Genomic DNA, 72,089 nt, shown 5'->3' with positions numbered 1-72,089 from the left:
TGGGCAGCAAAGATGCCCTGATTGAATACAAATCGTCGATTCCAAGAACACGCACGAAGGATATTTCTCTTGGGAGAAAAGTCGATCAGCGTCCATACGTCGATGACAACCGTGGGTGCATACTAAACATTTCTTTTGAGCATATTCATCAGTATTATAACATATTTAGTGAGTATATTTCATCAATATTGATCCTGGTTCAGCTTCTTCCGTATTCTAAGTGCGGTGATAGAGTGAATCATTGGTAGTTTTCAAGTTTTTTTTTTAATGATTTGCATTTCTTGAAATGAATTTAGTAACATTGATAAGGTGAGTATTCCGATTTAAGAGATAATATCAAACATAAAAAACGTGGAGCGTACAGGGGATGTCATTAATATACAATTTGACAGAGGAGGTTAGGTAAGGAGTAACTGAAAAAAAAAACATTTAAAGTATTTATTCTATACTTAGTAGCCTGATGGCTTGAATCTAGTCACTTAAATAAAATTATAGAAAGCCCTAGTGCAGTGTTCGTCCCAGAAACCCTAAATTCTCACACGCACACACTTAAACCTGGCATAAACCCGAAGGATAATTCAACTTGGGGATAAATGCGAGGGATCACCGAAGTGATGCAGCTTTTTGAGTATGTAACAAATAAAGACAGAATAAACTGACCAGAAAGAATATAATTTATTAGTGGAAAAATGAGGAAAGAAAATGGGATTCCATCGGGACGGAATCTCATTTTCTTTGCTCATTTTTAGAGTAATAAATTATATTCTTTCTGGTCAGTTTATTCTGTCTTTATTTGTTAAATAAAATTAGTTAGTTATTGAGAATCTCAAGAACTATATTTGTATCTTCGTGAGAAAACAAGACAGCAGAGTCGTAATCAAATGATATAAAAGTCATATTCAACTGTGAGGTAAATCTATTTCGAACACGGCAAAGTTTCGTTGGGAAGGACACAAGATTATTTTTCCTTGACGTGTCACCAGAAGGAAAATTTAGCGAAAGTTTTGTTCGTAGGAAAGAGTCTTATGCGATTTATAACAATCGATCTCTAGGGTTCATTTGTCGTAACCATGGTAACTCCTCTTTCCTGAAAGCATGCAAAATAGTACACGATTCTAAAACCTTCTCATCTATCGTCTTAATCAGATGAACCCTTCATCATTTCGTCAGTTGATTTCTTTTTGAATCACTTTTTATTACACTTCCACAGGTCTCTGACATTCAGACATTGAAAAAAAACTACCTACCACAGACATTTCTTTTTAATTATACTTAAGTTTACAGGGTTTTCCGTTATCACATTATTATACTGATTTGTGTCACTCTGTGTATGTATATGTTTTCTGTTTTTGGAAATGACATGAAAGAATGAAAAAAAAACCCGACAAATTCGTGGCTTACAATAAGTATTGGTCGGAAAATGCACTGCATGTACACCTTCACCATCGCTGAAATGCACAACATGATTGTGCGTCAACGAGAGTTACGACTCGGTATGGTTATAACCTATATGAAAATATAAGGACAACATGATTTTCAACATTATACACACTAATTTAACCCTTCCACACGCGCAGTCAACCATGGTTATTTATGCCCCTCCATATTATGTTAACATACATTCCTAATTGACAAAGAACATACACACACACACACACACACACACACACACACACCCCACACACTGACACGCACGCACACATACTTATTTATAATTGCATGTAAATGTATCCCGCGGGCATTCCTGTCTGGTTTGCTTCCTAACATCCACAGACGACTAAAACCCATCACTGTTATTAAGATAAAGAGAGTAGAACAAGACAAGAAAACAAGAAAATTACCTTTTGACGCTGACATTTCGGTGACCAATACTTTTCAGCCCCTAAAGATGATATGTAGGTTTAGAAGTTTTTGGCGGCACGTCCGACTGCTTTGCTTGATTTTCTTGAGGTACACAGTTCGCTTTTCGACAACGTTCAAGTCTGAGAAACAACGGTATAAGAAATCATGTTTTATACGGCGGATCAAAAGATAAACAAAAATTTTGCAAGAGCAAACATATGAACGTAAACCGGTCAAAGCCAGTATTACAAACAGTGACTTTGTCCGCGCTAGGTACATATTTTTGACGGCATCGCACCCTCTTTTTGTTGTTATCATTGTTAAAACAAAAGTACAATCATAGAACCCGTAACGAGAAGAAAAAAAAACGCTGAGTCGGCAAAAACACGATAAACTTACTTTGACCTGTAGTACGCAGGGAGATAAGTTCATGGATCAAACGGTAGGAAAATACGTTGACGATACGTATACACATTTATGACTCGGAATGAAAAGTCATTATCATTCTTATCTTATTTGGATATGAGCTGACATTGTTGGCATTATGACAAACCCTCTCGTCATTACCCGTGCCAGGCACCACTGTTATCCTCTATCATGGCAAAAGCTCTAACTACAATGATATTGGGTTGCCAGTACCAGTGTTTACCATGCAGGCGTTTTATTGTTGAAATGAGATTACAAGAACACTTGCTTCCTTTTGCTGCGATATTCCACGATCGGAGATAACAAACAAACGAGAAGTAACCAAGAAAAAAAAAAGAATACGACTATAAATTATTCTGCAAGACTTTCTGCTAAAAGATGTTTAGAATGAGAAAGATTTACGTGCCGCCGTGTAAGTGGGCATTCTTATACTCTGTTGCTCGGAGTGTACAGTACTCAAAGAAAATTTGTCAGATGTATTGTACCACATCGTCCTTGTGCTCTTTGTTCGTATAGTCTGCACTCTTCAATTCTTCAACCATTTTATATTTTGAATCAATGAAACTCCTCCGATTTGTGTCTACATGTATTGTCTTCATTATCATCTTTGATGTGTCTTAGTAATGACTGTTATCTTGTTTGTGATGACAACAATTATTGATGCCTATAAATCATTTTCCTATCTTAGAATTTTTGAATGCTACACTTAGACTCCGTCTATATCAATTCTTTTGTCTTTGTGCTCTCAAGTTGTAATTGACAGTGACAAACTGTGATTAACGCTTTGCGAGAGTAAATAAAGGCATCGGAAGCAACAAACACCCAGACACACAAACATACACACACTGTAAAAACATCGGTGTTAGATTTAACACCACGGGTGTTAAATCTAACACCGATCAAACTTCAATAGAGGACCACACCCACAGGTGTTAAAAATGCACTGTGATGGTGTTGAAAAGTGTTCACCTGACACTTCGTGGTGTTAATTTGACACTGTACCTGGTGTTATTTTGACACTGTAATGGTGTTAATTCAAAAATGACACCACATGATGTTGATTTGATATTTGTTGGTGTTAATATCAATGGTTTAACACCCGTCCAGCTTCAATAAGAGACCACACCAGCTGGTGTTACTGTGGTGTAAATTTATTTTCACATTTTTTCAAAAATCTAGTATTTTAATGTAAAATTCTTGATCGTCTTGTTTAAATCAAAAATCAACAAGAAGTGCAGTTACTAAGAAACTCTTCAAAAAACAGTTTAAAATTTGGAAATGACACCCGGAGGTGTTAATTTAACACCATAAATGAGCACCGAAAATTTAAACCAGCTCGGTGTTCACTATTTAACACCGGACTTTTTGCAGTGCATAAACACAGACACGAACACACACATATGACCACATCACAAGTAAAATATCATCTGCAGCTAGAATACAAAGATGACACGTGTGTGGGCAGAAGACTAAAAAATGAGTTCAATACTTAATTGAATTAAAATGAAGTGTTGTGTGATTAGTAAATGTTATTGTCAACATAAAATGTACATCTCCATCGAGACGAAAAATTGTGTTTCACGAAGGTGAAATAATAATTATCAAACATTGTACCGCTCTCGATTGGAGAGCGTTGCTGTACATGATTACACAGAATGATGTTGAAACCATTGTTACACACTACCTATATAGTCTGGTAGGAATGGGGGGGGGGGGGGGGTGGGGGGGTCCCCATGCACCCCCCGAACACATTTTTTAACCTACTTTTTTGTAACCCTTAGGGTGTCTAGTTAGTGAATTTTTTTGTTCCCAAGAAAAAATCGTGTCCCATGGGGGTCATTGGCGGCCATCTTGGCAGCCATCTTGGATTTTTAGGGAAAATCATTATTTTCCATAACTTTTGAACTACACAGCATTAAATTATAAATAAAGCATTTCTTCAGGGTAAACGTGACACGAGGAATCGATTGCAATGGTTATTTACATGATAAAGGCAAGTTTGAAACAAGAAAAGCCTAAAAATATGCAAATTTTGGTGTCATTTTCACCGAAAAATACCCAAATAGTTTAACTTTTGAATTACACAACAAACAGGGACAAATAAAACAGTGCTTCAGAGTTGATACGGCATGAGGAATAGTTTGACATAGTTATTTACATGATTAAAGCAAGTTCCATAGAAGACAAGTCCAAAAATGCGAGGAAACCAGTGTTGTTTACTCTAGAAATATTCCAAAGTTGTCCATATACATGTACATGACAATCTCATACCTTCTAAGAGTAACTAACCACTTTTTCTTCACAGTCTGGTAGAAATATGGGGAGGGGGGTCCCATACACCCTTCTTTTTCTATCCCTTAGGGTGTCTATTTCATGATTTTTTATTTGTTTCCAAGTAAAATCGTGTCACATGGGAGTCATTGGCGGCCAGCTTGGATTTGCAAGGAAAATCATTAATTTCTATAACTTTTGAACTTTCAAACTTACAAGGAAAAATAAAACATTTCTTCAGGGTAAATGTGACATGAGGAATCGATTGAGATGGTTATTTACACCATTAAAAAACGTCTGATACAAGGAAAGTCCAAAATATGAAAAATTCTGTATCGGTTACACCAAAAAGTACCCAAATAGTTCAACTTTTGAACAATACACAACATACAGGGACAAATAAAACATTTCTTCAGACGAAACACAGCATGAGGAATCAATTGAGATTGTCATTTACATGATGAAAGCAAGTTTGATACAAGAAATGTCCAAAAAATGAAAAATTAAGTGCTGTTACTCTGGAAATGGCCCAAATATTTCATGTTACATACATGGCAAATTGCATACCTCACAAAAGTGACTAACGACTTTGTCTTTAGATCATTGCCCAAATAGGCCTTTTTTGTTTGGTATCAAAAATAGAATCTGAAGAGAAAATTAATTTCAAGCATTGTCACCCCTCACTTGGTGAAATCGAATACGAATGTAAGCACTATGGTAATTCATATGCAAATACCCTTAAAATAAGTGGTCAAAGGAGGTGACACATGATAATAATGTTGATCACAACATGTGAAAGTGACTAATGGACAAAGATAAAACTTGAACTGAAATTTAACACTCTTTGCGCGTTCAATTTCGTTTCATTTTATATCTAAAAAGAGTTTGAGTTGGGATATTTTTAAGGAAACAATCACTGTGCCAAAATGTTGAGCCGATTTGAAAAATTTAGATGCCAAAATGTTTCCACTTACACTCAAGTTAAAAAAAAGCAATTCATTCAAATGTATTTGTTTAAAGATTATTGTCCGAAAACAAAGAGAAAAATTTCATTTGATAGCCGGAAATCTACCCTGTGAATAGGGACTGTATATCAATGTGGATTGCTGGTACTTTAATTTAGAAATATTTGCAAATGAATCGCTTTTGTGATTACATCCTGTATGCATTCAATTCAAGTTCACATTGATTGGAATTAAGTTTTCTTTCGAATTTTGTTAAAAGTTGTCTAATACAAGACACAATATCCAAGCTGTTATCAAAAGACAAAATGGTATTTTAAATGGGTTAGTCAAATACCGATTAGTGTTTTCCTGAACACAGTCACGTGATGGAGGTACATTCGTTATGTTTGCCCATGGGCGAACATTCTTGTAATGTTCTCCCATGGGAAAACATGTTCACGTAACAAATGACAGAATTAAGGCCTAGGACCGCACCGCACATATAACCTCCCTCAACAGCATTTCAAGTATGTTCCCTCCGCCGCCTGTCATCATCTATTATATCTTAACATCTCTGACGTGTGTATATGCTTTTCATGAAGTATACGGAATTAACGTATATTGAAATAATGCCTCCGGCACCACTTCGTGGCGGAGGCATAAAAATAAAGTAACACAATATGACTTCACTTTTCTAAAAGTATTCTCAATTGTCATCCTGTGTAACTGTACAAACACAGAAGCGGCTATGCGATATATCAGCTTTCCATTTCACACTTCTTTAATGTCTAGTCATCATCAAAACGATCATTGTAATCAATGTCTGGCTCCTCTTCTTCATCCTCCTTCATCTCCTTAGTAATTTTCTGAAGCAAGTCAATGAGGGAAGTCGGAAAGATAGGGCCACTTGACCACACTGGCTCCATCATAACAAAGGGTATCTTCTGCCATCCTTGTCCAGGTTCAAATGGGTCATATACAGAGCATCAGAAGATTGGTTGGTCAGCTCTCTTTAAGATGGCAAGGCGATGGGTCACACATTTAATGTGTGGGATAAGGTTGTCTCTGCAAGGTGGGAGCATGAAGAAATCCACACTGGAGTTTGTCGTCATTTGTTCGCCCTCTCCCATCATCTACTTTGGATGATGCTGCTGTAAATAGACTTCTCCGGCTCTTATGGTCATACATTAGGCATGTGAATGCTCCAATGTCTTCTGTCACCTCTTACTGGCTCTACAGACCATCCATCACCAAGATTTATTTGGGGGACATAAAACATTGGCACATTTTAAAGTCATGTTCTAAGATTTCAAGAGTGTTCATTAGTATGTAATATTGAACAATTTACCACATTTCAGTAAAATATTGCTGAAATTATAATATCAGAATACTCTCACTTGAATGCTGTTTGATACATGGGGTGGCTTTGTAGATTCTTTAGGGGTCCGACTTTGCCCCTACTCTTGAAGGCACTTGTTACATCTTCCCCTGTAAACACATGTAGTCCAAGTATTGTGGTACAGTAGCCAGCTCCCTTTGATTCTGTATGCCAGTTCACCAACATTCACAATCTGGCAATGCTCGACAGTCCATTTATCAAGGAAGATAGTGAGGGTGACGGAGTAAGCATGGTGCAAGAAGATCAAGAAAATGTCTGTGTCTGGTACCCAACCTTAATAGTGGAATACTCGAGGCAGAGCGCTACCCTGGTGTCCTTCTCCTGGTTACAGCAGCTCGTGGATAGAGCTTATTGTCTCGTGGGATGAATAATTGAGTGAACAAAAAGAATGTAACAGGAATCACTTAAGCTTCAGAGAATGTGATTTCTGTTACATTCCTTTTGTTTACACAATGATGTGTTCCAGGAGACAATGGTGCGATATCCATGAGTGACTGTCTAACCAGTGTAAGGAGACGGACACCACCGTGACGGTCGTGCTCTACCTCAAGTGCGCTGCTAAGCTTGGGTATAAACAAGGTAGCTTTGGTGAGGAATCCAGACACACATTTTCTTGATCCCCTTGGTCCATGCTTAATCCATTCTACAATGTAGTATTTTACTTAATAAATGGACTGTCGCGTATTGCCAGGTTGTGAATGTCAATTATCTTGCATATAGAGTTAACGGGAGCTCATTACTGTACTAAAATACTTGGACTGTATGTGTTTACCGGGGAAGATGTAACAATTAAAGTGCCTTCATAGGTTGGGAAAAGTTGGACCCCTAAAGAATCTACAAAGCTACCCCACATGCCACAAAGTATTTAGGTTGGGAAAAGTTGGACCCCTAAAGAATCTACAAAGCCACCCCACATGCCACATAGCATTCAGGTGAGAGTTGTTTGATATCATGATTTTTTACAAGTATACTGAAATCTGATAAGTTGCTCAGTATTGATTATCATAATAAACACTACTGAAATCTTAGAATATGACTTTACAGTATGCCAAGTTGAGTGTTTTTTCCTCATAAATCTTGGTGGTGGGTGGTCTGTGCAGCCAGAGGTGACAGATGACATTGAAGCATTCACATGCCCAAAATGTACAGCAAGGCCAGGGAGAAGTCTATTATAATGGCGTTCGCAGCATCATGCTGAAACAGATGACCAAACCAAGGTGGATTTCTCCTTGCTCCCACCTGGCAGAGGCAACCTTATTTCACACTTTCAATATCTGAACCACGTGTACCACCTTGCCATCTTCAAGCGATCTGACTAGCCAATCTTCTGGTGCGCTACCTCTTTGATCCTGGACAAAGGTGGCAGAAGACAGCCTTCGGTATCATGGATCCGATGTGATCAAGCGGCCCTATCCTTCCCACTTCCCTCATTGACTTGCTTCACAAAGTTACTGCGTAGATGAAGGAGGATGAAGAGGAGGAGCCAGACATCGATTACAATGATCGTTTTGACATTTGACATTTTCTAACATATCACTTACCACATCTGTGGTTTGTATGATTGCACAGGATGAGAATTCAGAATACTTTAGACAAAGTAAAGTCATATTGTGTAACTTTTTTCGATATACGTTAATTCCATACTTTATATATAAATATAAACATATATATATATATATATATATATATATATATATATAGAGAGAGAGAGAGAGAGAGAGAGAGAGAGAGGGAGTGGATTTCTGGCTGTCAAGTGAAATTCATATGTTTATTTTCAAACAGGAAGGCTTTAAACAAATACGTTTGAATGAACCATTTTTAACTTAATCAGTGTTAATCTTAAATACGTTTTAATGATAACATTCTGGCACCTAAATTGGTGACACCGACAGAGCATTTTGGCACAGTGATTTCTTTTATGAAAATACCATTACTAAAACTCTTCAAATATAAAATTAAATGAAATAGAAGATGCATGGCACAAAAAGTGTTCAATTACATTTTAGGTTTGAATTTTGTCGATTAGTCACTTTCACATGTTGTGATCAAAATTTGTTTGTTCACCTCTTTTGATCTGCTTTTTTAGGGGTATCTTTTAATATCTTTTCGAAGAATTCCGATTCCCAATAATACACTGTCAAGCATTTTTCTTGTCCTTGTTGTCCCGTGACCCGTACAGAGTAAATTCGATTCTATTTGTATTACTTCCGCATCTTATCTTTCTATTTTTCCATTTTTCCGTATCCTTTCCACGCATCTCATTATTTTTTCGATATAGTTCTCTCGAGGATCGCTGGATTTGTTTTGCCTTTCTGTCCGTTGTATTGTCTTTCTATTATGTCAGCCTTGTCTCGTTCTGCCTTGTATTTTAGTCCTCCATTATAAGTGTTGTCGTTCCAGTCTCGTTTAATGTTCATTCGCCTGTGTATGTGTGTGTCTGTTACTCTGTCTGTTTATTGTTCTTCGAGACTTTTTTTATCTGACTTTATTCTCAAAATTTTCCCCTCTTTGCATCAGTTCATTTCTATTGACATTCTGTACCTGAGGGGCTCACATTCTACAAGCATTGCCTTTTAAGTGGGTCCCTCATTTTTCGATATTTTGTGTAATGTTATATCGTTTATATCACTTCAGTCAATTTTCATTGCAACATATTTGTTATCTCACGGTTTGACAATTATGTTTTCTCAATTTTCCTTTGTTTTGATTATATGTAACCTTATTCTCTGTTACCAAAGAAAGTGAAATGTTTATGTCCTTCTTTTCGAAAAAATGAAATAAAGTTTGAATTGAATTGAATTGAATCTGCATATGAATTGCCATCTTGCTTACATTTTTCATTTGATTTCAACAAGTGAGGCGTCAAAATGCTTGGAGCTGCATGTTGCATGCTTTTGAGCTATGGTCTAAAGACAAAGTGCTAAGTCACTTTTGTGAAGTAGTTTGTCATGTATGTATACGGATTTTGGGTACTCTACAGTGTAAATGACACTTAATTTTTGTATTTTAACCATCTCAATCGATTTCTCATGACACAGTTACCCTGAAGAAATTTTATATATATCCCTGTATGTTGTGAAGTTCAAAAGTTACAGAATTTACTGATTCTCTCAAATCAAAAATGGCCGCCAAGGTCTCCCCCCCCCCCGACACGATTTTCACTTGGAAACAAAAAAAAATCATCAACTAGACACCCTAAGGGATACAAAAAATGAGAGTGCATGAGGATCCCCCATTCCTACAAGACTATTAAGACTTTAGTGGTTAGTCAATCATATGAGGTATATAATTGTCATGTATGTATATGGACTATTTGGGCAATTTCCAGAGTAAACGACACTTTTTTTTCCGCATGTTTGGATTTTTCATGTATCATACTCGTTTTAATCATGTAAATAACCAGCTAAATCGATTCCTCATGCCACATTTACCTTGGAGAAATTATTTATTTGTCCTTGTATGTTGGAAAGTTCACAAGTTATAGAAATTAATGATTTCCCTTGCAAATCCAAGATGGCTGCCAATGACCCCCATGTGACTCGATTTTTACTTGGAAACAATAAAAAAAATCAAATAGACACCCTAAGGGATACAAAAAGGAGGGTGCATGTGACCCCCCCCCCCCCCCCATTCCTACCAGACTGTTAAGATAAAGTGGTGAGTTCACTCTTAGGAGGTATGAGATTTTCATGTACAGTGGAAACTCGATATAACGAGATGGTCGGGACCGAGTCATTTTCCTCGTTATAGCCGATATCTCGTTATATCAGTAGGCATAAAAGAAGGCATAAAATAAAGACATTAATTTGCACATGTGGGACTACCCATCATATTTCCATCAATACTGATAGCTTGATATTGTGTGCGAGGGAATTACTCACCTTTATGGGTAAGAAGATGTTTTTCGCCAAGGAAATCCAATATCAAGAATGTGTTTCTTATTGTAGACGTTTGAATTTGTAAATTTATATAGCTTGCGATCGTATCAAGATCGTCTGTGGATTGGTATGTGGTTATCGTATGGGTGTGTGTTGTGTGGAAAGCTTGAATATGGTCTGCACAATGCTGTGTGTGTATGTGACACATTCTGTATGTACATTACGACTGCGTGTGTGTGAAGACGGGGAATTCCCTAAGTAGAAGGCCAATCACAGCATCCGATTGCCTCACACCTGCTAAACGTCATGATGATGTCATGTATACATATGGCCGTCCCATCACATTTTCTGCATGTATCAGTGTGCGTGCACACACACACTTCACACGTACAACATGCAGTGCTAGCTGGAGTGCACTGAAGAAAATGATTATGTGTGTACAAGACAGTTTTTGGCGCATCAAGCTTTACAATCTCGGAAGATGATAGCACAGGCGAAGTAAAGCTTTACCGAAGGCATTTTGCTTTACCTCGCTATAGCAGGTTTGATTTACTATGTTTTTCTTTGTTTGGAAGTCACAAAATTTATCTCGTTATAGCAGTTATTTCGTTATAGCCGATCTCGCTATAAGAGTAGCATTTTACATAGACTTGTGTGGAAGGAAATTTGGGACCGAGAAAATTTCCTCGTTATAACCGATATCTCGTTATAGCAGTGTTCGTTATACCGAGTTTCCCCTGTATATGTATATGGACTACTGGGGAATATTTCTAAAGTAATCGACACTGGTTTTCCTCGCATTTTTGGACTTTTCTTGTATGGAACTTGCTTTAATCATGTAAGTAACTATCTCAAACGATTCCTCATGCCGTATTAATTCTGAAGTACTGTTTTATTTGTCCCTGTATGTTGTGTAATTTAAAAGTTAAACTATTTGGGTATTTTTCGGTGAAAATGACACCGAAATTTGCATTTTTTAGGCTTTTCTTGTTTCAAACTTGCTTTAATCATGTAAATACCCATTGCAATCGATTCCTCGTGTCACGTTTACCCTGAAGAAATGCTTTATTTATAGTTTTATGCTGTGTAGCTCAAAAGTTATGGAAAATAATGATTTTCCCTGAAAATCCAAGATGGCTGCCAAGATGGCCGCCAATGATCCCCATGGGACACGATTTTTTCTTGGGAACAAAAAAATTCATTAACTAGACACCCTAAGGGTTACAAGAAAGTAAGTTAAAAAAATGTGTTCGGGGGGTGCATGGGGACCCCCCATTCCTACCAGACTAATACCTTTCGTGCGTCATGTTTGCATTATGTTGTTCGTACTCAATACTTATCTTCATTTTGTTACTTAACAAGTGTAGTGATGTAGTCCATAAATGATTTTTTTGTCTGCTATTTGCATGGACATTACGTTGTAATAAATGCATACACAATGTATATTCATTGATGTGCATGATCAGATGTATACGGAGAGGGCTTTTTTTTAATCATTGAGATATCTGGAGACATCACAGATGAATGTATACAAGCAATGTAAACAAGAGAATAATTCATTTTGTAAGCTTTTATTACGAGCACGTTGGTAAGAGCAGGGTAATGGAAAACAAACTTCTCCAAGTTGGGCTTTTCACGGGAGGTCAACAGTCAAGAGCTGTGGCACTATTTGATAAAATGTCTAAAATACCGACATAAACTGGTCTGAGCTGGTACAATAAAGACAAAGACTTCGTTTAGAGCACAGAAGCCCTCGTGATGTGATAGTGCATTAACTTAACCCAAATTAACGCTGTATGAACTTCACCGAGGGTTGAAAAATGCTGACTCGGAAAAAAAAAAACAAAAACAAAAACGAAAAAAAAAAAACAAAAAAAAAACAAAAACAAAAAACGTGATATCCGGACAGAGATTTCTATCATAGTACGATTAACGGGAAATCACGTTGATGTTATACGTTTAAATGTTAAAAGAAGAACAAAAACTCTGCAAAAGTAGACTGTAACGCAAACCGGTCAAAGCCAGTATTACAAACAGTAACTTTGTCCGCGTTAGGTACATAATTTTGACCCCCTGGCATGACTTCCTTTTTGTTGTTGTTGTTTTTGTTAAAACAGAAGAATAATCTTCGAAACCGTACCGATTAGAAAACAAAAGAAGAAATTGCTGAGTCAGCAAAAACGTGACAAGCTGACTTTGACCTTTAGTAGTACCCTGGGAGATAAGTTCATCGAACAAACGGCAGGATAATACGTTGAAGATACGTACAACATTAATGGTTTGAAATGAAAAGTTTATCATGTTTATCTTATCTGGATGTGAGCTCACATTGTTGGCATTATGACAAGGATGGAAGGATGATATAATTATATCTACACAAACATAGCTGATCGTAAATGTCTGGCTTGGTCTATGTATATATGTCCTATATCCTATATAGCTATAATCTCATACTTCTATGATTTGTAATGTTCGCCCCTGGCAAAACCTATTAATCTGGTATGGGTGTCAAAATCAATGTACATACTAGGCTAACATACCTGGGCCCTGTTTTATGAAGAGTTAAAATTGATTATATACTGTAGTTGATTTCAACTGTAAGTCTATGGCAGCCTGTGTGTTGAGGAAATTTAAAATTGATTTTATCTTTTGATAAAACAGGGCCCAGTACTGGTTGTGGGCATTAAAGTTATACAGAACTTATTTGACCCTCTGCTCCTCCATCGCCTGGATGTGGTGACTACTCAAACTTTGTTTTCTGTGCTGTGCATGCCGTTTATTGAGAACATGGGCAGGAAAATATTGCCGTATATATTTGTTATATTATATTATATATTGTTATATTTGTCCATTTTTGTCTTCCATACTTTCTCCAAGTTAGATTTGAAAGAGTTGAGTGATGTGCTGTTCACTGGAAACAGCTATACCTAGTGGTTTACCTTCCACTCGCTCTGCAACAGATTATTCATGTCACTCAGTGAAAGGCACCTATAACCACCACATTAGGTAACTGACATAGAACACTAAGTGGAAGTGTGTCGAAGCAGTGATAGTATGGTGTGTTTGTCAAGATATTACTGACAATCATTAATTTGGTAAATGTATGAGATCACATTCATTTCAAGCTTAATTGCTCACGATGGTGGTCTTTGCCTTTAATTATTTCTGTATTTACTGAAAATACCTCGTATCTTAATGTATGTTTCTGTATTATTATATTATATTGTACTACTCAATAGTGTAATTGCTTATGTGTATCTACATCATGGGCGTAAATCCCGGGGGGGGGGGGATGGGGGGATATATCCCCCCCTGAAATGGAGGAGGGGGGGATGGCCTGTACAATCATCCCCCCCCCCCTGAATTTTGAAAAAAAAATGGAGGAAGCAGAAATGTGATTGTATCAATTTTGGCATATTGCATGACGTTTGTACGCCGGCCTTCAGACAGGTAACAGAGCTGAACAGTATTCTATCTTGTAGGAAAAAATTTTCTCAAGCGCTCGCTCGCTTCGCTCGCTCGCGAAGAAAGTAACATCGACATACACTGTAAGGTATGGCTCAGACGTTAACAACGTCAAATAGTATAGGCCTATATATGTAAACATGCTATGACGCGAGTAACTGGGGACCATCTGCAAAATATGTACGAAAACAAACAAACAAACAAACAAACAAACAAACAAACAAACAATAACAAAAACTATATCGCCATAATTGAACCCCCTCCATTTCCAGAATCATTCCTGAGAAACGACAGTGACTGGTGACTCAGTCAGGATACATCTATGAGCATACCCAGGGAAGATCAGGGGCGTCGAATCTATCTCGGGGGGGGGGGGAGGGGGGGGGGAGGGGGGGAGGGGGGGGGGGGAGGGGGGGGAGGGGGGGGGGGCAAAGGGGCATTTGCCCCGCCCCTACGGAAGTGTTTAGGCAGACAAATCATTTATCCCCCAAACAATTCCCGAGATGAGGACAAATCTCGAACTTTCTTAATGGAAAATTGTCGAAATATCGCCAGAACTATGCACCAGATCGTTGTATTGCAATCATAAACATGCAAAAGCTCCGCTATACAGGATCCCTTTCGATAGACTTTGTACACTTTTGAGATTGACGTATATTTCCCTAATTTATCAAAGAGTGCAGATCTTTCACTTAACAAAAGCACCCTCATATGCAGAGGCGTCGATGGGGGGATGGGGGATGGTTCCCCCATAAAAGTGGGACAAACAAAAGCGAAAAATATAGCTACAAACGGCAGTGTTTGGAGTGTAAAATGTCAACATTTTAAAGCTCGCTCGCTCCGCTCGCTCGCATTTAATCGCTATGCCATTCTCCTTATGCTGCTGCCAGTGAATGGCAGCAGTTGCGCCCCCCTTAATTTCCAAAGCAAAAAATATAGCTACAAACGGCAGTTTTGGGACTGTAAAATGTCAAAAATTTGAAGCTCGCTCGCTTCGCTCGCTCACATTTAATCATCATGCCATTCCCCTGATGTTGCAGCTAGTAATTGCCTGCAGTTTTCCCCCATGCGCCCCCCTTAATTTCCAAAGCGAAAAATATAGCTACAAACGGCAGTTTTGAGACTGTAAAATGTCGAAATTTTGAAGCTCGCTCGCTTCGCTCGCTCGCATTTAATTATTATGCTATTCTCCTGATGTTGCTGCTAGTAATTGCCAGTAGTTTTCGCCCGGTGCGCCTCCTTAATTTCCAAAGCGAAAAAATACAGCCATAAACGACAGTTTGGGGGACTGCAAAATGTCAAAAATTTCACGCTCACTCGCTTCGCTCGCTCGCATTTAATCATTGTGCCATTCTCCTGATGTTGCTGCCAGTAACTGCCAGCAATTTTCGCCCGGTGCGCCCCCCTCAATTTCCAAAGCGAAAAAATACAGCCACAAAGGACAGTTTTTGGGACTGTAAAATATCAAAATTTTCAAGCTCATTCGCTTCGCTCGCTCGCTTTTAATCGTTATGCCATTCTCCTGATGTTACTGCCAGTAATTGCCGGCAGTTGCGCCCGGTGTTTCCCCCCCCCCTTAATTTCCAAAGCGAAAAAAATACAGCCACAAACGACAGTATGGGGACTGTAAAATTTCAAAATGTTCAAACTCGCTCGCTTTCATCTAATCGTTATTCCATTCTCTTGATATTGCATGCTGCCAGTAATTGCCAGCAGTTGTGCCCGGTGCGCCCCCCTTAATTTCCAAAGCGAAAAATATAGCTACAAACGACAGTTTTGGGACAGTAAAAAGTCAAAATTTTCAAGCTCACTCGCTTCGCTCGCTCGTATTCAATCGTTATGCCATTCCCCTGATGTTGCTGCCAGTAATTGCCAGTAGTTGCGCCCGGTGCGCCCCCCTTAGTTTCCAAAGCGAAAAAATGCAGCCAAAAGCGGCAGTTTTTGGACTGTAAAATGTCAAAATTTTCAAGCTCGCTCGCTCCGCTCGCTCGCATTTAATCGCTATACCATTCTCCTGATGTTGCTGCCAGTGATTGACAGCAGTTGCGCCCGGTGCGGCCACCTTGATTTCTAAAGCGAAGAAGTATAGCTACAAACGGCAGTTTTTAGCATGTAAAAGCATTATGTCAAAATTTTAAAGCTCGCTCGCTCCGCTCGCTCGCATTTAATCGCTATGCCATTCTCCTGATGTTGCTGCCAGTGATTGACAGCAGTTGAGCACGGTGTGCCCCCCTTAATTTCCAAAGCGAAGAATATAGCTACAAACGGCAGTTTTTGGACTGTAAAATGTCAAAATTTTCAATGTAAAAAGATTTCACCGTGGGAGGGAGAAACCCCCCTACCATAACCCCCCCCCCCCCCCGCTTGCTTCGCTCCCTCATGATCTCATAACCGCTCCCCCAAGATCAAATCCTGTCTACGCCGGTGATAGGCCCCACTATTTAGTTGGCCTTCGCAGTGATGTCGCACAGGCGGAGCAAGAGCTGAAATAAAACGATTTAGTCATTCAATAATTAGCATACTGTGAGTATTTCACTTTCTATTTTTTTTTTAAAGAAAAAACAAACAAAAATTTCACCAAAAGTGTGCACCAGATCACTGAATTTTAGGTCTAAAAAATGCAAAATCTTCCTCGTGTGGGAGAGGGATACACCCCCCCATACACACCCTCCCCCCGTTAACCCGGTCGCTCCGCTCTCTCTCACAGATATTTCAAAAACAAAAAATGTCTTCATACTTTTAAGGTCTGATTTTCCGCCGCAAGTCATCTGACAAGAAAAAAAAAGCAACAACAAGAACAAAAAGTCTTCATATTTTTGCTGCCACTTTCCTCCCACTTTATATTTCATGCAAAAGAGTGGGACATCCGATCCCTGTAAAGTGTGGGTGGGGGGGGGGGGGCACCAAGCTTCTTCTCCCCCCCCCCCCTCCTCCTCCCCCCCCCCCCCCCCCCCCAAGGCTGCGCCGGTCCGGATGGGCTTGTAATCGTGGTGATAGTGACCATCCCCCCCCCCCCTCTCCTCAGTACGGATTTACGCCGTTGATCTACATGTATTTGTGTAATGGTATATCATGTATATTATCGTTTTAAACCACTGCACTTGTTATTCTTTATCTTTGTGCTTTTTCAATTCGTATACAATTTGTATGTGATTGAATGCGGGAATAAATCAAATCAAATCAAAATCAAATGCAAATTGCGATTTTGATTAAGTATTTTTCATGTGTGTTTTCTTGATTGATTTCACGTTTATTTCTGATGTGTTTTTCCCCCTTTTGCTGTGACGGTGGCTGGATTTATAGAGACAATGAAACACGGCCGGACGCTGACACACACCAGGGAGGTGTTACAGAGATGGAGTGGCAACTCTTCGTAATTCATGCAAACACATGTTTGGGTTCAAGACGTTACAACGGGATGTCTAGCATTCCACTACGCGTTGAAGTCATGCTCGGCACCGCTCTAGTTGCAAGACGAAGTTCGAAGACGAAGAGCGCATTTCACCTTCCGTTGAATTACAAGCTTTATTTCATCGTAAAATTTTTAATGAAATACTCGAATTGATTTAGAATAGTTTAGGAAAGAATTCAATATTATAAACGTGCATTTCTAGTTTCTTCGTAATGCGCAAATCGAAATGAAATGAAAATTAGGCCCTCTTAAAAACCTAACAATTTTCTGTAATGCGCACATTTCCGCATGTTAGTTTTCTATCTTTTAATCTGGTATATTTTGATCTTTCAAATAAAGTACTCCGCCAAAGCGTGTTCCAGCGTGCTTTTAAACTATTTGCTGTTAGAATTTTCAGTTTTACACTGCATTTTGATTCGCTGCTCCAATTTAAGGTACACAAATTCATTGTTGCCATGACATTGAAAGACATCGAGAGAGAGTGAATTGCAGTAGGGGCAAGTATTTCTAGATGTGAGAGCGCTAGTCCCGATTATTGATGCTCTCTTTTGTCAAAGCACATGGGTAACACCTTTAGTTGAACGCATAACTTCTCGGCGGTGCCGCGCATGACTTCAAAGGAGAGCAGTAGTTTTCTCTCCTTCTCTGGCACCTCCCTGCACACACAATCAAACTGCAAGGGTCAAACCAGGGAGACGGGAGACCTCCCTCTCATTAAAAAACAGTTGTACAAAAATAACACACGCTGATAGTGCTTGCTCTATTTGTAAAAATCAATTTAATGTATTACGTCGTGATGGCGTGCTATATTGTAGCCCTATGTCAAGACAATCTAATATGTTTCAGATTCAGTTCCAGTTTGAGTAATGTCTTGTCCGAGTGTCAGTATCGATATAATTAACATTGTTGCAGTATCCGATGTAAACAAGACATTCCATCGTGGACAATACAAAGTAAATCAATCGATCAAAACTTTATTCTGCGAATAAGAACATACGTGAACGCACAATGCTGATATGCACCCCGCCTCCAAAGCACGATGTGTAGTTACTTCTGGGGAATCTGACCAGGGAGGTGCGTGTTATGCGACGTGGAAGACTGAGAAACAAGAGAGCGAAGATTGGAATTGTAGAGTACAGTCAACCATGTCGATGTCGAACTCCCACGAGTCAAAAAAAAAATCGCACAAGTCGAAAAAATTAGCTAAGTCGAAGAAAAATTCTACCCGAATGAACATAAATACGTGTTAATTCTATTGCGCAAAGTCGAAGGATTTTCTCCGATCCCTTTGGATTCGACTTAACTGAGGTTGACTGCACTTCCGCCTGGCTCGGGGGGTCAAAGCATGCACTTCGACCTTCGACCTTCGGACAGGCGATCGACCGGACATCCAAAGACTGACCCCTGGTCTGATACTTCTTGTGTCACTTTTGGTGAAGACAAACATGGAAAACATCTCGATTAAAAAAACAAAAAATCAGGGAATACCCGAGGATAGTTTACACGTATTGTGATCTAAGGCAACATTAAACATTTTAACCCAAGATCGTAACATGCCCGAGAAAAGCACAAGGGCCTATCTGTATAATGATCGAGAGCACATTAAACATTTCGATTAAAGATTATATATTATTTCCTGAGAATAGTGTAAAGATCTGTATACTGATCGACGATACATCAAACATTTCGACTGCAGATCATGGTATACCTGAAACAATAAGCCAGTTCGTAATTAGCTCATGTACACATTGGTACAAATGACCTTTCTTTTTTCTCAGTTGGTTAGGCACCTCACTTGTTTTCAAAGCGGCATAATGCATGAGCTTGCCCGACGTAACTATTTATGGAATATATGTTCAAACAGAGAATGAACTTGCGTTTAGATCAGGTGCTCAGAATACTCCATCAGGTATCCATTTCATTGCTTTGGACTGAATGCATTAACAGCCTATTTCCTTTTATATTGCGAAATACCATTCTTGCTGTCAAGTGGATGTGCTGGGAAGCACCATTTAGATAAGAATCACATGAATAATCATCGCATCATAAATGCTCATCTCAGTGAATTTACAAACCAAAATGTCTGTTGGTACAAATAGTGTACCTGTATAATGATCGAGAGCATATCAAACATTTTGATAAAAGCTCAGGAAACACCTGAAAATGATGTACATGTATAATGATGGACAGCACATTAATTAACTCTGACAAAATAACGGCAGCGTAATATACGGAGAGAGAGATCTATTCAAGATTGCACATTATTGTCAGAAACGCTTTTAAGTTCATCGATATTTATGACAGTTTCCACCTGTGATGATTATACCTCCATACCACTGAGTACTTGCACACATTTTTAGCTGCAGGAACATGCAGAATTGAGGTCATCACAGCATGATTTATACTATTGATCATCATCTAAAATCATGAAATTGCTGTCTAGTTCAAGGTAAAGGTGATTCGGCACCGAATGACTAGTTTCTTCCACTAAATGAAAAATCCGTGCTCTTGATAACATCGTAAATCACATCTCTATAGCAGATTGGCGCGCTGTAAAGCTTGTTGAAATTGCCTGCTCAGTTTGCAATTCAGTGTGATTCGATTTAATTCTATTTCATACTTTTTCGTAAGAGGCTACCTTGAAAATAACATAAAAACAAATTATTGTACTTTGTCAATAGTAAACATGCAATGATATAATTACTCTCCCTCACTCTCTCTTTATCAATCTCTCTCAAACTTTCTCTTATTTCAGAATCAGTTTTTAGGCGTACTGGGAAAATATATGGCTTAGATTTAAGCATAAAATATATTATGTATATACTCAAAATTTGTCCCCAGCTCAGTTAACATGATGCAGCAATGGTATGATTATGGTATTACCAGGGAACCCTGGTATTACATACTGGCGTCGACCGACAACTACTATGTGGGTGTTTTATGGTGCTTATCACCACATTGAATGTTTACGAATCAGCAGTAGATTCATGGTAAGCGATTCCCCTGTGGTCTCTCACTTTGCCCTCTGGCATGTTGTACAGGAATTAGAAATGTCGAGGTAATAACGCATTAGATCACAGCCCACAGTCAATTAAAGGCATAAATATTTTAACATTGCCAGTGCTGGAGTCTCCATGGGGGCTCGAAACTGCGTAAGTGCCACGCATCTTTTTATACGGCACTGTATTGCCTAACCAAAGAGCGAACACAATTGGGGATGAAGAAAGGTTCAGGGTTTCTGGGAATAATTATTCTGAGATTGTTTTCTCTTCTATGCCATAATGCAGATTCAAATCTACCTGGCGTATTAACAGGTGTTTTTTTTTTTAATTTTTTTTTTTGGTGAATTCTGATTTGATTCCTTTATACATGCAAAACACAGTAAACCTCGAAGAAGTCGACTTAAACAGGTCCCGATATAATCTTATGCGGATGTCAACTTACCCGTAAGTCCCAAAAAAGCAGAGACTTACAAGTGTTATACGGTAGTTGTTGGTTATCTTCACTCATCTGTGAGTTGGTGTTGAGGGTCTTTAAGGGCAATTACCTACTGGGCAATTACCCCGGACCCTTCCTCTGACCCTAATCCAAATCCTAACCCTACCCAAAAAACTCTAACCCTAAAACATAACCCTAACCCTAATCTTTACTCTAACGGTATTCGGCTGGTATCTTCAGTCATCTCTGAGCTGTTTATGAGGGTCTAGGGCACTTACCCCCTGGGCAATTACCCGGACCCTTCCTCTGTCCCTAACCCTAATCCTAATCCTAATCCTGAACCTAATCCTAACCCTAACCAAAAACTCTAACATTAAAACCTAACCCTAACCCTGATCTTTACTCTAACGGCATTCGGCGGATATCTTCAGTCATCTCTGAGTTGTTAATGAGGGTCTAGGGCAATTACCCCCTGGGCAATTACCCTAGACCCTTCCCCTTCCCCTAACCCTAAAACCTAACATTAACCCTAATCTTTACTCTAACCACAGTATTTAGCCAGGGGTAATTATTGCCATCGGGAAGTTACTAGTAATTGTCCTGATACGGTTGATGAAACACACGTTTAAGCGTAAGATGACATGACACTGATTGCAGACTTCGTGCACTCTTCGAGTTATATGACCTTTAAACTGAACTACTTTCTCTCTTCTCTGTGATGGAGGCAGCAAAACAAAGGAAACGAACCGGCCTCAATCTTGGAATGCGTGATTCGAGTCAGATCCTATTTATAACCAAGCTCCGTTTCCTATGTGTTTTTTATAGGGGAAACAGATCGACAACGTAAAGGTCCAGGTAAGTTTTGGACATGTTCAAATTATCTACTTTCCGTCGCGTTTCCATGTGGTTTTGGGGTTTGTTTTTTGTTGTTTTTACCCTTTCTTTTTCTGCTTTGGAATGGTAGTGAGAGGGTATCGAAGTGACACTGAAGTCAAAGTGGATTACCCAGAGGAAGATTCAAGAGGGGGTCGCGATCACATTCTATGAATTGTCTTCTAAGGACACACTCAACGCAAGGAGCACTAATTTAAACCGAAAATATATTGTGGTGTAGAAAAAAAAAACGAACAAGAAGTGAACTGCTTGTTATGAAAGATCACATTCGCTGTTCCTGGTATTTGCGGGGATGAAGTTGAAAACACAGATTCGAATATTGAGGCTTCGGAACAGTGAGCAATAGTTGAACCACGCAATGTATGTCAAGGGGGCGTCACACACTCACGCATGTATGGTTGACAAAAACGTATTAGACTTGTGATATCTTTGCACACGACACGTTGAATCGCGCGAGTTTAAAAGGTAACACCATGCCAGAAGACTTTGGCCCGAATTCAAGGTGGTACAATCTTGTCCATGTCTTGGAGCGCCAAGTGTCGCATGGCCTATTTCGGATCGTTACGAAATCAGTCATTTCGTCGACGAAATTATTTTGTAGCGAAATGACAACATTAATTTTTGTCGACGAAATGACTGATTTCGTAACGAAATATTCCGTGCCACACTTGGCGCCCCATGGTCTTTGTCCATGGTTTAAACCATGTACAAGATTGTACCACCTTCGTGAATTCGGGCCTTTATGTTTGCTAAGTGATAGATACACCACTCCGAAACATAAAGGACAACTTTGTCATCTCAAAAAAAAAAAAAAAAATCCTGCCGATTTCACAACAGGACAACATTTTGTGCAGTTTTCTGTCAGTTTACCGATCTGTAACTAAACATCATTCAATGCAATGATGCACGTTGATCGATATATCACAAGCCCCGTCAGACACCTAGTCACAACTCCCGCAAGTGAAATGCCTGGTAATAAATTAATGCCTAATAACATTTTCTCAACTTAGTTGGCAACATAGGCCTAAAATCATTTTGACATAGGCAGTGGCAAAGGTAAGTTGTTCTTTCGCAAATGTCAACTTACGGGAAGAATGTTAAAAGATATTCATACGAAAAAGTCGACACACTGTCGATGCGTCGCCTTTAAAGCGATGTCGACCCCAATGTCGACTTACGCGATGTCGACTTATGCGAGGTTTACTGTGTACGGGTGCGCAGAAAATTGTGCTCACGAGTCACACAAAAGCTGCAACGACCCGCTCTCTTTCATGAGGCATTTCGTCTGACAACTTTGTCGGACAAATTTGCTCTCAGCCAATCAGATGAAAGGATTTCAGAAGCTTTTAACAGTTTGTCAGACAAAAATATCTGACAAAAAGCTTCATGAAATGTCCCCTGCTTACTACATGAGTGGATTCTATCACCATACCACAAAATCATGTCTAAACCACCGTAGAAAATATGAAGTAAAACCCCTCTGAAACACAAGAGGAATGTAATGGTAGGGCTTATATCTTGAAGTTACTTTTTTATTCTTCTTACCCTCGCTTCTTCTCTTCTCTTTTGAAATCACCTAAGACGTTCGTGTTTTTGTTTGTTTGTTTGTTTGTTTTTTACGTACGCATCATTACTCTTACGATAAGCCAGTTCGGAGTAAAGCTACGGTCACAAAAATGGGTACGAACGATGCCTTCGTAGAATGTCACTGTTCGTACGGATTCTGGAGTTCGTACGGCCGCCTTACGAAGAGAGAGTTTCGTATGAACCTATAAAAAAAAATCTTGGACAATACCATCGACCAGGCTACGAACTTACGAGCGGTCTACGAACGCTGGTTTCGTACGGCCTTCTTAAAAGATCTTAAGAAATTGTCTACAAATCGTTCGTACGGCGTTCGTAGCAGTTCTTAATAGTATTTGTGACCGAGCCATTAGCTCATGGGCACATTGGTACGAATGACCTTTCTTTCAGTCGGTTAGGGACTCTTCACTTGTTTTCAGAGCAACATAATGCATAAGCTTTACGTAGCAACTAATGGGATTCATCCTGTTCAAACAAAGAATGAACTTGCGTAGACCAGATGACCAGAATGATCCGTCAATTAACACTTGGGAAAGTATCCATTTCATTATTTTGCATTGAATATATCAACAATCTCTTTTTATTGTCATTGCCAAATACCACATTTGCTGTCAGGTGGATACATGCTGGCAAGTAGCATTTATAAGGATTACATGAAAAATCATTACAACACAGATGCTTACCCCAGTGAATTTAAAAACCAACCTGCCTGTTGGTCCGAATGACCCTTTTTTCTGCTCATGCGCAAAGTGGAACTACGAACTGGCTTATACACAAACCGTTTTCCGTATCTACAGGAGCTCCTCACATCGAGTTTGCATCGTTTCTTTAGTTTCTCAGGAAAATATATGAACTGTTTTTTCTTAAAATTCTTTCGTCTTATCAAATTTGTTATTTGCGTAAATTTCGGTTAAATTTCTCTAGTTATTCTTTTCGTCAAAGTAATAGGGGTTTAGTTTGCTTGTGTCCGTTCCAAAAATTCCGTGCAGCGACATGTCTGGTGAGAATTTGGACGCCCCGGTCGTCCGGCCAAGAGCCTCGGCCAGGGTTCTGGTGAAGTGGGGTGCGTTGCCGCAGCACAGTCCCACGTATGGGATCTTGAGTCGGACGCAATCCCGGGCGAATTTCACGATGTCGGTCCGAGAGCAGAGAAGGCAGTCCAAGTCGGCAGGAAAAGCTTGTTTGCCTGCAAGGAGAAACAAGGTACTTTGAGACTGGCTTACTAAACACTTTGCTCACTCACCTAACCATGGAACCCCCAAACATATGGACATTCAGCGCCCATTGCACCTGTTTCTGTCAAAAGTGGCACCAAAAAAAAAAAAAAAAACATTTTAAACATGCTTTCCTGCTTTCATCTCATCATCAACGCCGACAGCCAGCCTGGATAAAAACAAGACGGCTCTTTGAAAAATCTGAAAATTACATGCGCTGAATATAACAAATCTATTTTTAAAAAATCAAGAAAAGGGCTCCATGACATATTTTTTTCTGCGACAATATGATTGCTCCCGTGAAATTTCTAAGCCAAGCCAAACATAAAGTCTATCCAGAAACATAACCCTAGCCCTGATAATAATCCCCACATCAAACTAGACCTAAAACCCTATCATAACACTAACCCTAATCCTCAGTCCTTGGTGAAAACAGGGAGGTGTTACAGAGAAGGAGAGACAACTACTGCTCTCCTTTGAAGTCATGCGCGGCACCGCCGAGAAGTTATGCGTTCAACTACAGGTGTTACCTATTTGCTTTGACAAAAGAGAGCATCAACACTCGGGACTAGCGCTCTCACATCTAGAAATACTTGCCCCTACTGCAATTCGCTCTCTCTTTCAATGTGAAGGCAACAATGAATTTTTGTACCTTGAATTGGAGCAGCAAATCAAAATGCAGTGTAAAACTGACAATTTTAACAGCAAATATTTTAAAAGCACGCTGGAACACGCTTTAGCGGAGTACTTTATTTGAAAGATCAAAATATACCAGATTAAAAAGATAGAAAACTAACATGCGGAAATGTGCGCATTATAGAAAAAAAAATAGGTTTTTAAGAGGGCCTAATTTTCATTTCATTTCGATTTGCACATTACGAAGAAACTAGATATACATGTTTATAATATTGAATTCTTTTTTTTAACTATTTTAAATCAATTCAAGTATTTCATTTAAAATTTTACGGTGAAATAAAGCTTGTAATTCAACGAAAGAAGAAATGCGTTCTTCGTCTCCGAACTTCGTCTTGCAACTAGAGCGGTGCCGAGCATGACTTCAAAGCGTAGTGGAATGCTAGACATCCAATTGTAACGCCTTGAACCCAAACATGTGTTTGCATGAATTAAGAAGAGTTGCCACTCCATCTCTGTAACACCTCCCTGGTGAAAATAAGAGCGGAGCAATTGTCGCAGGAGCAAATGTCCTGTCACCCAAGAAAAATGCATATTACGCAGTTGCAGTTGCTGTAAAGCAGTTTCAGTTGCGAAATGCACGTACTTTGCAAGAGAAAGCAAATATTTTGACAGGTTGATTCTGATCTGCAATCCATTTTTGTCCATTTTCGAGCATTGTTTCAAAATAGAAAATGACAATATACAGGGGACGACATAAATATTTTCTTCATCAAACAACGTGACATTACAGTGTCAACAAGTATACTCTTCAGGATTTTGAGGTTTGCTGCTCCCCATACCATGTTCATGATGGTACTTATTGAAAGGTAGTTTGAGTCTAAAAATTCACTTCGGCCAAATAAGACCGAAATAAGGGAAACGGATCTTTTATCAGTGACGATGTACGATTACACAATCGTCATTGTCCAAACATCTGAATGAACTCATTGGCCCGAATTCACAAAGATGGTACAAATGAAACCATGGTTTAAACCATGGACAAAAACCATGAAGCGCCAAGTGTCGCACGGAATATTTCGTTACGAAATTGGTCATTTCATCGTCAAAATTACCGTTTCGTTAACGAAATTATCATTTCGTGGACGAAATGTTCATTTAGTTACAAAATGTTGCCATTTCATTACAAAATCATTTCATCGAGGAAATGACTGAATTCGTAACGAAATATTCCATGCGACACTTGCGCTCCATGGTTTTTGTCCATGGTTTAAACCATGATTTCATTATGTACCACCTTCGTGAATTCGGGCCATTAAGATGCACATAACTAGGTGGCGGCCTTGATGATTGATCTTTGAAAAGACCTCCGTTAAAGGGGTATTCCAGACAATTTTCATAATTTCACATAATGTAGTACATAAATCAACAGCTCCACGTATAGATTACATTTTTGTCGCATTTATTGTAGTCCTTGAGCAGAGAAGCCTATACTCTGTAAAATCTTAAAGAACAAGTCCACCTTCATATACATGAGGACTGAGAGAAAGCAGCAATATCAAGAGAACACATTAGTGAAAGTTTCAGCAAAATCGGATAATCCGTTCAAAAGTTATGACTTTTTAAAGTATCTGAGCAGCCACATCATACACTACAGTGTATGATGTCACATGCGTACAACGATATAAGGAAAAAGAGAATTTCACAAAACTTTACTTCTTGAATAAAGAGCACATTTCTTCGACTTGTTTCTGACATATGTTAAGGGTAATATCATTCCCCCTGCCTTCTGAAAGAGAGAAATCGAGTGTTCTTTTGTAAAGCGAGAAAATGGAAATATGTCGAATTTTCTTTATTCTTTCTTTATATCGTTGTACACATGTGACACCACAAGCTATAGTAGTCTTTTCATCCAGCCGTGACTGAGTAGAAACTTCAAAAATTCGTAACTTTTGAACTGATTGTCCGATTTTCCTCAAACTCTCAGTGATGTGTTCTACTAATATTGCTGCATTTACTCAACGAACATGTCTATGAAGGTGATCTTGTCCTTTTAACAAATTACACTGAACAGTGTTGATGACATAGAAGCTCGTTTATTTTTGAAATGTAGCAGTGTAATTCAATAACAATTCCTCTTGCTTAACAAGTTCACCTGTGTAGAATCTATGCATGACTTCTTTTGTTCTGCTTCCTTGAGCCCCAACTCACGCATTCTCACGCGGTGAGGCTGCCATGACATCGTCCTTGTGCAGTGCAATTTGTTACAAATTTTGAAAACGTTCTTGTTCCTCATCCCAATCACTATAGATTCTGAAACACCGTACTCAGTGTAATTTATAGTTGTTCAAATGTAAAGTCTGAAAATCATCCGGAGGTCTCCTATAAAGATATCACTGTCCTAGTTACTAAAATACAGCAAATCTCACTTACCCTCAAATAGCCCAGTTAGATCAGTTAGATCTGATCAATGATCAGATCTCTGCCGCCGATGGCCGCGCGATCGCCGCAATATTTTGCCTGAACATATAGAACCGGATGTTGACTACAAGATTACATACATGGTCACAAAATAAAAAGTATTGATTTTCAGTTTTTAGTAAATTAATTTTGCAAATTTATGCATGAAATCATATTTTCACCTGTAACTCCATCAAAAAGACAGAACAAGACACATCGAACAATTTTATTGTAAAACTAGCGCAATCAAAATCAATTCCCTTTGTTTCAATTGGTTTCTTAATTTCTTATGTATTTCATATTTTGGACCTTTTGCTTTCTTTTTTTTTTGGCCAAATTTGTTACAGTCACTTTTTCAAGCTTATCTACGTTGGGATTGATTAATTTCAATGATTAAAAGTTTAAATTATCTAATCTATATCGATTTGACAGAAAAAAACGCAATTTGCATTCGATTTGCACACCATATCATGAATTTGAGCTGTTTTCAGGTTGACATGCATATAATGCGGGATACTCTAATGAAGGAAAGTCATGAAATGACGCTGCAAAATATCTTCGCGTTGCGGGAATCGTGGCGCGAAAAAGAGGGGGTTAATTTGACCCTCCCCCCCCCCCCCCCCCCCCCCAGTTAAGAGTGCATTTTGATCGAGTAGTTTCGTTGTGTATTACACACTTTCTGTGGTAATAGTCTTTGTTGAATCCCTGTTGAAATTGTTGACTTTGTACTTTAAAATTGTACATAAACATGATAAATGCTTCTTGTACCTGTTTTTGGATCTGGAATGCTGAGGAAAGAAGGATGTTCGTCCGTTGTTCGGTAGGGCACGGGTAACACAGCAAGCGGGGCCTGCAACGAAATGGTCCAGTACAGGTAGGTCAACGACTTTAGCTCCCTTCTACATCAGACATCATAGTACAGCCACGACATGGCAGTGGAATACGCAGTAATACGAGTAATACAGTCTTCGTGAAAGACGTCGGCGTGTCGCCATGTGCAAATAAATAGTATGACTCACAACATAACATACGATTTTCTTTTGTATGAGTAGTGGTAAGCCCGCCCGCAGTATTCCCTTAAGGACCCTCAATGACACATGGGAATTAAGTTTCGAATTTACAAACTAAAATGAAAAGTGGCATTCATTTGATATCAAATTCTAATGACATGTAGGCCTATCAATTTTTCGTGAATTTTATAAATTTTATTAAAACTTGTTTCTAAATGGTAATATAGGCATTTCTTAACCCTAATCTGGCCCGTTTTTGTTTTGTTTTGTTTGTTTGGTTTTTTTTTTTTTGCTATGCTAAAACCGGAAGGGGCGGATTCTGCCCCCCCCCCCCCCCGAGATCTCGCCCATCAGTGGTGCGATCACAACGAAATTTGGCATGAGTGACACCCACGTCGTAGTCTACAATATTGTGCCATAAGATTTTTTGAAACAATCTATTTCTAATTCAATTTACTAATGTACACAAAATCACAAAATCGTGCCTGTTTTGGGGTGACATGCCTTTATTTACAAAATTGGTCGTGGCTTTATAGAAAAAGTACGTGCGGACGTTGCAAATTTGGTCTCAAAAGTTGCGCGAGACTTGAACGGTCAAGAAGCCTCGCGTTACAGATTCATAGCGCGAAACGTGGGGGGGGGGGGGGGGGGCGAATTCTGCCCCCGCCCTGTAAAAGGGTTAAGAAGCCGCCATCTCGCCTTCTTACCTTTGTGCCCAATACTGTAATTCATTTTTTCTTTCTGCCAGAAACAACAAGTAAATTTGTTATTTCTTAACGTTAGATAGATACATGTCAGCAAACTGCAAAGGTATATATATCCCATTGATTATTACCTGGTCTAATTTGTATTACAGTGTACTCCCGTTACAACGAACGCAGTTACAAAAAAATTCTCGCCACAACGAAAGGAAATTCCGGGTGCCCAAATGAAAATCACCATTATAATCTTTTTACACGTAACTGTTCGGCTATCACGAGATTTAGATGTACAGAACGGGGGCGCACTCTATTTACACTATCTGATGCGGTCTGCTGAATCGTTTATATACCATGTATCATGCAGAACTACTTCTATTTGAACGTAAATGTTTACATGATTGTGAATAGAATTTCTTTGTGAGAAACACAAAAGTCAGAGTTAAGAGTACGTACCCCAATGTTACTCTGGACCGCACTCTCAACGTACTGCATGATTTGATCGGGACCTCGAGTGCAGTTGAAGCCGACCACGTCGGCTCCTCCGGCTACAAGCTGCCGTAGTCCCTCGTTTAGCTCCACGTTGTCAGGGGTATATACCTTACCGTCCTTGTGTATCATGAAATGGCTTCCCATTGTTATGACAGCCGGAACCCCTTCAAAATATATAAAGACCGGAACAAGAAATTATGAAGATTTTTCCCTGAAAAAAAAAAATGTTGCAAGGTAAAGAATACAAACGTAATATAAATCTTCATTTTAAAAGGGCTCTAGCAATTAATGATGCAAGCATAAAATGGAGTTCGACTGCACATTTTAGAGTATTAACTGATGGAGAATTTGCGTTTTTTAATCTCACGAGATCAATACAAAGAGAGAGAAAAAATGAACTTTTCGACAAACACACCATATCACTGCTTGATCATGAGAATCACTTGTTTCTATCATAGTACAAATTTCGTAATTTGCACACAGAGGGATACTGTCTTGGTGTTCTCAAATATTTGTTTGCTAGTTACAGTAATTCGTTTATGTACTTCGAAATCACACCAAAAAAAAAAAGAGGAAATTCTCAACAGAGCCTACCCTTTCCGTACTGCTTGATTGCTTGCGTCGCCAGCAACGCCTCCCCGATTAGGCCGAATGTCTCGCCCACTATGAAATCGGCCCCTTCATCAACAGCCCACTCGATCTGTTCCTGTGACAATCGAACAAACAACGGGAATCTTATCGTAGCTCCTCCGTCGCCTTATTTTCGATTTGGAAAGTGCATACTCTCTGAATAGGTTTTCTAGACACGTTTGATGAAAAACAAAACATTCCTTCAGTACGATTTGAATTTGAAAAAAGTGTGAAAATTAATTCCATACTGACCGATATTCAATTTTGAATCCTAATTTGTAAGTATCATATGCTTCACATATTTCGATATGCCTAAAGGTATTGTTCGCTGAAGCCAACACGGTGTTTAATAGTTTAATGAGAAAGTGGCCAAATCGTGTCCTGTATCTTGGTTTGTATGACTGTGTTACAACGGTTGACTCTGCCTTCCTCTGAAGCTCCAAGACTCCCTAAACAAACAAACAAATACAAACACACGCACACACACACACACGCACATACATACACACAAACACACACGTGCGCGCGCGCAAAAACAAACGTACAAACCTTGAAAAGCTGCTTGGTTTCGGCAATCGAATCTGCGTCGTCGGGCTTGTAGACGAACGTGTTGCAGATGTCGCCACACATCAGCGTCCCTGTCTCGTCGGCGACCTCGCGGGCCATCCTAAGAGCCAGACGATTTTGCTTTTCGAGGTCGTCCTCCCTGCCGACGAGTTTGAACTTGGAACGGTTTCCGTAGTACTGCGTGACGTGCAGATAATACACGCTCTAATTTAAAGCGGCTAAATTTAGATTTTGACGATGTCTCAGGGCTCGGCCCTGTTGCCCAGGTCCACTAAAAATTGATGTTTATGTTAAATTCATTCGACAGAGGCAAACTAAAAGTTCTATAACGTTCGATGTACAAAAATGTTGTATATATAATATATGTAAATTATGTATATAAAAATATACATTTGTGTGTCTTGTAGGCATATTACAAAAAATAAGAGAGACAGGGAGACAGAGAGGAATACATACAATAACTGATTTGCCACTTTTTTTGAATTGCTTCTCACCGTGAAGGCTTGCACTACGTCACTTCCGGCCCTGACGAAGTCCCTGTACATCTGCTTGACGAGATCGGGGTGATCGACCACGACCTCGGGGGTGAAAGGGCCTGCCCTGAGGTAGCCAAGGCGCTCGAAGGCGAAGACATATCCCTCCGCGCAGATGACGGTCTCCCCGTCCCGGATCCTTTCCATCAACCCTGCATGGACGGAACCATTCCATTGTCATCATTTAAAGCTCATTTAAAAAAGTACATGTATTTGTTATTGAAATATGTTTCCAGTTAGTAGTCTTTGATCAATGTACTTTTTATTCTTTTTTTTCTGAAGTCTCAGTAAGCCCTGATCCATGCAAAGTGTTTTTTTTTCATTCCCTCCCGTTCCTTTCCTTTCTTTGATAATGATATTGCATACATTCATTAAAGCATATACCTTACCCCCAAAATAGGGATGCTACAGCCTTTATTCTCTCTTGCACTGTCACCTGCACACACGACGCACTGTCACTCGCACACACCTACACTTTTATTGTCTACTATACCATGCAGCAGTCAATGGTGCTGCGTGCTGTTTTTTTTTTCTTGTTTTAAAGCGCCAAGTCACTATTTTTCTTTTCTGTTTTTTTTTCTGTAGCAAAATGTGTTTTGTGTATTAAGATTAAGAGTTTTATGAGTACATATATAATTGGTGTTGTATTACATTGGTATCACATATTCAGATAGGGCCTCATCCACGTCAAGCTCTGCCTATGATGACGGTCCCCTGTATTGATTTCTCCTTTGTTAATAGATACAGTATGCCTTAATATGTTATTTTGATTCATAATTATGCCACTTCAGACTGAATGTTGTTACACAAATGATTTTTCTTTGTATTGATTTTTATGTATCTGTATCATTTTGTTTTCATTTGCAATTGTATTCGGAGAAAGAAAATGCAGAAATAAACCAAACAAACAAACAAACAATTTGCATATAATTGCGGGGTACAGTTATGAGAGTAAACTCACCTTGCAGTTTTGATAGATTCATGAGAAAACTAGAAATGTCGCTATGGCGACTGGTATGCCTCCGCTATAATGCATGATTCTCCTAATAGGACTATAGTACATGTGGAAATGTGTGATTACATTTTCACAAAATTGGCAAAATATTGAAATGACATGTTTGTCACAAATGTATTGAATGTTTACCTTCCTTGACCTATGTTTAATTGGATGAATAGGAGAGCATGTATTTGGGGATTAAAGAACTTTAACTTGACTTTGACCATTTCATAAGTTTATGCACTGAGTAATTTTCAAGGTATGGAGAAAAAGCGCAATTTCTGTATTGAACAGTAAATTGTTATCATTTTCATCTGGCCTTTGATTTATAAGAGAATCACTGTCAGGCAGAACATATATAAATTCAGCATGTACTCAGTTTCAAGATAACTTGAGCCACTTCCGAGATATAGAGAAAGAAGTAAGTTCAGCACTTTCACTTGATCTTTGACCTTTTGACCTTCGACCTTCTTGGCAAAAAAAAAAAAACCCAGAGAATCTCTATTGGTTTATACATGCATACATCAAGTTTAAAAAAAATAATCCTGCTGGCATTGCATAAATATAAGGAAAGTAGTAAAAAATTTTGAAGTATTGCCCTTGACCTTTGACCCCTGACCTTTGACCCCATGCACCCTAAATTCTCTAGATAACCACTGCCAGTCAGTAGATGCATATATACTATGTTCCATGAAGATACCTTGAACAATTTCCAAGATACAGAGAAAAAAAAGTAAATTTTTACATTTTACTTGACCTTTTGACCATTGACCTTTTGACCTCATGACCCCAAACTTTCACCAGAGAATCTTAATTGGGTAGTACATGTATACACTAAGTTTCAAGAAAATATCTTCAGGCATTGCATAGATATGGGGGAAATAGTAAAATTTTAAGCATTTGACCTTGACATTTTGACCTTTGACCTTGAGCATGTGCACCCAAAAGTTGATAGGCACATCTTCACCCCCTAATACACATACATGCCAAGTTTCATTAGGATACCTTAAAAGGTTTTGGTAGTTACCCTGTCCACAAAATTCATTACGGACGGACGGAAGGACGAACGGACGGAAGGACGGACGGACGGACGGACGGACAACCCAAAAACATAATGCCTCCGGCACCACTTCGTGGCGGAGGCATAAAAACAACAACAACAAACAAACAAAACAAAACAAAATACAAGCATGGGGTGGGGGAGTCGGGGTACGGTAAGAATTGTAAAAATCTAATCTTATGTCTTGGTACTGCAATTTCAAATTCTTGATATTGATATTACCAAAAATTCATTTATCTTTTCAAAAATATTTCTCGACAAGAGAATTTGATATAATAACAATATGATTATTAGTAACTAAAAAAAAATCTTTTCTTGACCTTGTTGACAACAAGAAATAATTTTGTTATCATTAAAAATGATATTTATTGATAACACAAAAGGAGAGAAAAATGTCAAAACGTATTCAAATTCAAATTCAAATCACGTTTCCAACGTATCTAGCTATACGGACAATGACACGGTTAAGGCGTCTTCATTTACACTCATAGCCTCGCAAGGGGGGAGCGGAAAATGTAATGCTTTGTTTTTCGAGGATCGTCAATATGCCAGTAAATCATGATTTGCCAAATCTACAACGCCATTAAAATTCATTTTTCAAAGTCCATAGTTCAGCACCAAAACGCGTTCATAGTCCAGATTTATGGGCAATTATCAGAGTATACAAACTTTGAACCGGCATGCGCAGATAATGAAGAAGTGTCAAGATACAGAGAAAAGTAGCCCTGGTTGTAAAATCGTACCGAATCTGTGGGATGTATATATGACGTTAGTTCATCCGCATTCCATATAATTATCTCCTATACTCATCTTATAAAAAATCAAAGACACCTAGAGCACATCTAGGCATGTTTAAGCATAGAACGAATATCAAAACAGATCGTCTGGATAGGGCCTATGTGTCAATTAATAAAAAAAAAAAAATCTTTGTTCCGTTTTTTCCCCTCTTTTTTTTCGATTTACTCACTCTTTAATTCGGACAGGGATGTTTTTGAAGGTTTTTTTTTTTCAGTTTTAAAGTGCTCCAATCGTAATGGCGGCTACTAACTACCTGTAAAACGAGGAATGTTCGCGTGCATTTTAATTTCGCGAATTTCGCGAGTGCCAAAATTCGCGAAATTAGAATGCACGAGAAAGTTCTTGCCTACACAATATGCATTGGACGCCATTGGCAATTCGCGAAAATTTTATGCTGCAAGAAAGCCCGTAAGCTTCAATTCGCGAAATTTTCATGCCGCGAATATATCATGTTTTACAGTAGTATAGAAGCCGGCATGCTGAGCATGGATGATACACAACATACTGAATCTGAATGATGACAGGAGGGACTTTTAGACAATCTTTATACTTGCCTCAAAGTACCTGGCAGGTATAAACTTCATATAGTTAGTCTGTTTATACGCGAAGGGTGTGTTGATGCACATTCTGTTCAAGCTTCAAGGGATGGTATAGGATTGGTGGAGATGAGGATTCGGCTTTTGACTTTTTGAGAGATATCTAGAAACCAATTATGAAATAGTACACAGCATATCATTCTATTAAAGAGGAATTCAAAATTTATTTGATGAAAATCGGCTTTGGAATGGCTGAGATATCCAAAAACAAAGTATAACATAATCATAGCGAACATAATAAAAGGTGGGTCCCACCTTTTATTAGGATCGCTGGTGTTTTGATATCTCAGCCATTTCAAACCAATTTTCATCAAAAAAAACGCTGAATTCCTGTTGGAATTACGTCCTCTTTCACATTTCATAAGATGTTTCCCAATATCTCACAAAAATGCTCAAAACCTGAAGTTAGGTCACAACCAAAACTATAATAACCTCTTTAAGGAATCTTTGAATTCACTTTGACTTCGGAACTGTTGAAGGTAACTTATTTCACGTCGATCGGATATTTCCAGTATGCCAAAAAATAAATAAATAAATAAATAAAATCTTCGGCCCAACAAAAAGTTGCAGCCTCTGTTATTCATTCATATTGCATGTCTCGTTTTGATTATGCGAAAGAGTTATATAGTTCAATGTAGCATATTACTGAGTTGTCAAACTGCAATGTGCTAAACCTGCTCGGGTCCTCAGTCCTCATCATCACACTTTTCCCATAATCCCATTTAAAAAAAAAAAGTCTTCACAGTGGCTACTAGTGTCTGCAAGTATGGAGTTCAAATTAATTCTTCTAAATGCATGTAAAGCATTGCATTATTTGATAGAGAATTGTATGGAAGCTGATAACATTATCGTCTATAGGTTTTTTGTCTTATGCCACACACAAAATAGAAAACTATATATATATTCTATTTTGTGTGTGGTATAAAAAAAAAACCCACACACACAAAGTTTAACACACAATAATCGCATACATTCCACCCATGATTATGACATTGAGAGAAACAAGACATAAGCCAACGCAGTTTTCTTCCGCTTTAACGTTGATATCACCCTTTAAGCACATCATCCTCGTTTTGTCCCCACTTTGAAGAAAAATTTAATGTCCCCATTCATGCCTGCTTCTTCGGGTACCGCAATTATATGTGCAATATGCATGAAGGTTGACTGAGTGACTTTCAGCCCAATTTTTGAGCTCTTTTACACTGAAAAATAAATATCGGAATAGTAAGGTTCAAAGGTCAGTTCATTTACTAAACTGCGCTGTTGGTATCAAGGGACCTCTTATAATAGAATGGATCCTCGCAGATGTGTACAAGGAACCAATTATCTACGATTAGTATCTCCAAATTGGAATACTGATTTGCTTGTAATGAACAGTTACCCTTTGATCAAGCAATCTATAATGTAGGCCTGATACAGTGGCAATAGACTGGCATACGGAGCATTCGCTATAATGTGGAAGTTTCTGGACTCACTTTAAATAGGCATACCGAGTGTTAACAGACCCGCAAGACTGGCTTCGTAGAAATACAAGCACAATTTGTTTCTTGATCAATAAGAACCATTGAGCATTGCAATTCTGGCGAAACTGCAAGGAACATTGTTAAATAGCAGTCTGCTAGTATCTTGTAAATGAGCTATTGTTTGCCAATGTCTTATATCCTCGATAATCAGCAAAACATCAGCTCTTGTGATTGCGTGCGTTCTGTGTCCTATGAACCCGCATTTATTTTGATGACTTGTTAACCCCATCCCTTCCCTCTTCCGAAAGAAGGAACAACTCGAAAGAAGTGCCCTACCATCTGTTAAGAGAAGGCAGAACATTAGCTAGCACTGACAATTGGCACCGGGGTCTTACTCACCCTTTCACATGACTTGTGAAAGCCTGCCACAGGCCTGTCTTCACATCGCCTTTCTCCTACAGTTGGAGTGTCCTTGAATGACAACTGACTTTCATATTTCCTTTTTTAGTTTGTTTTGCATGTTATTATATTATTTTTTAAAGTTTTGCTGTCGTTGCTGTTGTTGTTCTGTTTCAATACCAGGCGCCAATCGACATAAATGTGTATGTTTAACGTTCCTATGATTCATCTTTGACTACTATTCACTCAGAACATTATATTACATCATTCTACCCTTCTTCTACTCCGTATACGGAGTAGTATAGGGCCTATTAAACTTCCAAAACTAGATGGGGGGGGGGGGGGACGAGATAAAAATATCACTCGAAAGGTTGTCTTCTCTCTCTCTCTCTTTCTCTCTCTCTTTCGTTCTGCACATCGCAGAAGCACAAAGCAAGGTGGTGCAAAACATTCAGTGAGGGCAAGGACATGGAAAAAAAAAAAGATGATCGAACGCAATTTCGCGCGGACAGTGTGTAAGCCAGCTTATGATCATAATGGCCTCTAGAAGATCATGTGACCATTTCAGTCAATCGCAGCCGGGGATTGGGGGGGGGGGGGGTGGAGGAGGAGGGGGGAGTGGGGAGTGGAGAAAAATCAAGCAGCATTAACATGTTAATCGTCGTTGGGGTTTTGGGTGATTCTATTCATTACTAGTTTAACCGTTCTTATAGGGGTAATAAAATGACAGAGCTGTGAAGACGAGTCCATACAGGCTACAACTTGCATGCCCTACCTACTATAATAGCTACTACTGCTACATAAAGTACTGTGTACATAAAAGTTTCAATATCAATGAATACACGGAAAGAAAATAATTATATAACCTGCATGCATGTAGTGATTCTTACCCTTTGTGGGCATCTTGTGACTATTCCTCTTGGTCGAGTATCACAGCAGCTTCGATGTAAGCTCTGGCGTACGTTGCTGGTTTCTTGATGTGACACGTGAGTCAGTCTATTTCATATGATACACCTCTGTACAGTTATTCCATCGAATACCCTGGGCACTCTGTTGATATAATACCGATACAACACAAAGAGGGATATAGTTATGGCATTGGCATAGAAGCGTACAGTTCATGAAGCGGACGCACAGATCAAGGGGTGCGATCCACCTGGCTACACATAGGTTGCTATTATGAAACCTTTTACACATTTTTTTTTTTTTTTGCACCGCCAGCGAAGCGATCCGAAACGAGTACAAGCAACGAGGGGGCGTTGACAAAAGCCATCACGAAGGTGGAAATTCTTCTCGAGGACTAGTACAGTGCACTCCCATTACGAAGACGGTTACAAACGAAATGCCAGTTACAAAGAAATAAAAATTCAGGCCGCAACAATGATCTTTATGTTTTGTTTTTGTTTCATTTGTTTGTTTGTTTGTTTGTTTGTTTGTTTGTTTGTTTGTGTGTGTGTGTGTTTTTTTGTTTGTTTTTTTTTTGTTCGATGACAACGAAATTTCGATATAACGAAAGAAAACTGCCGGTACCGAGGACTTCGTTATAATGGGAGTCCACTGTACATCTGTGGTACGGTCAAACCTGCCCTAGCAGCCACCTCTCTATAGCGGCCACCTTTCCGGAGGCGGCCGTTAAAAAATCCTCAAAGAGAAAAGCCATGTTAAAGACCCTGTGTATAGCGGCCACCTGTCTAACGCGGCCAACGGCCACCAAATTTGCCTCCCGTGGTAGACTTTCACCGGTCTATAGCGGCCACAGATCCATACCGAGCCAATAATTCAGCACGTTTTTCCGCTTTTCAGCCGTGCCTATCATTCATGGCTAGCGTTCAGTCATGGCCACCTCTACATTCACCCGCCATGCAGTCATAGCAATGCACTTAACAGTAAAAATCTTGCTTGAAGTATGCCTTAATCCGCATGCTACTGCGCAACAACTGATCAATACCGGCATTGTTCAATGCATGAAGTACACTACATAATGTATACAATACATACACGTAGGCGATGCACACACAATGATAACCAGTCTATAGCGGCCACCTGTCTATAACGGCCACACTTTTCGTCTCCCTTGGGTGGCCGCTATAAAGGGGTTTGACCGTACCTACGTATCATAGGCCCTTTCTCAGCTGCCAGATACACCCTGCCATGGCCACACAGACCGTCCCACAGACGGTAAATAAAAATAATTAACCCTTCCGGCTCTCTTACTTTGCTGTAGCTATACAGTCTATTGGGAGCATCAACTACAGAATGAAATAAATACATAATAAATACAAATAAACATAAATCAAATACTGCAGATTAAATTGAAATAAATTACAATTGACCCTTAACCGACCTTCCTCATCGGGCGGCATTACTATGAAGTGTTCCACCGCCCCTGTAAGCTGCTCCTATTGTTACCGTTCATTACCGTTTCGTGAAAACATGGAATTTTATAATCCGAATTGGTGATATATATGTTGCCATTAAACCGGCTATAGTGTCCGATGTTTGGAATAACTAGTAATGTCGAAAAAGATTCACGAATTAAGTACAGTTCTTTGAAAGAGGAAGAGGGGGGGGGGGAAGGAGAGGTAGAGATGGAGAGAAGGAGGGAGGGAGAGAAAACACTCTTTCTGTCGTCAGTACCTCCGAGCGTAGTTTTGATAGACCCACCATCATCCCGCTTTCAGTGCACTTGGGTGAAAAAAGAAAAAAAAAAACAGAAAAATATGTGCCTTGTATTTTAGATGTATATCTTTTCCGACAATTTTGCATTTTTGAAAACGGCCCATTAACGATCGCCCCGTCACTGTACAGGCATGCTAACCTGGAAACATTAAACTGCACATTACTTGAATATGAGACCATTCTGAAGCAAATAATTTTCACACGACAAATGTACTCTTCAATGAATCCCACAAGGATTGGAACAATCATCCCCCAGCATTCTAGTCCATGGGCCAAGACCCGAAAAATGGGTTGTTGGTACCATCTGAGGTGGCACATCCTTTTTGGTGTCATTTTGTTTGTCGGGCATAGATATGCTTATCAAGCTATGATAGCATTTCCAAATGAGTAGCTTAGTCATGATAAATGAATTTTTAACCAATTTGGTCTCGTATTTATATCCCTATACTTCTGAATCGAAACTAAACCGCTATACAAAGAAGAACCCTGCCTTCTGTATGTCCACAGGTGTTCTGTTGTAAACGCGGTGCGCTTAGTCTTTATTCAAGGCAGCGAAGGGAATATCCAAAGGGTTATGATGTCCACAGCTGTGACGCGGTGCGCTTAGTTCTTTAACTAGACCAATGTACCGTTATCATATCTAAAGTTCCTCATAAAAGGGATTATCTATACTGTTTTTATACCACCCTATCAACAAATACATCAGTTTCAAACAAAAATCACTCTGTTCATTGACAATGTTATTTATTATAATGTATTGTAGTGTACCGGTACATTGTTTTTGCATTATCTTTCATTGTTGGAGGGAAATAAAGCGACATTGGCGTGGTATCAACGTTTTCACCGTAGCGTTTTCGCCGGAAAATGATAAATAATTGAAAGATACGGTAAAATTCACGAGGAATTGCTTTTGTTGTTGTTGTTGTTTTTAGATAAAAGGATATACACTGTATCATACGCTTTGGACATTCCCTTCGCCGTCTAGAATAAAGACTACGCGCTGTGGACATCATAAACTTTGGATATTCCCTTCGCTGCCTTGAATAAAGACTAAGCGCACCGCGTTTACAACAGAACACCTGTGAACATACCATAGAGCTGCATTTTACAGCTCTATGGAACATACAGAAGACAGTGCTCTTCTTTGTATGGCGGTTAGTTTCGATTCAGAAGTATAGGGATATAACAACGAGACCAAATTGGTTAAAAATTCATTTACTATGACTAAGCTACTCATTTGGAAATGCTATCATAGCTTGATAAGCATATCTATGCCCGACAAACAAAATGACACCAAAAAGGTTTTGCCACCTCAGATGGTACCAATATCTGGCCTGGCCCATGGACTATTCCCACTGATCAGTTACTAGCCATCCCCTTTAACCTGCCGTTGTTATGGTACAAAATTAATGTACCTGGAGAGGTGCTTCCCATCCGAGCATAAACACCGAACGGCAATGATAAACATTGATAACATTGATAAAGGTATAGACTTTACTTCTAGACTATTCTTTTCGAAAATCAAAACCGTGCCAGGACTGGAATTCCTGGATCCGCCCCTGTTTACGATCTTCAAAATAGTCCTTAATGTCAGTTAGAGATAGAAACAATCAATGTAAAAATATTAATCAGTATCAATGTTAAGTACATGTATTACTGAATTCGAAAAACTTCATTCATTCTTTCATTCATTCATTCATTCTTTCATTCATTCATTCATTCATTCCAGTGGCGGATTCAGAGGGAGGAGCAAGAGGCGCACGCCCCCCTTTATTTATCGTTAAAAACAAAATGAAATAAAAAGGAACAAATGAAATGAAACCCGGAAGTGGCACCAGAAATATTAGTTACGCCCCCCCTCCCCCCCCCCCCCCCCCCTTTACAGACTTCCTGGATCCGCCCATTCATTCATTCATTCATTCATTTATTCATTCTGCCTGCTTACGGCATTCTATTAGTATTAGGTACCAGGTATCAAGCGGCTCAGGTTCTACAAGTACTAGCCCGACCAGACGCCGCCGCGACGTGCGACACTAAATGTTGTGTACAGCGACAGGGCTGTGTATAGTTAAGGTTCTACGTTCAAATCCTCCCTGGGTATTCTTTGTTGCAACTAGCAACGTCGTTGTCGTGTTTTACTCTTCTTCACGGTATTGGTGAAGATCAGACTTATAGAATCAAATCTACGATTTCTAAGTATACGGAATTCAGTAAAATGTACGCAATAACCTGCAATAAGTGAGATTATAAAAACTCCAGTCTTCACAGCGTCAGATGATCCTACAGTCCCACCAACTGATTTCTACGTTACAATGCATAACGTTGCAGGCAGAATGAATGAATGAATGAATAATGAATGAATGAATAAATGAATGAATGAATGAGAGTTTCTCGAATTCTGTAAATGTCGAGAAAGTGTAGCCTTTTTCGATTCTGAATTACAGCAAGCAACACTCATTACACTGGTGTAAAGTGACACATATTGCAAATTTTAGCGTACTTTTCCATACTTACCGTTGTTTATCGCCAATGCGCCGTTCGTTTCAGCAAGGAGCTTCAAACGTCCTTGGTTTCAGCGCTGACTCCTCGATCGTACACCACAGACGATTGTATTGTATACAGTGTATTGGCCTGGGGCATACCAGGATTCATTTCGTCTGCAAGCGCTGCAGTAAAATACAGCAGGGGCCTGTAAATGTAAAATGTACTCAAGAGCAATTTTCTCCTGCTTACTCGTTATAAACTCTTTGAATGTACTACAGTCGGCTGGACGCAATGTAAGAATTAGGCTCGTCTACAATTATTTATTTCATTGAAGATTGAGAAGAAAACCAAGGGCAAATTGGGATCAATGCACAATAAATATGTTAACGCGACTCTTTCAGCAAACGGAATACACGCATGTACTTTGAGCTTCACGATCGGAAGTCGATTTTCTAGCAAAGGCCGGACTTTAAATTTCTGACATGTGGTACTGTACCAGGTACTTTTAGTATCAAACTTTCAGTCTTGGAACGAAGTACTTACTGCAGGTGTTACAGAAAGTTTGATAACGGGAGGGGGGATAATATGGCTGCTGCTTAGATGGCGCCCCTCTCCTCCCCTCCCCTAGTTATTCCTCCCCATCCCCCCCCCCCCCCCGCCCTGCCTAGACGGGAATTAAGAATCCCAAAGGACGAAATTCACTTGTGTAAACATATTACACTGTATTCAGGGGCGGATCCAGGAATTCCGTAAAGAGGGGGCGTGTTTACAAAATTAAAGGGGAGGCGCACGCACCCCTCCCCCCATTTTTTTCTTTTTATTTCTTTTGTTTCAACAAAAAATAAAGGGGGGGGGGGCGTGCGCCGGTTGTGGTCCTCCCTGGATCCGCCCCTGGTATTGGTCTGTCTATATCCGACCTTTTTTAGATCTTCGTTTTTGTAAAGACCATTTTTTTTGGGGGGGGGGGAGGGAGGACTGCAGCCCCTGCGCTCCACTGTTATCATTTCAAAGGTATAGGCCTACTTCATCATTGGAAGCAGCTCATAACATACAACCGACTTTACGTTCGTTTTATCATCTCAGTCATGTCATCATTTCTTTAAACATCAAACAATTACGTCTTTTTTCATCAGTGAAAAATAATCTGTTAAACACTACAAGTTCTCCTCAGATGTTCCTCTTATTGTACTGTATAGACCTACCGTTGTGTCTATTCTCTCCCTCTTCTGCATTCTTATCGGTCTTATAATTAGGTGATCCGAGTATCCTCTCGTATCACCTTCTGTATCTGTACGGATTCTTTCTTCTTCTTCTTCTTCTTTCTTTATTTCTCCCCAAAAGTTGTGCAGAGGTTAGCTCAGAAAGCGCTATGCCTTGGCAAGTTCAAACTTATACCATGTATATATTGTGTCCCAAAGACGACAGATCTTAACTTATTTGTTTACTTTTTTTGCAATGTTTTCAATCCAGGTTGTATTTTGTCGTTACTATTATATCATAGAATCCAGTTTGCTTGCGTCCACGATGACACGTGCTGTAGTATTTCTTTTTTTCCCCTTCTCTTTTTTTCTTTCCCAATTAGCCACTGATTTCATGTTAGTTGGCATTGGTTCGTTTAATTTTGTTTTGTATCGGTTTGTAGCTTTATTCATTATTCGCTGTCTTATAAAGGTTTTCTAAGGGTCCCATATCGTACAAGCTTCTTTGTGGGACCCTCCATTTCCATCCCCGTCCTCAATAAACTTGTACTGTAATTATGCATAATACTAAGTATATTAAACAAAAATACAATTGTGTGTTGTTGTTTTTTTTGCGTCTGTTACTCATTTTCACATGTAGACCCTACCTTGTTAAATCACGTTTATGGTTTTTTTTTCACAAATATCTTCTGTGCATGCTTGTACATTGTATGTAATTTCTCTGTTTATTTGATGGAAATGAAGATAAATTTGAATCCTGAATCTTGAATTTGAAAAATGTTCGAGTTATCACATTGATGCATATGTGTAGGTCAGTTGTATCACAAAACATCTTACCCAATAAATATTTGGCAATGAAGTGTAAAATATTTTTAGATATCACTATTTTCCTCAGTAAACCATAACAATAGACGGCTTTTATTCTAGAAACAATTTTATTACAACTATTGTTCACATTTTGTATATTTGACAATAGTTAACATTGATTATACTGATTAATATTTTTACATTGTTTCTATCTCTTACTGACATTTTAGGAGTTTTTTGAAGCACCAAACAGGGGCGGATCCATGCAGGAATTCCGTAAAGGGGTGGGGGTAGCAAAATATTTCGTTGTAACTTCTCTTTTTAAACCACTAATGCTTTTTATTGTAATGCCTTTCATGCCTTAACTGTTTGTTGTCATATAATTTCTTATTGAGTAGGTGCCTTTACATTACCACACGATCGTGATACCGAAATCATAGGCCCATATCGGTTGAAATGGAAGGGATTTCTCACAAGACAGTGCGGTTATTTGATACCACAATACAAAGTAGCACTATCATGATCTATCATTTCATAAGACTACACAATTGACACATATTTAACTTGATATCCGAGTCAAAACTCTTTATTCCCAATTTAACAATTTACCGTCAACTTTGGTGTCGGCCAAACAATGTCGGACTGTGCGCTAACGAAGCCCTCTTCAAAACTCTCGTACGCCAAAACTACCCCTTGATTATCATTCAGTCTAACAATCCATTGCTGCAGTTTCGGTGATTTCATAAGCCTCGGAGCAAACATCTTTTTCACAATGCAGAAAAGAAGTTGGTCGAATTATATAGCAGTGGCATCATGCACGCATAGGCCTAAAATTTGCGAAAGTGATCAATGCAATATGAATAATATTTTAATGCAAAGTAAGAACTAACAAAATATGTAGGTAATGTTAATGATATCTTCTCCTGTTTGAGTGTAGGCCAACTTGACAATGTTGTCTTTGTCATTATCATTTTAGTATCAGCCCCAAGTTTCTCTGCTTTTGCTGATTATTTTGCCTCCTTTACTTTCTCTAATTTTGCTAACATCTTCTAGCCTACTTAGTTATTCTTTCCTCTTTCTTCATAGGCTTTTCATTTGTGTCTCTGATTATCATCTCATTTAGTCGCTTTTCCTGTTCTTGAATTCTTTCAGCTCCCTTCTGCTTCTTCTAAAAATTCTTTTCTTCAAGGTAGTACTTGTTCAGTTTGCTTTTGTTGGTTCCAAAGAGTCCATGCAGCGACATGTCTGGTGAGAATTTGGACGCTCCGGTCGTCCGGCCAAGAGCCTCGGCCAGGGTTCTGGTGAAGTGGGGTGCGTTGCCACAGCACAGTCCCACGTATGGGATCTTGAGTCGGACGCAATCCTGTGCGAACTGCACAATGTCGCACCGAGAGCAGAGTAAACAATCCAGGTTGACAGGAAATGCCTGCTTGCCTGCCAATGACATATAATGTGAAACGATACCATCTATTAGAGTAGACCTACTTCTCATTAAAAAAAAAAAATGTTCATTTGGTCAACTTTGCTAACTTATGCATTCCACAAATGGGGCTCCATTTCGGTCACAAGTAATTACTAGTAGGCCTAGTATCCCAGTTGACCAGGAATAGCAACGTTTGTCTATTTTTTTATTCTGGAAAGAAGATTGTCCCCTTATTGTCAAAGATTGATTTCAGATACTAACACAAACGCTCAGTGTGCTTAACTTCCCATTTCTTACATTCGGAGCCGTGAATAACGTTTACAGCGTTATCGATAAGTTAGATTTTGAGTCAATAATGTTGTCGTTGACATTGATGTCGTTGACATAAACGTACAAAGTTGAGTTTTACAGCACCAAACCGCATGGGAAAAATGTTTCTAGGACTTGAATCTCGGGGTTGAATCGTAACTGATAAAATGACAGGGGCGGATCCAGGAATTCCGTAAAGGGGGGGGGGTTGCCTTTGCAATATTAAAGGGGATGCACGCAATTTTCTTTTGTTTTAACAAAAAAGGGGGCGCCTGGTGCGCTCCCCCCTCCCCTCCGGATCTGCCACTGCTCAGCATTAGACCATGCAAGTACTTAGTAGATACAATAATTGTACCTGTCTTTGGATCTGGAATGTGGAGAAATGACGGATGCTCGTCTGTGGTTCGGTAAGGTACGGGTAATGCAGCTATCGGGGCCTGCAGGAAATGATACGATCAAAATATATTGTTATTTTGAGAAAGCATAAAATGTATTTAGTATAGAAAAGGGTAATACGCTTGTGTATCATCACTGTGCATAGTGGCGTGACCCTTTAAAGTGGAAATCCGCCCCCAAAATGAATAAATTTCAAAAGGAAGAGAGAAAAAAATATTCCCTAGAGAACGATACAAAAGTGTCAAAAATCAGATAAGAAATGAGGAAGATATGACATTTTGAAATTGAAGTTTATCCTCCCCCAAAATTAATGAATTTCAAAAGGAAGAGAGAGAAAAATATTCCCTACAGAACGACACAAAGAAAATATGACAAAAATCAGATAAAAAATGGGGAAGATATGACATGTTGAAATTGAAGGGTTTTTTTTTTTTGGTGGATTTTATTGAGAGATGCTTTGCAAGCATCCGTTGATTTTCAAGAATCAGTATATTGTGTCCGGACTCCTCTGTCCGTCAACAATCATGTATAGGCTCACATACACACAGAAATGAATGACAAGGGTTGTTTTTGCAGAATATCGTATGTCTATACGCTTAGGTCCTCAATCATTGTACAGTCTTCTCATTACATAATGCTCTGTTTACCTTATTCTCTGTTATCAAAGGAAGTGAGACATGTTTTGTCGAAAAATGAAATAAACTTTTGAATTGAATTGAATTGAATTGAATTGAATTGAATTTCTATATGACAACATGAGGAAAGTCTTTGTTTTCGGAACTTTTTTTCTCTGAAGACTCTTTTATTTGTCTGCTTTTACTCCAAATTGCAGCAAAATACTAAAATCAGAGCTCGGATAGGGTTTTTTGCTGTCTTATTTAGTGTGTTTGTTGTTTGTTTGTTTTTGTTAGTCCTTTAAGAACCCCTTCCTCCATTCACAGAACGTTTACAGGTCGACTATGGTGGCGTCAAAGTGGCTTACACCGATGTTGCTCTTGACAGCTCCCTCCAACAGCCGCGTGATTTGCTCCGGACCGCGGATGCAGTTGAAGCCGACGACGTCGGCTCCAGCAGCAACCAGCTGTCGAAGGGCATCGTTGATTTCCACACCTTCCCTGCCTATGACGAATTCGCCGTCCTTCTCGATCAAACCGTGAGTTGCAAGGGTCGCGACAGCTGGAACACCTTAAGGCGAATTGAGACGATGTAACGAGGTTTTCAACATTAGTGTAACGAGGTTTTCAACATTCATGGATGTTGGCGTACCTTTCACGCATCATTCACCTGCACACACACACCGGCAGTCGTTGAAAATCAAAGTCCCATTCCACACAAGTCGTATGTGAACCTTGGTGTCCGCTGGACTTTTATTCAGCCGAAAAATGATGTGTACAGTTGGAGTGAAATGATTCTTCACTCAATGAGCTACTTGAAGATGTCGAGTTGTAACTAACTATTTTGGGGTCTTGCACCCTGGTTTTGTTTCAGGCTCTCAAGCTTCATGCATATGATTATTTTACCGAGTCCGCCCCTCTTGGAAACCAAATTAAGATGTAACATTAAATATGGCACATAGATGTCCCTCCCCTTGCCGACACAATTAACCAATCATATAGATGACCATTGGTCATCTGATGAATAATTATGAAGTGGACACTCCACAAGGCACTGTCAGCAAAATAAGGACTAGTGTCAGCACAATAAAGACTAGTGTCAGCACAATAAAGACTAGTGTCAGCACCTAGGGACTAATGTCAGCACATTACCCCCTTGTCAACTTAAAGCTAGTACTCATGGGGCAGATAAAACTGTCACTCCTCATCTTGTTTTGACCAGTGTCAGACTTCCACCAGTTATACCTTTTCTTTACAACTGGTATTCCCTTGTCTCGATTCCAGGTGCCTACAGCTGACCATTAAAACAAGTGTGATCCCTCTCATCGAATTCAGGATACCTTATGTAACGTACAAAGAAGGGTCATATCAGCACTTTGAGACACTTTCTTATTCTGTACATTGTCTACCAGGAACAATTTGTTATTATATACATTGTCTCCCAAAATGAAGCTTCTCAGCAATTTCAGCATTTCTCATTTTCGAGAAAGACCAGAAGCATAATCGATCATATTTCTTTAGTCAGTGCATATTTAGTCACATTTAATGACGACACACCTCCAGTTTTCAAAGTGTCCATGCTAGTTAATTATGCATGTGTGTTCGGGTTCATCGCTGATTGTTCGAATCTCTTGACTTCTAGTTACTCAGTCTCTTGATGCACGGTTTCCTTTGGATAGCAATGTTCAACATGTCACGTCTAGGGTACAATTGTGAGCTCTCTTTCACTATTGGCAAGGCAGAGTTGACACACATAATTATTTCATTCAAAAGGTAAGTATTGCATGCTTACCGGGCCTAGTCTGGCTTTATAACATGTATAATATTTCCCGTGATTGGTTGCTTTAGGAGTTGAAATTAGCCAGTTACACGAATACCTAACTTTGCCTTTATTTCTTTTTAACTAACATACAATTAGCATATAGACATACTTACAGTTATATCTTAACTGGACATATGACTTACAAGTACTTCCTCATCCATCTTAGTCATATCATGCCATCTCAGATATATTACATTCTAGACAAACCGTCTGCATTCCCATTTTTGCTACCGCTCCTGTGCTCAAGTTTCATTGAGTGTGTCTGTAGTGCCAGACTCCATCTCATCAGTCTTGGGTTTTGATTTTTCATCGTGTGGAGCCATTTCAAAGGATTGTGGTCGGTCTGTACGAGGAACTGTCGTCCAAACAAGTATGGCTGGAATTTTTGGATGCTCCACACGATTGCCATACACTCTTTCTCGATAGTGGCATACTTTTGCTCTCTTGGCAGTAACTTTCTGCTTATGTATGCCACTGGGTGATCATCACCTTCATCATCCCTTTGACTCAAAACTGCTCCAATTCCCCTTTCTGAGGCATCTACCTGTACAATGAATTCTTTGGAGAAGTCAGGGTTTTTGAGCACAGGTGAGCAAGCAAGGGACTTCTTCAGGGACTCAAATGCCTGGCCACATTCGTTGTTCCACCTAACTAGTCTCGGTTCATTTTTACGAGTGAGGTCCGAGAGTGGGGCTGCCACTTTGCTATAGTTTGGAATGAACTTCCTGTAATAGCCTGTTAGGCCCAAGAAGGCTCTGACATCCGTCTTTGTTGCAGGCTGCGGGTAATTCATTACTGCATCCACTTTAGCTGGTTCGGGTTTCACACAACCCCCTCCCAAAACGAACCCCAGATAGAGTACCTCCCTCCTGGCGACTTTACACTTACTGGGTTTTGCTGTTAGGCCTGCTGCTCTCAACCTTTCTAGCACTTCCCGGACATGGACCAGATGCTGCTCCCAAGATTCACTGTAGATGATAATGTCATCTATGTACGCAGTCGCGAACTTGCTTAATCCACGCAGCACCTGATCTACAAGCCGCTGAAAGGTGGCTGGCGCGCCCTGCATCCCAAAAGGCATCACATTGAATTGAAAGAGGCCAAAGGGTGTAATAAATGCAGACTTTCTCTTTGCATCGTCGGTTAGGGGAACTTGCCAGTACCCTTTTGTCAGGTCGATCGTGGTCATAAATTTGGCCTTTCCTAGCTCATCTATGATGGCTTCTATATTGGGCATTGGGTATGCGTCAAATTCAGTCACTTGGTTAAGTTTGCGATAATCGACGCAAAGTCGAAGGGTGTCATCTTTCTTTCTAACAATCACAAGGGGGCTAGCATATGGGGAATCAGAAGGGGAGATGATTCCCGCATCCAACATCTCATCTAGTTCTTTCTTTACTGTATCTTTTAACGCATGAGGGAGTCGGTACGCCCTTTGTCTGATTGGGCGGTCATTTGTAGTGATTAAGTCATGTCTCACTACATCCGTCCGTCCGGGTTTGTCACTAAGGATGTCGCTATACTCCCCTACTAGGTCAGTCACTTGTTTCGTCTGTGCATCTGAGAGGTAGTCTGGTATCTTGACCTCAGATGGGGACACTTCACAGGTCATTGACTCGATGACCTCGTCTAATTCCTCACACTCGGCACTTTCAACGTCTATGTACAATGTACTCTCCCGCTCTCGCCACTCGCGCAGCATGTTTGTGTGAAACACGCGGTGTTTCTTTCTTTTGTCCCCCATCTCAATCACATAGTTAACGTCACTCAGCTTTTGTACCACTGGATAGGGGCCCTGCCATTTAGCCATTAGCTTATTAGTGCTGCATGGGAGTAGCACCAGCACTTTTTGGCCTACATTCAGGTCTTTTGCTCTGGCTTTCCTATCATACCACACTTGTTGTTTCTTCTGGGCCATGGCTAGGTTTGTCTGGGCTGCTTTCGTGATTGCGGCCAGATTTTCTCTGCTCATTAGCACATACGTCACTATGCTCTCTTGTGAGGGAATTTCACCTGTCCAGGTCTCCCGAATGATATCTAGGGGTCCCCTTACTCTGTGCCCATACAAAAGTTCAAATGGGGAGAATCCTGTTGATTCTTGGGGAACCTCCCGGTATGCAAACAACACATAGGGGATGAGTTCATCCCAGGTCACATCCCCTTCTGTAGTGTACGGTTTCAGCATCCCCTTCAAAGTCCCATTAAATCTCTCTACCAGTCCGTTGGCTTGGGGGTGATAAGGGCTGGTCCTTAGCTGCTTGATACCCAGACTACTACACAGCTGTTTCATTAGGAGGGACATAAAGTTTGACCCCTGATCTGTCAAGAGCTCGTCTGGAATCCCTACTCGGCTGAAGATCTTTATCAGTTCGTCTGCCACCTTTTCAGCCTCTACTGAGGGGAGGGGTACTGCCTCGGGATAACGTGTTGCGTAATCACAGAGGACAAGGATGTATTTATTGCCCTTTTTGCTTCTTGGTAAGGGGCCCACAATATCCATAGCAACCTTTCTGAATGGCCTGCCGATCACTGGGACTGATACTAGTTTTGCCTTCCCTCCCCGGTACTGACTTGCACACTTTTGGCATGGACCACATGTTTTGCAAAATTCTGCTACATCCCGGAATATCCCTGGCCAGTAGAAATTTTGCATCAGCCTCTGTTGTGTTTTACCAACACCCAAATGACCTGCCGTCAGATTGTCATGTGCAATATGTAGCAGCTTTCCTCTGTACTGCTTAGGGACCACTATTTGTCTGTATCCCTCCCCTTGGGCTTGATTTGCACCAGACCATTTACGCATGAGCACCCCCTTGTCCACATAAAAGTAGCATTTCCTATTTCCATCCTCCTCCTCTACTTTCTCCCAAATTGACTTTAGGCCTGCGTCCTCTTGCTGGGCTTGAATTAATTCTGTTACCCCTATGTCTAATTGGCTGTGCCCTCTACTTCTCGAGTCTATGGATTCTTTCTTCCCCATCTGTTCTCCTGCTTTGTGGCTACTTTCTTCCCCCTCGTGAGATTCCCCATCCATGCGAGCTTTGTCAGCATCAACTACTTCATCATTTCTCTCATTCATGCTGAACAAGTCTCTCACACGAACTTGAGAGTTCTCCCTCTCTGTTCTCTCGTTTTCTACCTTTTCTTTCTCCACGCGAGCCTGGCTCCGTGTCACTACAAAGCCCTCTTCCTTCCCACTCACTACGGGCATTTTCAACTCAGGGTCCTCTTCATGGACAAGTTCATTGCCCAGTATCATGTCTACTTCAATATCATCGACCACTCCCACACGAATCCACTTCTGAATACCATAGGCATCACTCCTCAGATGTACTCTGGCCACTGGTAGCTCTTTCTTAATAAATAAACCCCTAACATGGATTGTCTCTCCTGGGATAATGAGGTCAGGGTCTACTACGTCTACTCTAGCAAGGGAATGGGTGCAGCCTGAATCACGCAATAGGCTCACCTTTCTTCCTCCTAGCATAGCCTGGCTAGTGTATGCCTCTAGGAATTTGTGGGGTCTAGATCTACAGAAGTATGCAGGGTCTTGTTTTGCATCCCTTTCCTCCTTTGGGGTAGATTTTTGAGCGCTCTGACAGTTTACTGCTATGTGCCCTAGCTTGCCACACTTATAGCACTGTATCTTCCCCCGACTGCCTTTCTGTTCTTGGTTGTGTACCGGTTTCTGGGGTATGTTTTCCCCTTTCCCGCTCCCAAAACTGGGCTTTCCTCCAGATTTAGGGAATGATCTGAGGTCCTGTCTGCCTCCTGTGTATCCCTGGGGCTTTCCCATTCCTTTTCTACTCTGCACGTATTGGTCTGCGAGCCTCGCCATGGCCTGAAATGTTGGCGGCTCATGATCCCGGAGCCATACTCTTAAGTCATAGGGGACTTGCTTCAACATTTGCTCCATAAGGATTTGCTCCTTCAATTTGTCAATATCTGTGTCTGCTCCCGCCCCCTCTAGCCAACGCCCTAACAGGTCAGAGAGCTTCACAGAGAATTCTGTGTACGTCTCTTCTTTGTCGACTCGCAGCTCTCTAAACTTGACCCGGTACGCATCTGGGGTCAGGTCATATCTACGCAGTATGGCTGCTTTCACCGCGTCGTAGTCCCTACTACTCTCTAATGACAGTCTGGCATATGCCTCTCTAGCCTTTCCTGACAACAGTGGGGCCAGTTGTAGTGCCCATAGGCCAGTTATTCAAATGGGCCATTTTTTCAAAAGTACGCAGGAATACATCTACATCCTCCCCTTCTTTGTAAAAGGGAAGTTGCCGCCTAATACCTCCGTCCACCACGCTTGCATTTCCAGGTGCTGCGCCAGGCATGTTTTCACGCTTTTCTTTTTCTAGCTCTGCTAGCCGCACTTGCATTCTCAACTTCTCTAATTCAAAGCGCATGCGCGTTTCTTCTAAAGACTCTTTGCGTGCAGCAGCATTTTGGGCCTCATCCCCATCTGTGCTAACAACAGTCGCCCCTGGCTGAGATGAAACTTGCCCTTTATTTGCCTCTTCTATGCTCTGAACCAACTGGTTCCTATTCAGTCCTTCATGTGGCAGCCCCAACTCTTCACACTTTTGCCTCAACTCTTGCATTCTTAACTGACTTAAGTTGCTTTCCCCCTCCATGCTTAATACAGTCTTAACAACAACCTGTCACAACACTTAGGATATAACAGTGATTATTTGTAGTACTGTTTACCCCCTCTGCCTTGCCGTGAAATTGACCAAGAGAAGCTCACTTACCCCCTACGATAAGACTTTTGCTCTCCCTGTCAATCGTCCCTGGCGATGTGTTGTGGTCACCCTGCTCAGCTGTCTGCTGCTCCGTGTAGTCTCGTCCCTCCTGGGTCCCAGACTCCGTCCTGACGGCACCGTCCACGTCCTCGTCTCAGCCCGTCCCTGGACCGGCGTCTGTCTGCAACCTGGTCAGCCCAATGTCGGAAGCGTTGAAGACATCACAACTGCGTTGCAGACGACTGACTTCATGCAGCTCAGCTTAGCTTTTCAAATTGTTCTCTCAATGTTGGGACTCGCCAAACTTCTGAGTCTCAAGAAACTGTTCTATAACAGCAATATCACAACCAGCATGGTTGCTACTCGGCTACTCAGGTGATATTTCTGGATCACACAGAAACAGTCTCAACTGATGGTTGCTTGCTTGCAATTTCATGGGAGTTCATCCCACCGCTGCCACCAAGTGTAACGAGGTTTTCAACATTCATGGATGTTGGCGTACCTTTCACGCATCATTCACCTGCACACACACACCGGCAGTCGTTGAAAATCAAAGTCCCATTCCACACAAGTCGTATGTGAACCTTGGTGTCCGCTGGACTTTTATTCAGCCGAAAAATGATGTGTACAGTTGGAGTGAAATGATTCTTCACTCAATGAGCTACTTGAAGATGTCGAGTTGTAACTAACTATTTTGGGGTCTTGCACCCTGGTTTTGTTTCAGGCTCTCAAGCTTCATGCATATGATTATTTTACCGAGTCCGCCCCTCTTGGAAACCAAATTAAGATGTAACATTAAATATGGCACATAGATGTCCCTCCCCTTGCCGACACAATTAACCAATCATATAGATGACCATTGGTCATCTGATGAATAATTATGAAGTGGACACTCCACAAGGCACTGTCAGCAAAATAAGGACTAGTGTCAGCACAATAAAGACTAGTGTCAGCACAATAAAGACTAGTGTCAGCACCTAGGGACTAACGTCAGCACATTACCCCCTTGTCAACTTAAAGCTAGTACTCATGGGGCAGATAAAACTGTCACTCCTCATCTTGTTTTGACCAGTGTCAGACTTCCACCAGTTATACCTTTTCTTTACAACTGGTATTCCCTTGTCTCGATTCCAGGTGCCTAAAGCTGACCATTAAAACAAGTGTGATCCCTCTCATCGAATTCAGGATACCTTATGTAACGTACAAAGAAGGGTCATATCAGCACTTTGAGACACTTTCTTATTCTGTACATTGTCTACCAGGAACAATTTGTTATTATATACATTGTCTCCCAAAATGAAGCTTCTCAGCAATTTCAGCATTTCTCATTTTCGAGAAAGACACTCATCAGCAGTTTGGCTTCTCTTCTACTTTGGATGGTCTGCCTGGGCCGATCTACAGCTCTATGTCCAAGCACAATAATGTGCAATGAATATGTTATTAGTCATATTCATTATAGACCCTATATTCCTTTAATATGCTTCGTCACAGACGAACAGAAACATAAATGTGCCCTCACACGCAATGTCATACATGCACAATTTTACATTATGAAAGTCATAGGCCTGTACGTAGACCTATATGTATGTATGTGTATGTCCCTACAGTCAATTTCCGTTATAGCAAAGTTCTTGAGACCGGCAGTTTTCTTTGGTTATATCGAAATTTCGCCATGACTGAACAATCAAACAATAAAAAAAGACATAGAGTTGATAATGTTGGGGCATGGATTCTTTTTCTTTGTAACCGGAATTTCGTCATAACCGCGTTCGTTATAACGGGCGTATCGTTTGTTGCAATAACGTTATAATGTCAGGAAATCATAAGCAGCGATCAAAAGTTTTTACCTTTTCCGAGTTCCTTGATTGCTTTCGTCGCCAGCAGAGCTTCCCCGAGATGGCCAAACGTCTCGCCAACAATAAAATCTGCCCCTTCTTCGACAGCCCACTCGATCTGTTCCTATAATGAGTAAACCATTCGCCCCGAAACACAAAATTACTGTTTCAATCATTATCATCATAATCATAGTATCATTCTTGGTAGCATCTTAATCTTTCTCTCTATTGGTTTCATTGTCACATCTTCACAGTACATTTTTCATGTTATCATATCTCTTATATATTTAAAAAAATGCCTCGTCTCGTATGATTGTCATAGCATTTCGTAACTATAAATCTTATATTTTATCTTAATAAAGTATCTTCATATTTATCAGTCTTTCAATAACTATTTTGTAAAGCTGCGGTCCAAGTGCGCATACTCAGACATCAATGTTTTCTTTCATTCGTACATTAGATTTATACAGTCATTTCTGCGATAGATCCCATTTATTATCTAACAAAGACTAACCTCAGCGCCCATTTTTGCAAGGCTTGCCATGCTTAATTTTTCAGAAATTATGCACTTTCAACGAAATACTCCTTACAGTCGCACGGAGCGAAGAGAGACATTACACCTTAAAGGGGAAGGCTAGTAACTGATCAGTGGGAATCAGTGGAAATGCTGGGAGATGATTGTTCCAATCCTTATGGGATTCATTCAAGAGTTCATTGTATATCTATTGTTGTGTGAAAATGATTTGCTTCAGAACGGTCTCATATTCAAGTAATGTGCAGATTAATGCTCCGTCACTGACCAGGGACGCTAACCTGGAAGCATTAAACTGCACATTACTTGAATATGAGACCATTCTGAAGCAAATCATTTTCACACAACAATAGATATACAATGAACTCTTGAATGAATCCCATAAGGATTGGAACAATCATCTCCCAGCATTTCCACTGATTCCCACTGATCAGTTACTAGCCTTCCCCTTTAAAGGACAAGTTCACCTTCATAAACATAAGGATCGAGAAAATGTAGCAATATTAGTAGAACACATTATTGAAAGTTTGAGGAAAATCGGACCATCCGTTCAAAAGTTATGAATTTTTGAAGTTTTTGTGCAGTAACCGCTGGATGGGAAGACTACTGCAGTGTACGATGTCACATGCGTACAACAATATAAGGAAAATATAAAGAGAATTTCACAAAATTGCATATTTTGAAAAAAATACACATTCCCTTGACTCGTTACCGACATATGTCATGGGTAATATTATTCCCCCTACCTTTAGAAAGAGGCAAGTCAAATGCTCTTTTATTATGTGAAAAAAATGAAAATATGTTGAATTTTCTTTACATTTTCTTTATACTGTTGTACGCATATGATTCACAAGCTGTAGTAGTCTCCTCGTCCAGCAGTTCCAACACAAAAATTTAAAAAATTCATAACTTTTGCATCGATTGTCCAATTTTCCTCAAACTTTCACTGATGTGTTCTACTAATATTGCTGCATTTTCTCAATCCTTATGTTTATAAAGGTGAACTTGTCCTTTAATAGCGGGATGACGCATTGAATTCTAATAAAACATCGTGATTTCGAGAAGAGTGTTTTACCTTAAATAGCGCCCAAGTTTCAGCGATGGCTTCCTCGTTATCCGGCAGGTAGACGAAGGTATTGGAGATGTCTCCGCACATCAGCGTCCCGGTTTCGTCGGCGACTTCACGGGCCATCCTGAGAGCCAGACGATTTTGCTTTTCGATGTCGTCCTCCCTGTCGACCAGCTTCATCTTGGAACGATTACCGTAGTACTGCGTGACGTGGAAAAGGTACACACGTAAATTTGGAGAGGCTGCCATAGTACAGCGTGACATGAATCATGATTAGAATGTACTCAAGATTTTCAATTTAACGGCAAAGGAATATGATTACGTTGCTGCCTGTGATTCCTTTTCCTTTTCATTTCTGTGTTTGTTGGTTTGGTTGGTTGGTTTTATTTCTGCATTTTTCAACATTTCAGTGCAAAATAACATCATTGATCATCATTTTTCAACATTACTAACAACAGTCAGAGTTTATTTCAACTTCACCTATTTTATTTGTTTCATTTATTGCCTATGTATTCATAAAAAGAGAAAGAGGAAATTATAGTTCCCCTCATGAAAGATATGGGGGAGACACACAAAGGAAAGTGTTTCAAATTATCTCTGAAAAGCGCAATTTCATGGCTTGACTTTGTACCGCTTACCGTGAACGCTTGTACAACGTCACTTCCGGCCCTGACGAAGTCCCTGTACATCTGCTTGACGAGATCGGGGTGATCGACCACGACCTCGGGGGTGAAAGGACCGGCCTTGAGGTAGCCAAGGCGCTCGAAGGCGAAGACATATCCCTCCGCGCAGATGACGGTTTCCCCGTCCCGAATCCTTTCCATCAATCCTGCTTGAAAGTTAAAAGGACGTCGAAGAATCAGGCATCAACATTCCAACACTCAAACTATAAAAAAACAAAACAAAACAAAAAACTAAAATCAAAAGCAAAAAAGAAAAAAATGAAATAACACAAAAAAGCGAAACAAAAAGGCCCCTCCTATATAGGACTGCGAGAAATGGACACATGCAGGCAAAGACGTAGTGAGTTGTTTGTTTGTTTGTTTCTTTTTTTCGTCCGCCCAATTTGCTATCTGCACGAAGGGACTCTTTCCTACCTGGAGTGTCACAGTATTAGTACACGGGTATATTTACCCATGCATGGAGGCGTGTGTTAACATTAAAAAAAAAGAGAAAATAAATACAATATAACTGGAAGAAATGAGTTCAAACTCTGTCCATGGATTCGCAAAGCCAGACTACGGGATCTTTTTTACTCAAAAAATCACATATTTTCTGTACATGCACCCAATTATAGTTCCTTCAAATTCCATGAGAAAAGTTTTCATCAAAATGCAGTTTGTAGAGGAATCCATACTCAATATCTGCTGCTATTCAGTTTCTGCCATATTGCCTTTTCTGATTTTTAATTACTTTTTTCTTCATTCATTTTAGTATCTTTGGTACGATTTTGTGATGAGGTTAGGGATATTCCATTACATTTACAGGTGTAAGCCCTTTACTCTATGTTCTACAGGATATGATTGGCCATTATGCTATTATGCTTACATCAATTTACTGTGCATCCATGCCGGATATTATGATTCACTACGTCTTATTATATTTGATGTACATTTTTTCATTGAGAAATATCAAAATAGATTGAATTGAATCGAATTGAATTGAATTGAATTCACGGCAGCGCCCTCTATAGGATGAGGGCGTACATTGAAGAGACCCTGGATTCAGGGACCCCTATCGTCTGGATCAAGGGGTTTTATTATATCATTTTCATAATAGCTGTGAGGCATGATAAACTGCTGACTAATGCATAAGCAAACAAGACGATGACATTATTTTGCTTTCCTTTGTTTGATTTTTTTTTTTGTTCTGACGCGGTATGCCATGTGTTTATTCTTTGTGTGCTCTAGGCATGCTAGGCCCCCTTTGGAATTTCGAAGTCCATGTATAATGAGTGCTATGCCTGGCTTATGTGTGAGTTTTGATTGATTGATTGATTGTGTGTGTGTGTGTGTGTGTATGTGTGCGTGCGTATGTGTGTGCTTGTGCACTAACCTGCATGATCTACATTTCTCTTCGTTCAAAAAAGCTGTTCTTTTCACTGTACTGTCCCCCTTTGGCAAAAGGGAACAAATTACAGAAGTGTTATATTATTATTCCTTTTTTTTACGACTGGACAGAATGTATCTTATGGAATAATAGGGTTCCTAACCAGAATTTGACTGAACGATATGTTTCAGGGGCCCTGTCCTTAACCGATCGACGTTTTATCTTCAGACCAACGGGCTCATGAAGGACCAATAAGAAGGATAACATTTCACGTCAAACAACACGCGTTCATGGGCCAAACATTAATGGAACAGCGTGGAGAGACGTTTTATTGTCGAAGATCAATACAGAATTTGTGATCTGTTGCATCAATGTACTCTTTATACGCTATTAGAGGTGATTCTACAATATTCTTTTCAAAGCTAAGTGATGCCATAAAAATTCGTTTCACTTTACAGAGGTCAACTGGCCGACTTAATTCGCATGTATGAAGTTACAGATCATACAAAGAAGCAGTCGAGTTTATGCACTTTGATGATTAATATTGTTACTTTTAGTTTCTTATCGATTATGTCTTACTGATTTCTTATTATTTATCGACGAAGGTAGTGATGCAAGGAGTTAAGGTTTAAAGTGTTGTAATGCCAAACAAAGAACATAGATTAGATAATGAATTACCGAGCACGAAGAAAAGTGATTGATGAATACACAAGATAAAATTGATAATACAGGTGGATAATATTACTAAGTATGTGGATGTTCAAGACGAGTGGTCATTACCTTTCGATTTTGGCATCTCGACGCAATTGTTTGTCGGTGACGATCCAAATATTGCTAATGTAACGAGACTATGATCCAGTTGACTCTAGATTTCTTGGATTGCGTGGCCGAGCTCTCCTCATTAAGACCTTGAGCAGTGTTGAGTGTGGCTTCGATGCAATGACTCTGTGGAGATTTGCGTTTCGTCATGGTTGATAGCGAGTCTTCGCAAGCATGACGCGGCCGTTAGTTGAGCGTGCCGTGTGCAAAATTTGCTTCTACGCATGATCAAATCCGAGAAACGTCTCGTCCTGGGGAAAACGAGTACGGTACTCGGCCGAAATAGCGTTCGGTCCCGATGCTGGGTGTCTCACCTCCCTGGCAGGAGTGAGCCAGCCAGCCAGCCAGTCAGTCAGTCAGCCAGCCAGCCAGCTAGTGATCTTGTCCGCACGCCTGAAGCAAAACTGCTTAGATATGGGGACGGGAGTCCGAGTACGGGGACTGTCAACAGCTGATTGCTTCCGCGTGCTCTCGGTATTCCCGTCGTGTAGCGAAAACTCCTTAATCTGACCTTTGCGCGATGTCTAACACAAGTTCACGTGAATAAGAGAAAGGAAGGTACCTGGGGATGAGGTAACAGTCGAAAAGGACAGGAACAATGCAAGCATGAATGCGACGGGGTGAAAAAAGGGTGCTGTTCGTTATTCCGAAGGTTCGTTTTTCCGAAGGTTCGTTAATCCGAAACACACAAATTTACTTATACCTAGAGGTTCGTTAATCCGAAAATGAAAAAGGGTTCGTTATTCCTAATTGTTCCGTTATTCCGAAGGTTCGTTTTCCCGAAGATTTGTTAATCCGAAAATGAAATTCGAAATAACGAACCTTCGGAATAACGAATCTTCGGACTGATGAGCCTTCTGAATAACGAACCTTCGTAATAACGAGCTGTAACCGAAAAAACCCCTCAAAAACAGCGATGACGGAGATGGAATAATGACTTGTGTGGAAAGTATGTCAGCATATTGTGAAGGGAAATTAAACAAGAGAAAACAGTTCCTCGCCCTTTCTTGGCAAAAGGAAGCAGTGTTATACCTCATCTGTTTCGGTCATATATTGACAGCCGTTACAAATTTCGATGATTGACTTCAAAGGCGATTGTCTCTAAACAATAATTATGTCACATTATTATTCGCAAATTTTAGAAAGAGGGTTATCATTAGCTTACCTTGTTGAGCAATCATGTATATTTATAACTTTATTCTTATGGAATTTTCCTAACAACTCTGCATTTTCTTGTTTATTTGCTCTTGGAAAAGAGATTAGATCAAAGTGATCAATGTAATTTAATCGCAGAAGAATGATAGGCACTATAGATAACTTTAATCACGTGACGAAGATGCAAGAAGTTGTAACAAAAGAGAGAGAGAAGAGGAACGACAGAAATAGGTAGGATATATTTCATGATGATATCAGTGAAAGTTTATACAGCATGATTGAGATATATGGTACAGGTGGATGAGAAAGAGATGTTGGTAGTGATTGTTTGCGAGGAGAGAAACGGTGAAAAGTATGACAGGATTGGGTGCTGTTCGTTAATCCGAAGGTTCGTTATTCCGAAGGTTCGTTAATCAGAAACACACAAAGTCCCTATACCTAGAAGTTCGTTAATCCGAAAATAAAAAAAGGGTTCGTTAATCCGAACATTTGTGGCGTTTTTCCGAAGGTTCGTTAATCCGAAAATGAAACAAAGCTCGTTGTTCCGAAGGTTCGTTACGGACCCTATATCACTTCGGATCAACAAACCTTCGGAATAACGAACCCTATTTCATTTTCGGATTAACGAACCTTCGGGATAACGAACCCTATTTCATTTTCGGATAAACGCACCTTCGGAATAGCGAACCCTATTTCATTTTCGGAAGTATAGGGTCCGTAATGAACCTTCGGAACAACGAGCTTTGTTCGGATTGACGAACCTTCGGAATAACGAATCTTCGGAATAACGAACCTTCGGAATAACGAGCTGTAACCACAGTATTCCATGATTACATTGAATTTTGATTGTCGCGTTTTTACTACAAGAGGTAAGAGGAGGAACCATATAGGATGATGCGATTTTCCGGGAGAGCAAAATTAATACAGGAAAAATGATTGTAGCAAACGTTGTAGAAATCATTGCACTGGTATGGATTTTGGAGGATGAAAGGGTGCAAAGAATTTGCAATGATCAGGGAGAAAGCATTTAGAACTATACATGCATCATTTGATGCTTACGGAACAACAATCTTAAATTTTACTTTTAATTTCAGTTCGTCATTTATCTCCATCCCACAATAATTGGGACAAAATACAAAGCATACATATTGTTTTACAGTTTTGTAAGAAACAAATAATGTAAGGATCGAAAAGCATATGTAAAATGTATGTGCAATTACTGGAATCACGAAGAATTTTGAAAAGGAACATTATGAGGAGCGTACTGCTCTCCAGGGAATGTTTCTAAGTGCGTATATATGGCCATGTCCAACAAAACGAGGAGAATAAGTTCATGTATTCACAATATTTGGACAAGGCAGTCCCGGCATTGATACCCTATAGAGTATAATGCTATGACTATAGTACACGTGTATTATACTCTATCTAGGTCTTATGTTTATGCTGGCGTCACACTGTCCCGAATTTGACACAAGATGGCAGTACAAATGGATTTGTCGCATTTGTCGATTTCACGAGAGCCGCGGTCACAGTGGCAAAAAGAAAGAAGCCAAGTTCGAGATTAACCACATATAAATCCGCGAACCTTTGCGAAACTCCTCGCGAAACTACCCACTCAAACTCAGGATATTTCCCCACCCCCGCCAAACTTCTCGATCTTTTGCCAGTGTGAACGCTAGGAACTGAAACTTCGTGAAGTTTGTCACGTGACCAGTTCATCTGTCCACCTGTTTTCGGGCCATGCCTCAAAAGCGCACGGCTGTGTTTCAAATGCAGGTGCTCATCGTTACGTCACCATCACTAGCCATCAGACGGCGTACTCTTTCTTCTTTCTTGCGCGTGCGCACTATTATGATAACTCCAAAGAGGTTTCAAACTTCTCAGGCGATCCTAAAAGATCGAGAAGTTGGCTACAAGTGTGAACGGACGACAAAAGATCGGGAAGACTTCGCGATCTTAAACTTCTCGATCTTTTGCCAGTGTGACCGCCGCTTATGGTGTAATATGTCCCTTTGCGTTCAAGAAAAGGACAGATTACACAAACAATTGCAATAACAATGATACCACCAATGGAGCTCCAGCAACAACTTCGCATTCGTGTTTTCTTTTCTTTTTCCTTTGTTCGTGGTTTTGGGGTAAATAGTGATTTATAAAAGATTCACATCTTCATGTAGTCTTGGTGTGTGATTCGGTTGTCATCGTGTTACCATCTATGGCATCGTTATACTTGCCTCGGTTGTTAACTGACTTTTGACCAAGATCAGGGCCAACTTCGAACGATATTGAAAATTAAATGTAAAGGCCGTGTCACACCTTTCCGGGCAAGCTACACGGGCTTGTGGCGAGGAGGTAGTTTTTTAGCACGTAGAAGATTTTCCGCTGGCGAACAAGAATATTTGAAATTTTCGCATTTGTTTCTTACCTACTAGACGCGTGCTACTTTAGCTTCTGCTTGTGTGCATTCCGTGTGACCTGCGCGAGAGCTTAGAAACCGATCCGTTTTCTGTTACGAGCGACTTATAATGGGTACTGAGAAGTACCTGCGTTGGAGTTGCCTGCGAGGTGCTGCCGGTAAGGGTCTCCTACTGGTGTTCTGCGTGTACCTCTGCGAGCGAACCCCCACGACTCACTCAGAACAAGTTTTGAGTATGCTCAAGGCCTTGTCATACGTACCGTATCTGGGGAAGCTTTGCGGCTTGCATATGAGGACTGCGAAGTACCTGCGTGGGAGTTGCCTGCGAAGTGCTGCCGCAAAGGGCCTCCTACTGGCGTTCTGCGTGGACCTCTCCGGGCATCCCCGCGACTCATCCGGAAAAAGTTTTGGTCATGCTCAAAACTTGGCTGCGGTTAAATTGGACTTGCGTGAGCGCCTCCGGGCAACTACAGGCGAGATACGCGCTAGGTACTGTCAGGTGCGGACCAACTGCGGAGAGCTCCGGGTAGCAAATTTATTTCCCCGGAAGTCATATACAGTAACAAATAAAGTTTAATGTCCAAAAAGTTGTTAGGTAATGTTGAATAGTCGTCATTTACATTAAAAGGTAAGTTCATAATTTTATTAAAGCTAAACAGCTTTTAAGATGGCCAGCAACGTGAACCTGATAAGTTATACACTACACAGAAGACTTATGTATATGTTGGGTTCTGCTTTCGTGATTATGTATGCCTTTTTGTGAGACTGCATGTTGATACAGATGTGTTGAAACTTAAGAGAGTAGAGGGAAAAGCAATGTTGAAACTTGAAAAAAACCCACAATTATTATGTTACGTGAAACTGTAAGTAAAGAGGAAAATATGCACATATACTGTATGCTTCTTTGATAATGTATAATGTACATGTGTCTTTTAATTGACTGTTGTTAAAGATATTATAATTATATTATCATCATTACCGTTCTTATAGCGCATAATACCTTTGGCAATGTATCTATGCGCTTTAGAGGGGGAACAAAAAGATAAACAGGAAAAGGTAATTTCAGAAAAAGTAACATGCTGCATAAATCATCATCTACAATCACTATGTTACTATTTTAACAGATAAGTTTTCAAAAACATTTCGAACTTATTGATGGAACTTGCATGTTTTATCACTTGGGATGCTGTTCCGCAGTTCTGGGGCGGCATAAACTTTACGTTTGCCATACATAGTTTGTTGTAATGGATCGAGGGTATCACATACAGATTTCCCTTACGATTTAGGAACTCTCATAGGCTCATATTTCATAAGGAGCTCTGAAAGGTAAGAAGGGGCAATTTTGTGAAAACATGGACAAACAAGCAACAAGATCTTAAAATTCAATACGCGAAGTAATTATGTGAAAACTTAATTAAGAAAGAGTAAAAAAGAGATATGTTGAAACAAGAAATTACTTGTACATCACTCTTGATAAATAAACCTGCAAATGAACAGGAAACTTTGGAAACTATGTTGAATTCTGCTTTGATTTGTATGTCTTTTTAATGACAGTTAATACATGTACAGATATTTTGAACATTAAAAGAAAAAACGTTGAAACTTGAAGATAATTATAATTGCTTGTTGCACAACTTATATCAATCTGTAAAACACAGGGAATTACAATGTTCCGTAATTTCTTTAAAATAGTGTTTACCTAACAAAACAAAACGCTCCTTGTTGAAACCCATTGAGGACAAGTGAAAGGGCTCTTAGTGCATCCAAGTACATGGGCTTGGTATGGACTCCTCCATTTATCTTCCGGAGAGATCCGTATTACTACCGCATCAATCCGCGTTTGCTCCGTGTTCAAAACATGTTGAGAACGTAGTCACATCGCGTTTAAAGGCATAATTTACCATTATTGCAGATGAAACAAAAACCCAGCTTTGTCCTTTAAAATACTTCTAAAATGTGACTTAGGGATAGAAACAACCACTATATTATAAATTTGAATCGGTAAAATCGATGTCAAGTATTGTTGAATACACAAAATGTGAACAATAGATATAATAAGAATGCTTCCAGACTAAACCGTCTACTACAGTTACGCTTTGTTGAGAAAAATACTGTTATCTCCTTATATTTTAGGCTTTATTTCAAAAAATGTATATGGTAAGATGTTTTGTGATACAACAGACCTACACATATGCATTGATGTGATATCTTGAACATTTTTAAAATCACTGCTCCCAAAGGTAAACTGGACCTTGTAAGTGCTTTCCGCCATCATTGGGACACGTTTCACGGCGGTTTGAGAACCACCATGAACCGCCAACTAAACCGGCGATGTGGGATCGCCCCTTTAGGACGGAGGCGTGGGGACAATATCGCTGATTGGCTGGCTGGCTGGCTCACTCCTAAAGATCCTGCCCAGCATTGGGACCGAAAGCTATTTTGGCCGAGTACCGTATTCGTTTTCCCCAGGACGGGACGTTTCTCGGATTTGATCATGCGCAGAAGCAAATTTTGCACGCGGCACCCTCAACTACCGGCTGCGTCGTGTAGCGAAAACTCCTTAAGATCAGAGAGACACGGACAATTTCGGCATTTTGCTGTCCTAAATTCCAACTTGAGACTGCAGCTGGTTTGATGAGCAAACGGATTGTCTGATTTCTAATGTTCTGTCCCATTTTTCTTGGCAAATTCATAATCGTCCAGCTGCATCAGAGAAAGAGTTCGCTTTTATTTATAAGACCATAGGACATAATTGTCGATCTACAAGCATTATGCCGAAAGTCAAAGGTAAGTGCATCGAGCTCCCAAAAAGGAATATTTGTGTTTGCTCTGCACAGACGTGATTATTGTGGCGAACGCCTACTTGTCTCGTAACACATAATATTCATGCCTGCTCTTCGAGACGAAGCCACAAATCTGAACGGTTATATATAAGTTCCTGGACTAAAGTCATGACTCGCTGGCATAAATTTGTTCCAGATATCATCAACCCTAGTTCAGATGAGGCAAGCAATCTGAAATTACTTCAAGTCTGTACTTTTATTAGGATTAGACATAAAATCTGGTTAAATGCATTAATGAATCTGCACAAAATTTAGCAAAATCTACGCCTTTTCGACACTTGAGATGTTATAACTTAAATACTTCAGAATGTGAAGAATGACAATCTATGGATAGGTCGTCAATTTTATGAGAGACTTGAAGACTTATGATAATTATTTAACTGAAATAACAGCATAATATGACGGAAAATGGCTCAATGGGAGAAGTTTTTGTTCAACACGAGCAATATTTCATGACACTTAAAACAAAAAGATACGACACTTCACAAGACAAAAAGGTTATTCTTGGAAGTTCATTGGTTATGAGACTTTTCTTTATGGGGGAGGGGGCATGGAGGGGGGCACGAGATATGTGAGTGTCCACTATAATGAATGGTTTGTTTGGTTTTGTGTGTGTGTGTGTGTGTGTTTTTTTTGTTAGAAAGAAAACCGTTTCATGCTGGCTGTTTCTGTTTTATTCTATCTTGTTTTGTTTTGTTTTGTTTTGTTTTGTTTTGTTTTGTATTGTTTTGCCCCCCCCCCCCCCCCCTCCATAGGATTAATGGAGCGTATTCGTGACGGGGAGACCGTCATTGTTGCGGAGGGATATGTCTTCGCCTTCGAGCGCCTTGGCTACCTCAAGGCCGGTCCTTTCACCCCCGAAGTCGTGATCGACCACCCCGATCTCGTCAAGCAAATGTACAGGGACTTCGTCAGGGCCGGGAGCGACGTCGTTCAGGCATTCACGGTGAATATCAAAATCAATCCATTGATTTAATTACCTTGAAAGTTCAATATTCCAAGTCTTCATCATACTAGTATATTCTTTCATTTATATCTCGCTTTGTTTGTACCAGGGAGTCAATACAAACTTACGTGATTACTGAAGACTATGTATACAATGCCAAGTTTTCGAGCTCAGTTTTGTTCTAGAGAGAAAATGCGTTATGTACTTTGTATGTTTTTTTCCTACTTGTTACTCGCTTTTTTTTTCTTTTGGCTCTCTCCCCCCCCCCCCCCCCCCAACCTTCTAGTATTACGGACATCGCTCCAAGTTGAGGCTTGTCGGCCGGGAAGACGACATTGAAAAGCAAAATCGCTTGGCTCTGAAGATGGCCCGCGAAGTCGCCGACGAGACGGGTACGCTCATGGCCGGCGACATCAGCAACACGTGGGTCTACAAGCCCGACGACGAGCAGGCGATAGCGGAGTGTAACGCGATGTTCAAAGTAAGCCTCGTATACCGCCACGCGTACTTTCTATGTTCCCTTCTACCCAAAGGTGTAATACGCAGATATCGCAAACCATTCAGATAAGGGTGACGTCACAATGTTTCGAAATAGACAAGAGCGAATGGCCATACGAATTTGGAATTTTCAATTTCATGGGGCCCGAAATACGTAAAACAGAAAGCATTACTGTAACACCCTATAACACGAACCATTGAAGTTCATCACCCTCTACCTTTTTCACGGATTTTGTGTTTACACGATTTAGGACGATGATGAAAATACATGTAACTACGGTAAAATTTATATGATGAATAAGTTTTATAATGATGATGATCAAATTGATAATCTTTGTGATAACAGTTATAAGGATAATGACTACGAACAATAAACAAATGATGATGATGCTAATATAATAACAAGTATGACAATGAAAACAACCGCATCATCATCATCATACTCATCTTTTATTTTTCCAGGAGCAAATTGAGTGGGCAGTAGAGGAAGGAGCAGATTTCATCGTCGGAGAAACCTTTGATCATCTTGGCGAAGCTCTTCTCGCCACCAAAGCGATCAAGAAATATGGAAATGGTTTGTAGAAACGTACAACTTAGCCAGCCACACACTATACGACTCACGACCATACGACTTACGGACTTTGGATTTGAAATAAACAAGCGTGTGTATTCTCTGGCTATTGTGATTCATTTCGGATCCAAAGTCTGTCAGTCGTATAGTCGTGAGTCGTTTAGCGTGCGGCAGGCTTACACACACATCACATACTGGGCTTGTTTTGTTGCTGAAGGGCCCTTATCAAATTGGCAACACCGAATTTTATGATGTATTCCATATCAGAAAACTTTAGATGTTAATGGTTATATTATTCACAATAAATCTGCTCCAAATCAGAAAAGTATTTTCGTATTGTTATAAATCTTGTGTTGTCAATATATGGATCGTTTTATCGAGTTTTGGCTATTGATAAATCTGCAGCCGAATTTAATACAGTGAATTCCCGTTATTATGAAGTCGTCGGTTTCTTTTGTTTTATCAAAATTTCGTTATTACCGAGCAGTGAAGTATAGAAAGTTATATAGACGTAATTTTGGATCAGAATTTTTACTCCGTTGTTACGAGCATTTCGTAATTATCGTGTTCGTTACAACGGGGGTGAACTGTACTGGTATATGACCAAGTGAAAGTAAGTCTAAAACGAAGAGCATTAATTTAATTTCTTGGGAAATGCTAAAAATGAAGAGTACAAACTATGATAAAAAGATGCAATATACCGCAGATTTTCAGTCTTTGGTACCTGATGAGTTAGAGTTGCTATGGCAACTGGAATTATTGCCAATCATAAGATGGGTTCCAAATGTAGGAATTCTTGTGTGTTCGTGTGTATTGTGTCCATATCAATGGTAACATAGTACCTACGAAAATCTTGACCTTACAAATATAATTTTTCCATCACCGTCAGCAACTCGGGAACGTCATCATTTATCACCTGTTATCACTGCTTTGCTTGAAGGACACGATGTGGTTTGAATCGAATTTTGTGCAGGTGTACCGGCTGTCATCACGATGGCTAACCATTACAACGAAAAGACGGCGGATGGCAAGTCGTGCACGACGGACGGCGTCGAGTTCAACGAGGCCCTTCGTCGCCTCGTCGCCGCCGGAGCCGACATCGTGGGTTTCAACTGCCAGCGAGGACCGTCCACCATGATGCCGCTACTGGAGAACGCCGCCAAGGGTGATATTGGGGTAAGAGTTCTTGCAGTCCCAACTTCCGCTTCCGTCAAAACTGTGAATCCGCTGTCATTAATACGTCATCTTGCCACGAATACTTCTTTATATCCCGATAAAGGTCCCTTCCTCGAAACGTCTCATGTTCTACAAAATGATCCAAGGTTCACGTGAGTCAAATGGGGATTGCCCGGACAACATATCGAGTAATGACTGTCGTAGGCTTCACGGGTTACTTGCAATGACATATAGGCTATTTAGTCAATTAACTATTAATTTAGGCCTATCATATGCCACATTTTAACTTTAAGTCCTTGCAAACAGTCAAAAATGACTCGAGAGAGCACGGAGCCTTCAAAGACATGCACAATACCTTTTTGGATAATCATGTCGATATATATATTTTCTACAAAAAAGCGAGAGAAAAAAAAAACTGGCCATGTGCAGTGACCTTTGATCTTTTTCATACAGGCGCCACTTGCTTCGATGCCCGTTCCGTACAGAACCACTGAAGAACACCCGACGTTTATCACAATCACCGACCCAACTTACTGGTATGTATCATCTGCTTAATTTCGAAACACCCAAAGCCTGCAAAAAGGAGAATTTCGGACTAAAATTATATAGTACTCGAAGTCTACGTTGACTCCAACCAAATGAACGAATAAGCTCGTTATTCCGAATATTCGTTAGTACGTCCCTTTTTTTACTATCGAACCTTCGGAATAACGAACCTCATTTTCCCCTTTTCCCCCAAAATTGACGAACCTTCGGAATGACGAACCTTATTTCTTTTTCGGACTATCGAACTTCATTTCACTTTTTTCCCCGGATTGACGAACCTCATCTCATTTTCTTTTTTTAAAAGAATTTTCGGGCTAACGCAACCCCCCTCATTTCCGGACTATCGAACATCTATATATTATACAGGTGTACGAAATTTTTGTTTTTTCGGACTAACGAACCTTCAGAATAACGAACCCTCGGAGTAATGCCACAAATGTTCAATTTAACGAACCCTGTTTCACTTTCAGACTAACAAAAGTGTATGGGCCCTATACACGGAAGTCGTGCGTTTCGGAATGCAGAACCCTCGGAATAACTAACATAATTTCATCTGTTTGCTCAAATTGTCTGTCACTTTCACGTTTTTTGCCAACATATCAAACCAGGGTTCGATTATTACCTATAACAAAAAAATAAGCAATATTCATCAAAACAGATATATCACCGTGTAGATCCATTCATGTCCCCATCAGATAGTTGCAATTAATGATCACTTCTTAGGATTAACAACGACTGTAACTGTGGGAATAAATATTCTCTAAATGTCAAATTCATTATGCCTACTTAAATAATGTAATAAAGTGTAAGTGTGTAAAATTGAAAGCCCTTTAAAAGATAACATGAAATCTTATAGGATGTAATCTCCGTATCCACATAATTCTGATTAAGTGCATACGGGTAAATTTATCACATTCAGTTTTGTTTTGCCTTATAAATTAGGCCTTATTAGAAAACTGCAAAGGTGAAAGTTATTAGGGCCTGTACATAATAGATTATTGTTCTGGAATCGCGTTATGCTAAAGATATTTTTTTTTCACTAACAGGACATACAAAGCATCAGTCAAGAGCTTATAAACTTCCAAGAATGGGGGGGGGGGGAACTGCTTTCATTTTCCACTAACACTCTTTCATGGTCCGAGCAGAACTAATAGCATGACAAACATTACATCCTGTTGTTATATTTTTAAAAGGCCTCCAGCACAAAAGGTGAAAATTTATTTTCATTTTCATCAGCGTCATTTTAGGTTTAGTGTCAGCTGGAAAACGTGACCACAAATTTAGGTGGCAGTTACAGCGCTTGAGTGTTTACTACATGAACATTTCTGCATGAAAATAATTGCATTTTCTATTCCCCCCTTCTGTCTTCCACAAAAGGGAAAAAGGCTTTCCCAGCTGATCTCAACTGTCTGTTGTGCTCCAGAGGCGATATCAAGAAGTACGCCCAGCAGTGCGCCCAGCTCAAGATCCAATACGTGGGACTCTGCTGCGGCAACGCTCCTCACTACACCCGAACCCTGGCCGAAGCTTTCGGCCGGGTGACGGAGGCGTCCAAATTTTCGCCCGACATGTCCAAGCACGGGATATACGGCACGGACAGCACCAAGCTCAATACATATTATCTGAATAGGCTGGAACAACTAGACTAGTAGTCTTATAAAAGCTCTTATAAGCTTAACCATGCTTATTTTGATGTTGTAAACCGATAAACTGTGTTCCTTGTTGTATTGACCGTCTCTCATACATCCGTTTTCTTCAAAACATTTCTAAGGTCCTATTCTACAAAAGAAAAAAAAAATAGAGGAGTCATTCACACTTTCCATTGAAACGGTCAGATTTACTCAAATCAAAGCTGGAAAGTTTACGAGGGAGCAAGAGCTATCATACTGAAAAATATGAAAAGTAGAGTATCAAATGCAATAGAAAATATCATGTTTGACAATCATGGTAACACAAAACAAAGTTAAAATTGTTATAAGCATAATACCACCACCATATCATAATTATCATCCATTATTTTCCATTATCACCATCATTACGTGATCATTGTATATTATCA

General features: G+C 39.9%; 5 protein-coding genes across 5 annotated transcripts in view; 1 reads left to right on the top strand and 4 right to left on the bottom strand.

Moving 5' to 3' along the window:
• The window catches only part of LOC139731400 (betaine--homocysteine S-methyltransferase 1-like), a 10,437-nt gene extending 8,580 nt beyond the window's left edge, over positions 1–1,857 (bottom strand). The window contains exon 1 of the mRNA XM_071642292.1: positions 1,842–1,857. Within this exon, the coding sequence (XP_071498393.1) occupies positions 1,842–1,857 (16 nt within the window). The remainder of the gene's footprint in view (positions 1–1,841) is intronic.
• Positions 1,858–24,468: 22,611 nt separating this feature from the next.
• Positions 24,469–30,204, bottom strand: LOC139731389 (S-methylmethionine--homocysteine S-methyltransferase BHMT2-like). Its single transcript, XM_071642281.1, has 3 exons — positions 30,025–30,204; positions 28,629–28,710; positions 24,469–24,739 (listed from the first exon to the last, which is right to left on the bottom strand). Exons 1-3 carry the CDS (start codon positions 30,202–30,204, stop codon positions 24,474–24,476), a joined length of 528 nt encoding a protein of 175 aa, XP_071498382.1. The 3' UTR covers positions 24,469–24,473.
• A 436-nt stretch (positions 30,205–30,640) lies between these two features.
• On the bottom strand, positions 30,641–42,362 carry LOC139731380 (betaine--homocysteine S-methyltransferase 1-like). The gene is made up of 5 exons (XM_071642272.1): positions 42,297–42,362; positions 37,994–38,153; positions 31,752–31,942; positions 31,240–31,434; positions 30,641–30,766 (listed from the first exon to the last, which is right to left on the bottom strand). Exons 2-5 carry the CDS (start codon positions 38,004–38,006, stop codon positions 30,641–30,643), a joined length of 525 nt encoding a protein of 174 aa, XP_071498373.1. The 5' UTR covers positions 38,007–38,153; positions 42,297–42,362.
• Positions 42,363–43,720: 1,358 nt separating this feature from the next.
• On the bottom strand, positions 43,721–60,114 carry LOC139731711 (betaine--homocysteine S-methyltransferase 1-like). Its single transcript, XM_071642592.1, has 7 exons — positions 59,844–60,114; positions 57,653–57,843; positions 57,021–57,215; positions 55,426–55,537; positions 47,383–47,585; positions 46,360–46,441; positions 43,721–45,706 (listed from the first exon to the last, which is right to left on the bottom strand). The coding sequence occupies exons 1-7, from the start codon at positions 59,857–59,859 to the stop codon at positions 45,441–45,443; spliced, it is 1,065 nt and encodes a 354-aa protein (XP_071498693.1). The 5' UTR covers positions 59,860–60,114; the 3' UTR covers positions 43,721–45,440.
• A 5,920-nt stretch (positions 60,115–66,034) lies between these two features.
• LOC139731369 (betaine--homocysteine S-methyltransferase 1-like) lies at positions 66,035–71,679 on the top strand. The gene is made up of 7 exons (XM_071642264.1): positions 66,035–66,237; positions 67,049–67,239; positions 67,526–67,720; positions 68,200–68,311; positions 69,282–69,484; positions 69,938–70,010; positions 71,399–71,679. Exons 1-7 carry the CDS (start codon positions 66,222–66,224, stop codon positions 71,677–71,679), a joined length of 1,071 nt encoding a protein of 356 aa, XP_071498365.1. The 5' UTR covers positions 66,035–66,221.
• The last annotated feature ends 410 nt before the right edge of the window (positions 71,680–72,089 follow it).

The sequence above is a fragment of the Diadema antillarum genome, unplaced genomic scaffold, assembly GCF_040938485.1.
Source record: "Diadema antillarum isolate AM-2024a unplaced genomic scaffold, OU_Dant_1.0 scf00000022, whole genome shotgun sequence".
Taxonomy (NCBI): domain Eukaryota; kingdom Metazoa; phylum Echinodermata; class Echinoidea; order Diadematoida; family Diadematidae; genus Diadema; species Diadema antillarum.
The sequence above is the reverse complement of the archived record's forward strand: the minus strand, read 5'-3'. Positions and strand labels throughout refer to the sequence as shown.

Bases quoted from the DNA above. Each gene is read 5' to 3' on its own strand.
- LOC139731380 (XM_071642272.1), bottom strand. The intron at 31,435-31,751 runs GTGAGAAGCAAT...CACGTCACGCAG, and splicing joins ACGTAGTGCAAGCCTTCACG to TACTACGGAAACCGTTCCAA. The intron at 30,767-31,239 runs GTTTGTACGTTT...CGATTGTCACAG, and splicing joins AAACCAAGCAGCTTTTCAAG to GAACAGATCGAGTGGGCTGT.
- LOC139731389 (XM_071642281.1), bottom strand. From the start codon at position 30,204: ATGGGAAGCCATTTCATGATACACAAGGACGGTAAGGTATATACCCCT. The intron at 28,711-30,024 runs GTACGTACTCTT...ATTTCGTTGCAG, and splicing joins CGGTCCAGAGTAACATTGGG to GCCCCGCTTGCTGTGTTACC. The intron at 24,740-28,628 runs GTACAAGAAGCA...TTCTCCTTGCAG, and splicing joins CATTCCAGATCCAAAAACAG to GCAAACAAGCTTTTCCTGCC.
- LOC139731711 (XM_071642592.1), bottom strand. The intron at 55,538-57,020 runs GTAAAACACTCT...TACTCATTATAG, and splicing joins AAACTTGGGCGCTATTTAAG to GAACAGATCGAGTGGGCTGT. The intron at 46,442-47,382 runs GTAAGCCACTTT...CATTTCCTGCAG, and splicing joins CTGTCAAGAGCAACATCGGT to GCCCCGATAGCTGCATTACC.
- LOC139731369 (XM_071642264.1), top strand. The intron at 67,240-67,525 runs GTGAATATCAAA...CCAACCTTCTAG, and splicing joins ACGTCGTTCAGGCATTCACG to TATTACGGACATCGCTCCAA. The intron at 67,721-68,199 runs GTAAGCCTCGTA...TTATTTTTCCAG, and splicing joins AGTGTAACGCGATGTTCAAA to GAGCAAATTGAGTGGGCAGT.